The sequence below is a fragment of the Dermacentor silvarum genome, chromosome 9 (genome assembly GCF_013339745.2).
Source record: "Dermacentor silvarum isolate Dsil-2018 chromosome 9, BIME_Dsil_1.4, whole genome shotgun sequence".
NCBI classification, from domain to species: domain Eukaryota; kingdom Metazoa; phylum Arthropoda; class Arachnida; order Ixodida; family Ixodidae; genus Dermacentor; species Dermacentor silvarum.
Genome location: NC_051162.1, coordinates 25,279,179 through 25,344,532, shown reverse-complemented (window position 1 = coordinate 25,344,532; position 65,354 = coordinate 25,279,179). Strand labels below are relative to the sequence as shown.

Below are 65,354 nucleotides of genomic sequence, written 5' to 3'. Positions count from 1 at the left end.
CAAGAAATTCGACCCATATCGGGCTCCGATCACGATCAAAGTGCGCCGTGTGACCCCCGTACTTAGGCACTGGAATGAAGTCGTGTTTGAAAGAATAACAAACGTAGCCTCTGCCACTACATACGAGAAAATATTGCATCGAAGAGCTGACAATTATCGCCACCTATTGGGAAATATGTCGAAAAGAGCTTACCAAAATGCGGTATTTTACTGATGTGTGCATTGGTTCACATTAGACTGAAATGTTAAGTCCTCAGGTGATGCAGGAAACCGGCGAAGCGTGGACATACCACATAGCGGCAGTGGTCTCGCGGTGTGCTGTGTTGTGGACACACTTAGCCCCAAAAATCGTTATTTTTCACTGGTTGTTTGTGCACCCATAAACTGCACAGTGCTGGCCTGTAGCCTTTTGATGAGTATATATGGCATTATTTACGAGCGTAAGTCATTCGTGACAAAAATAAACGGAAACATCGAAGGAAAGCTACCACTCCGCAATGCAAGCGCAAGGCAAGCTCACAGTCCAGACCGAACAGGCAACACTGATACATACTCTCAACGCCAGACCGTCGGAAGCGGCCTCGTGAAAACGTCTATACCTTGATAGGGCCCGCAGCGGCGAGTGAATTGACCTTCATGCTGCCTCTCGCTTCAACGCCAACTAAGCGGCGAGAACACAGCGCGCGTGAAGCTATCCGCCCTCGACGCACTGTGTCCCATCTCAGATCGCTTTCAAGATAGGGGCCTGCGCGGACGCGCCATACGTAGCCGCCGGCGGAGTGCGGTTGGTCACGGTTGATAATGGTTCGACACGGACGGATAAACGCGCTAAAGAGCGATTCGGGCTATCATGATCGGAACCACATCAGCGCATGTAGCGCCACCACTTCAAGTAGTTTACTTTGCCTCATCAATGCATCTTGCGCCCTTCGCAGTAGTTCCTGTCGCGCTACGCCGTCGTTTATACGGGTGGGATGAAGTTTCATAGCACTGATAATCATTTTTAGGAGAAAGATAAGTGCATGATCAAATTGAATTTGGTAGTAATTAGTTTGCATTACATTTTTTGTTACTGAATTAATGTACAACAGATGCTATCTATTTGCCGCCAGTAACTTCCAGGGCAGTTTACAATTGGATAGCTTACAGAAATACATGTATGGTGAAGTTTAGTACACTACTCTGTACATATAAATGGCAGTATTCAAATGCAATACAAAATTGTTCATATGTAACATACTCTGAGTGAAAGGAATTGTAATGTTATCTATAATTAAAGCTGACAGCAACCTTTTATATTGATATCTGGATATATATGAGTCCTTTGTGGCTCAATCAGACCTTTGCAAAGCACAACGCAACAATCAAATCCTATTGCTGTTGCACATGTAAGTGAAAAAGGCAAGTTGAAACTTGTGCATCCAGCTTGAGATGCATTTAATTTGCCCAGGTAGTATTATTCGAACCTTTCCATAGTGGCATAAATCGTTGGCCATTGCGTGCCCCAGGGTACCGAAGTTAGGAATGAGAATCAGCTGCTTGGCATGTTTCTAGAATTCTTGAAGTAGCCATTGCACACATGCGCATTTGGTGTAATTTTTTACACTGCTCTCAATAAAGCAGTTGAAGTTTGGTGCACACTAAGTTTCTTTCCACTACTTTCAGAGTTTATCTGCTTGCGCTAATATGCATTTCTTAGCTTTAAGGGTAACAACGTGATTTGCATGGTGTTCACTTGAATAAAGCCGTACTTTTGTGTTCAAGTTGGCTTTGGTTCCGTCAGGCTAAAGATGCTGATAAGGCAATGCAACACTTTAGAAGTGTCAAAATATGTGTTCAAACACTGCTCTTTTTTACTTCTTATCTGTAAATTCTTGCAGGGGTAAATGTTAGCACGACCAAGTCAAAGGATGGCAACTGCTGGGCGGTGTTGGTTATTACAAAGGATCATGCAGCGGATGCAAGGCTTGGAAGCTGCAAGCGAGATCATCCTTGTGGAGTCAACAGCTTCCTGTGACGAGTCACAGGCTACCGTTACAGTAGTGCTCACAGCTACTCCAGTCGGTGCTATACCGATTTCTGTGCTTATGCACTATTCTCAGACAACGGAAAGCTACAAGACAGCATTTGGCCTCTTGAAACAGAAATATCCATTCTGTTTTTGGTGGCTTACATGTAGGTAAGCTATACTTTTAAAGTACAGCTGGGCTGATGTAAAAGTCTGAATTATTAAAACGATTAGTGTGGGTTGTAAATGAAGAGAAAATACCATATCATATTTCTTCTTAGCACCACATCTCACTTAATGTGAATGCTTTGTGCAATAATCAGGTTGTGTAATATGCTTGCAAAAGAGCACCTGTATTGGCACCTGTCATTCGATGGCCAAAGTTTAATTGAAGTATGTCTTTTGATACAGTTAAGTCAGATAATTTTTGGAGAACTGACAAAACGAAAAAAATGTATGTGTAGCTCACATACATAATAGTAAAGCAAAATAGAGAGGTTTACAATCATATCTGTGAGGTGCTGAGACCAACAGCTTTTGTAACACCACTGGTGCAGTGAAATTTGCTTGGAGGGGGTACATCCTACTCTAAGGTCATTTCATAGTTTTTTATCTGTCATCCAAAAATGAATCATATTGTAAATACCTTGAAGGTATAAAGGAGTTCACTGCTTTCCAATCAGAAGAACGTGCAACATGCTCGATGATATTTTCCAGACCCCACAGTCATTCATGACCGACAATTCAGCGGCAGAAAAAGCAGCTCTGAAAGCAACGTGGCCTGAAGCAAGTCAACTTCTCTGCCATTTCCACGTGGCCCAGGCGGAATGGCGGTGGCTGCATGCATCAAGCAGCAGCATCAGTCGTGACAAGAGGTGGGAACTAATGACTGCATTCCAGAAGGTGTGTAAAAATGATGCGCAGTGCTATGATGTGGATTAGCTCAACTTTGCTTGCAACACTGCTTCAGTGGCTACTGTATTACACAAAAGGTTGTGTGTTTGAACCCAAAATTGCAGCCCCTTGATAGGAGCAAAATGCAAAAATACTCGTGCAAGGGATAACCTTTTAGCACTCACTACAAGGCTCTAGGTGGTCAAATTTTATACAGGATTTTCCACTATGTTGTCCGTCATTGCACCCCTGTACAGCTTTCGCATATCAAAGGGAGTGACAACTACTCAGAACGTGTCACGACATGTGGGTGGAAATGAAAGGATCATTATTTATAGTGATAGAATCAGGCATGATGTTCGCTATTGAAATAGGCATTATGATTTTACAGTGGCACGAAAAGTTGCAAAAACCGCAAGTGGCGCGAACTTGCTTTAATTTGCTTTGTGCCAGGTTACTCTCACTTGCTCTGCTGCTGAGGTGCAGATTCAGGCGCAAATAGGATGAGAAGCATACATCACTCCCACTCGCTGTAGGAAGGTGACTATAGTGGCCAAGTAAACGGACAGAGCTGAAGTCTGTTTGTGTGACATGTGAGCACAGAATTGTGGTATGATCCACCGCGGAGCACTCTTGCTCTCCGCTGGCAGATTTGGGGCGGTGAAATCCGAGCACCCACTTCAGGATTGCAGCGGCTGCTCCAGATCGACCAGTGAAAAACATGAGACTGCTCACACTGTTATGAAGCAAGATCCCACAACTTCCAAAGATAAAAATTTGATTAGCAGGCACATAACGGGACAACCAGCATTAAACCATATTGGTTTTATCTACTTCAATCAAGCAGTTATAAGCAACGTAATTGGAAACGGCCTTGAAACAGAAATGACTTCGAAGAACTACCACTATAACACTCCCTTTGATGAGCGGTAAAGCTGAAAGTGTAAGGGCTTGAGTGCCAAGTCTTGCACATTTTGTATTTTTAAGCATTGCATGCAGAAGAGTAGCCAAATTTAATCGAATAAAACATTTTGTTCAAGCACAACTGCGCTGATGTGCAGCACCATGTATGTTAAAGACAAGTTATCGCAACAGCAGAGCAGTTCATGTGAATGCTAGGTTATCATTTGCTGTGCCATCAGTTTCTGCTTTTCAAGGTGAATGGCCGAGACCAGAAGAATTTCACTTAGCCTACAACACATGCCCAAAATAGAATTTCATTTGGAGACGAAATGCGGAAGCTAGAAAGTATTTGAAAGAGAACTAAGAAGCCGCAGCACACCATTGACACCTACACAGACGCTGCAATCACAAGCGACATAGCAAGCATGGCCTGGGTTAGCACAACTGCACCTCAACACAATGGCTATCACTCATGTCAGCTTAACGGTGGTGCAACCTTGCACGCAGACCTCTTAGTTATATGGGGAGCGGTGAACACCATTCCCATGACATGGCACACATTGTAGAGCAGAGTGTGTAAAATACGTATCGGATCTTCATTCCCACCAAAATCTATGCCTAAAGATATTGGCAGAGGCTCACCTAGCAGAGCACTGATGTATACATTCGCACTAAAATAAAAGCAGACAGTAAACGGAGACTATTAGCAGCTACACCAGTACATCTGTTTTACGACAAGGGCGGCCTTACTCGCACAGAGCAAGTTTTCTTGAATAAAGTTATGGCCAACGCTGCATACACACCACACATACTTGAGAAATGGCACCAAACCAGACAAGCTACAATTGCGAACACTTATACCCGATGCACACATTGTCAGGAGTCATGCAGATCAGACTTGCAACGCCTCATTTGAAGCTGTGCAGCTTTTTCACAAGGGAGATTCAACATTTACTGCATGGAGACATTAGAACACTAGGAATTGGAATACAAACTACTGAAACACAGAAAGCCATTGCGACATATGGCAGACAAAGTGGCTTGTTTCGAGTTGTGTAGAAGGGGTCGACCAGCCAATTCGAGAGCGGCGGAACTGAACATGCACCTGAGTCTTCATAAAGCGGAAGATCAAAGACTGAGATGAAGATGTGCCTCAGGCCAATAATGCGGGAACCTACATTCCTTTCCCACCTAATCCCCAACAGTGGCCTGGAGCCGTCCCCTTCCTTAAAATAAGGCTTTATTCAATTCAATTTGGAGTGCCTATATTGTTCAACACAGGTACTTGTAAAAGCTTGCACAAGAAGCCAGCATGTTACTTACAGCAACTGCTGACATCAGGACAACTGTAATAGCAAACAAAGAGGAAATGGTTTTAGGTGAGCTTCCTAAACTGATTAATTATGTATATATGCAAAGTTGAGAGTGGCGACTCTTCTCATGTTAAAAATGTTGTACAGCTGCTTCATAGATGGAAACGTATATAGCGTTGAGCGGTAAAAGTGCAAACTGGGTTTGTGATAATTCGACGAAGGCATTTCAGAGCGCAAATGTGAAACATTCTGATGACTGCTTTTGTCGCTGTGAAATTATCTAATTTATGTGCATTTTCAGTAACATATCTCCCTGTGCCTTTTGTAAAATTGAATTTATTATCTAACACGCTACAGCCCCAGCAAAACATTTGAGCCTGCTGATGTAAATCAGCCAGTTGTGGTATTCAATGCTTCCGCCCGTTCTACACCATTCAGGCATAAGAAATTCCACGCTCATGTTCTTGATTATCGATGAATGCTCAGAAACATTGTCGCATTGGTGACAGTAGAGCCTGATGCCAAAGTTGATGAAGTTGCTGCTCTGTGTTCGTGTATGACATCTGTTGTCATACGACATTTTTAACACAAGAAGAATCGACACTCTCAGCTTTTCATATATGCATAATTAATTTTGTTGTGATTACTTTTTCACCTGCATTGCTCTTGCAACAACATGAGGTGTCGCATTCTTCACAAAATATGAATTTAATAGCAGAAGTTGTTTGTTTTCAGAATGCACTTGTTTTCCTAATTTATTTATTTTTAAATTAGCATGTCTGGTTACATGCTCACTTATTCTGACTTACGGTCCACGCACAGGCCTGAATTTTGTGTTACATATGGGAAATGCTCTGAAACAAATAATTGGTAATAAGCTGTGAACTTACAAATGCTCGAAGCCTGCTTATTTTAATCATATTGTGTCTGGTCATGTGACATAAACTGAAATGTGGCTTAAGCATACAAGCCATTTATTCTGTCCCCTGCAGGTGATGTATGCGTCATTAGCGGAAGACTTAGCTGCTTCCACCGAAGAATTTTCTCCAGAAGCCTCACCGTGCATATGTGAACGGAAGGAAGAGTGGGTGCTCTTTTTAGGTTGGGCCTTATAACGAGAGGCCACAACACAAACAATTATGCTGAAGCCACTATTCGTGTATTGAAGGATGTCGTTCTTGGCAGGCAAAGGCATATAATGTAGTTGCCCTTGTGGACCTCGTGGCAACAGTCTGGGAGGACTACTTTTCGAGAGGACTGCTTAGCCATGCATACAGCCGTGTGCCAGCTCCCCAAATCTTTTACGACAAGCTTGTGCACAGGATGCCCGAAAGTGTTGCACAGTCGGTTTTGTACTCTTGGTGATAGCATGTACCAGGTGCCCAGTGGACAGGAAGATGGTAAAATTTATCACGGTTTGGCAAGACGTCGGCACTTGCACTTGTAGAAATGGCCAACAAGAGGCATTCTGCAAGCATCAAGCACTGGTTCATCACATGTATGGAGGAGCATTTCCAAATGCCCCAATACTGAAACCCGATGACCGGCACAAGTTAGGTGTCCTTGCCCTGGGTGACAAGTGCCCTGACAAAAGTTCTTTGGAAGCTTCCGTGAGGTGCTGCCAGAGCTCCCGTCCACACCAGCACTGCTTGGGAAGCACACAGCCAGCATGCACCTGAGCCTCAGCACGAGCCAATAGAGCTTGACCAACATCACTTGGAGTGCTCAAATTCCAACGAACAACGTCGCGAGGTGCGTATCGCACTATCTTCATAGAAGCTTTAAGTGTGGGGCAATGTGAATGCTGTCTCCTAAATTCTCGTGTCATTGTTTGTTCAAACAGCTTCTCGAGGTATTTAACTAGGAAACTGCTTGCTTTTAAGGTATGTGTATGAACTTTGCATTCAGAAAGTTGCCAAAGTGTCATCCCCACATTTCGTGAATAACTTAACAAGTACTGCAATCTAGCTAGTTGGTATGATTGCACAGCTTTCGTTAGTGCAGGAAAACTCAAACTTGTGTGCCTGCAATTTATCTTGTCTTGCTGCTTCTGCATGCATACTATAACCGAATCTAGGTTGTTGATATACCAGGCAACATTGAATCTTGTTCAACTTCTGGTTATGAAGCAGTAAGCTAAATTGCTTTAACAGTGATTTACCATGCCATCACTTATTTTATGCCATGCTTACTTTGTCATGCCATAACAATTTCAGCAGTGTTCTTAATAAGCTGAAGTACATATTTTTCTGCAAAGCCAAGTATTTTCGTGTTACTTTCTCTGAACCTTATGTGGTGAACTGCACCAATTTTAGTTAGCTTTATTACATTGCATGCAATACTGCATGTCATTTGTTTCATCCTAGAAAAGCCTGCTAAACTGGTGTCAGCATATACTAGTGTAGCGAGAATTGAAACAGAAGGAAAATATGTTTGAACTGTACCGCATGATTGTCATGAATAGTGGGTTATAAATGTAACAGAGGTGTTAGTAATGAGGATCACTGTAGTCCTGGGAGGTAAAGTATGTGCAGCAACAGGCACGCCAGAGTATGAGTTGCTTGTCTTATGGTGGAGTGCTCGAATTCTTCCTACTAGCAGCTCATGATGGGCTCAGTGCTCACATTGTGCGAGTGTGTGCAGAATCTTTACAGCTTGCACATGAGCTCAGACCTTACTTGAAATATGTGGTCACCATACATCAACTCAGCAGCAAGCATAGGGACTATTTCACATGGGAGAGGCTTATGTAGCATAAATGAGGATGGAAAGGGTATTATAATTTGGTGAACAGTGGGATAGTGTAATTAGTTTTTGTGTTTTGTTTTATATTTTTGCCCAGGATGCTGCCGAGGTGCTGAACAAATCCATGAGGAGTGGCGCTACTACTCCTTGACTGCTGACAACCCTTATTATCTTACTGTACTTCAACAGGTGCTGGCAGAAATGAAGAAAGTGCACAAGGAGCCTCAAGTGATTGCCTCTTATCTTGCCCAGAAGGCTGCTTTTGCAAGTGCCAAGAAGGCGTGGCCGCACCATCAAAGTTCAGCCGACTGGAATAGCTAGACGTCGGCCGGGTGTGGGCAAGAGGCTCAGGCAGAGTGCAAGAAGGTCGTCCCTACAACATCAAGGGTGCAAAAAAACTAAGCGCCCACATGCCCTACACTTAAGCGTGAAGAGTGGTGTGCCTCATGCGAAGTTCCATGGAACGGGGCACTGAGCATCAGAGTAGGCAGCATTCATGAACGTTTGAACAGGCAGCACCCAGGGCCTGCGGAGGGCCAACTCTACTCTTGCTGTGCTGCAGCCATACCAAGAAGAGTTAGTCGTGCTAACAGCATATTGCATTGTCTTTTAACTTGAATTGTCAGTTGGTAAGGATACTGAGCTATGTTTCATGAATAGTAAATCATCATCAGCCTATATTTATGTCCACTGCAGGACGAAGGCCTCTCCCTGCGATCTCCAATCACCCCCTGTCTTGCACTAGCTGATTCCAACTTGCGCCTGCGAATTTCTTAACTTCATCACTCCACTTAGTTTACTGCCGTCCTCGACTGCGTTTTCCTTCTCTTGGTATCCATTCTGTAACTCTAATGGTCCACCGGCTATCCATCCTAAGCATTACATGGCCTGCCCAGCTCCTCTTTATCCACCTAATGTCAACTAGAATATCGGCTATCCCCATTTGTTCTGCGCAGTGTGGAAGAAATATACTGAACCTGTTGCATAGCTGGTGCCAGACGTAAGGTAGTTGACCAACTTATCATTTTTCTTGATAGTGCTTTCTGGCGGACAGGCCTCTTTGCGCCAACTATGAACTCTCACTTTAATTTCACAAAACTGGCTCTGCTTGGATAGCCATAAAATATCCCAAGGTGCTGCCAAAACAATTTGTGCATATGGTTCCTGTTTTGGCTTGTGGAGAAGGTATGCAACATCTTTCAAAATGGGATGTAGCTCAAAGTCAAATGTGCTGAACAAGTCATGATTTATTTTCACTGCTCTGTCTGCCTCCATGGCAACCCTTGCATTGCCTACAATCACAGACCCTCGTCCTGATGTCATTCCTTTGAATTCCACTTGAGTAGGGATTGTGAGGGGAGTTCACCAGAGAACCAACCAGCGTTATAAGTGACGAATACTGTTTACAATGATGTAACGCTGGCTAGTCACTGCGATCCATGGGGCCTCAAAAGGTTACATTTGAGATGAGGCACACACTGGCCTGATGCGCACTTACTCTCAGATGTCTGTTTACTATGTCAAAGTAATTGTTGGTTTTTGATGAACGGGTTATCATCGGTCACTTTCATGTTACTTGAAGCAATAAACCAGGGTGGAAGTGGTGCGAATTCTGTATTTTTAGGGGCTCTCTTGCTTGGTAGGGCAGATGATGCCTCATGCTATTGTTACTGACTTGAGAAGTGTTTATGAGAGCAATAAATAAATGAAAAATTTCGTGGCTGAGTTGCTTCAGTACTTCTAACATTTCCTGTGATGCTCTGAAATCGAGCATTATGAAATGCCCAAGGGAAGAACTTTTCAGCTGACCTACCTTCCGATTTACAGTGGCAGCACTCCCTCGTGCACAGGGTGTCTACTTACAAGGAGAACCTGGTATTTTCTGACAATTTGCACTTGAGGAAATTTTTAGCAAAATAAATAAATAAGAACGATATTCTGAATATTTTTTGGGGCAACTTGAACATTTATGTGCTTTGGTACTTCAAATACATAGCATGAGCAAGATGCTCTGCTCTTTATGTTGTTACCTGGAAAGGAGCAGAAGTTTTCCATGAAATTACTACTGTGAAACACCTCAACCAACACAATAGAAAGTACTATTCACTGTTAGTTTCTTGAGCAACATTTTTCCCCACCATTTTCCACTAGATTAACCAATTTGTCAAAGTGGCATCTACGGTCCAAAATGCAGAAATCTCGTGAATACTGCTGTTTGTGGCTACTGATTGTATAAATTATGTACTATAGCTCTGAATGTCGAGATTTCTGTCAAAATGAAAAGGAAGATTTCCAACAATGAGGGATTGTTAAACTTTCACAAAGAACAGGACAACAGGTTGTTCAGGAAAAAAATAGCGTCGATACACACCTTTCCTTTATTAAGAAGACCAGCCTTATATGAAAACAAATGGCTTGTGTGCGCTATAATTTATGTCACCATTGCCCTCAATGACTTTGTTCCCTAACTGGTGGTAATGCTCCAAATATTCATTTTGAAAAAAAACGTATGTGTTAGTTGCAGTATATACTTCGTGTGTTGAAGTACACATTATAACAGTGGCAAATGCCTGTAGAAAACGCACTATTTCTACAGGTCTACTTTTACTGCATTCACTGCAGCCGGTCCACTGCAGAAGCCAATATTTTTCCTAGGTATCCATGCGGGCAGCCATCTGGTTGTTGCCCGCAGTATGGCCTTGTTGACAGCCAGCCTTCCTGACCAGTGAACTTGAGGTATTACATTGCTGAATGCTGTATCTTCCGCTATCTGTGACTGGTTTACTAGTCAGCATAGCTGCTATGGCAGAGAAGCTCATACTTTGAACTAGATTTGCCTCAAACTCAGTGCTCCAATGTAGTCCGACTGTTTGTACCTTGTCATAAAGAAATAAGTTGCTCTGCTTCTCTGCCATTGCTTGGCAGCTGTCGATGCAAATTGCTACTGACAGCTTGGTAATTAATGGTTTCTGCTATAGGAACCGTACAACAATAAACATAGCAAACTTGTACCTGGCTGAGATTTAGAGATACTGTCCTTGAGAACTATATCTGCTGTATACGACTTCAATAAACATCAGCATGTCAAATAAGTGCTTTATTTGAGCTGTTCTAAATTCACTATGTACAATTGAAGAAACACATGCTTGTACTTCAAATGCATATGTTTCCAGTTCACAAATTTTTTGGGCTTTGAATTGAAATATAATTGATGTTCATGTTTACCTAAGCATATCACAAATTTAGCTTTACGCTGGCTATATCACTACATAAACACGAATGCGATTGTATGCAGGGCAGAGCAATAACAAAGCTTTTGGAGTGTTAGGGGCAATTTTCCGCACAGTGTACTGGATGGCTAAAACTGAAGTCAAATTCGTGCAATCAAATAAAGCAGCTATTTTTGTATAACGGAGCAACACAATACTTCAGATTTCTCTTATAAAGGGACTACACAATATTTGCTACGCCATACGTCACACTGTCTGACATTTAAACATGTAAATTGCTTACTAACACTATCGGATAATTATGAAACGCTACTCCCAATCCAGAGTCCCCTAACTGTCAAAGAATGATTGACAATCAGCGATCGTGAGTTGCTCAGTAGTTATAAAATCCTGAAAACCTTACGGCATTAAATTCACAGCTGACACTCGGAGACGCGTGAAGGGCAGCGTTGAAGCACCTGAAAACCGGCGCATTAAATGCACAGCTAACACTCGGACTGGCGCGAAGGAACACGAATGGAAGCCAGATACGTGAAAGTTGACACAACTCAATTGTGAATCAGCGTGGAGTAACGCATTCGTCAAACTGGAAGCGTCACGTAACGTAAAGGGCGCTTTTGAAGAGTTGCATTCATCACACGCCAGATGTAGCCGAAAAGAGCTTCCGTAAATAAAAAATGTCACAGTTTCGGCCTAAGGGCAAAGCAATGAATGCGATAGCAACACAGCAATGTCATACGAAGCAAGGTGAGCGGCTTTGGTAGCAATATGAATTGTAGTAAACATGAGCTGATTAAGTATATAAGCAGGTGTGCTGCGGCGTAAGTAGACCGACATGAAGAGCGACTCGATGACCACGAGAAGGCGCGTGTGAAACGGTGGTGTTGATGAGAAGCGCTTCCCGTGGGCAGCGCGTGCGAAGGGACACACCTGTAGCGCTGCACTGCCGATCCGGGCAGCATTGCATGTGTAGCGTGCGTTGGAAAATGTGGCCCGACTATTACTAACTGAATGAAAAAGCGTGGTGTGAGCGCGCACAAACAAACATGAATAGATCACACTGAATGACTGCAGACAACGACTGTCAAAACGCTGGCAGCAAGCGCAAACGCCGCAGCGGCGAAGGTACGTGCGGTATATCGCTGCAACGGAAACTGAGCGGCGAATGCATGGCGCGTAAAGGTCAGAGCCCTGGGGAGATAAGAGACGGTGCGGGCGGAGAGACGAGCGCGGTTGTTGGCAGAGTAGAAGTGCGCCCCCCCCCCCTGCCCCCCCCCCCCCCCCCCGCTCCCTCCGGCGCTGGCTTCCCGCTTCCTTCCTTGCGCGTGGGAGATTGAGTGCGTTCGCTCTCCGTGACAGCGCGCGTCCCCGCACGCTTCCGCTCGGGCATACGGCGCGCGGCGAAGATTTTATCTATAGGGAACCTCACGGCGACGGCGACGCCGACGGCAGAAATCCGGTTGAAGTGTCCATATAATTGCTATCGCAACAAAATTTATGTTGCTGCTACCACGACTTCTTGCCTGAACGGCGCCATCAAAAGAAACCCGCGGTGCGTGCGCGTCAGCTGCTTTGTAGGGGGTTGCCGGCAGTAATGGGAAGAGCCGCGCAGGCAACACGTGACCTCATGGCAAGAACCAATAGTGTGCGAGGGCGTCCAGCGTGAGTTGCACCGTCCTCCTCGCCCTCCTTTTTTTCTCTCTCGCGTGTGAAATCATCCGCGGAAAGCAAAATACGCGACCGGTCACGCTGGGGCAGTACAGTTATGCTGCGGACGATATATTATACCAGCGCGACTGCTGGCGCGATCACCCGTCGGAGGCGCGTGGTTTCGGCTTCGAACGCTTGCAGGCGAGCGAGGTGGTGCATGCTTCCAGTCGCCAGGGAACCCATGTATATACTGACGGGTCTTTTACGTCTACATCAGCGAGAGTGCCAGTGGTAGTGCTGACACCGCGCGACAAAATAGTCTCCGTACTGCGATATCGCCTTAGCGTCGCGTCAAGCACGTGTTATGAAGAAGTGCTCGCGTTTAAAGAGGCAATCAATTACACCAGTGTACACGATTGCACGCAACCTTATCATGTGTATACGGACAGCCTGTCGTTACTTACGACCCTTGCTCAGCCTACGACTATCAATACCAGAGTAGACGACATCAAAAAGATCTTAATGGAACTGGAAATGCATGCCCCATTTGGGCTCTACCACGTCCCGGCCCACAAAGGCATCTACGGAAACGAGTTAGTAGACATGGCAGCCAACACGGTGGCTGACAAACAGCTGTCAGGCTGTTTGTCAGCCGCCGTGACAGCTGTTTGTCAGCTGACAAACAGCTGTCAGCTGTCAGGCTGACAAACAAATTGTTCCGCGTTGTCCGTTCTTCATTTCACGCGGCGACGATGGCGCGGTGGAACGTCAGATAGAGAAAAGAAAATAGCGACACCGAACTCCACCAGTGGGTTCTGACGGCGTCTACAATTCCGCGATTTTTCCCGCCGCCGCGTCGGCTGGCCACCCTGCTCACGGCGCATGGCCGTTTCCCTTACTACTTTGCGCATTTTCGGATGCAGAGAGAGCCACTGTGCCCATGCGGTATGGTATGCGAGAGAGCAGCTCACTTGTTCAACGAATGCGCACTGACTCGTGAAGTGGCAGCTCAGCTAAAACCACCTGGAACAAATGAAATAACACCGCACATGTACCTGTCGCTGTTACAAAATGCAAGAACGCGCGCTCTGCTCACGCGCATAGTCGCCATCATCAGCGATGCCATGCCCGATATCACGCGCTAGTGATGAAACACACGCGAAAGCCCAATGAAACGTTTGCCGCCGCCGCGTGGCGGGCTCGGTGGAGTCGTGCTGGACGGCGCACCCTGTGCGACCATACGCGGCGCTTCCACGGGGCTCCTTCCTCGGGCGCCGTGCCCCGAGGTCCGCCCTCGTCGTGCCGCTTGCAGTGTGTAGACGTAACGCCAATACACCACCCCCAGTCGAACACCCGCGCGGAACCCCGTCCGGCTGACCCCAAATCAGCAAGTCGGCATATTCTTTTATACTACTGCCCGCTTCCTCTGCGAGGGTACACGCTCACGGTCTTATTTTCACACGGGAGGTCTCAGAGGAAGATTCCCTCTCCGAGCAACGATACATTCTGGTGTCTATCGGATTGGACACGCGATCACGCGTCAGGCGACTGACGCGTGATCGCGTGACTCAACGCTTCTCTCATGCGAGATCCATAGTTCCGCGTGGTGCGGGGTGCTGACCTTCGATCGTCAACTGCTTTGAATTTTGTGCTCTCAAAATTTTATAACAGTTACGGGCGCGCCTACAAGCGCAACCTACGCCCCGACAAATCATCCGACAGATCCAAGCAGTGGTGGACACTTCAGCCTGTGGCGCAGCGCAAACGCGTCCTCGCAATGTGTCGTCACTTCCAGCGATGCCGCGAACAGCTGCTTCGGCAGCATTTCCGGTGGGACTACACTCTAAGCCAAAAGAGACTAACGGGGGTATAGGGGTTAGTCCTTTGAAGGACTAACTGCTTTGCCACAACCATTACTCCCTTTAGGGACCAACGGCAAAGGGACGAACGGTTAGTCTCCCACCAGTTACTCCCTTTGAGATTAACTTTTGGTCCCTGTTGTTAGTCCCACCAGTTGCTCCCCGAGGACTAAATGTTGGTCCTTGCAGTTACTCTCCGAGGACAAACTGTTCATACTTCCAGTTACTCCTCAGGGGATCAACAGTTTAGTCCTCCATATCTGTAGTTACTCCTTATGGGGTTAATTCTTTGCCTAGAACATGCTTTTCAGAGGCCCAAGACATGAGGAGAGCTGCTTGGGCTGGGATAAGTTTTTTTTTTTAAATCTCGAACATGCTTTTAAGAAACAGAACAAGCGCTGCTTGGGTGCTTGTAACACAAAGTATGGACAATTTAAACAACAGAACACTTTATTTTTCTTTCAATGCAGCAACGTGTGTGCCACACGCACAAGCGGAGTTGGCCGCACACCGCTGTTAATGCCAACCATGCGGCATATTAAGTCGAATGTTTTTTGCGCTTTTGGTGCAAAAACAATGTCAAATGCCCAGTACAGGGCAATCTGCGTTGCCAGGGCAGGTACAAGGCCATATTCATCAATCTTTATTGATTCAAGCTGCACATAGAGGGCTCTTGCTTGCAGCAGGCTAGTGGCCTCGTACGTATTGGTTGGGACATGATGCGACGCACCCGGGTGCTGCAAAAAGAAGCATTATGGGGTTCTAAGAGTCAAAGCCAAGACATGATTATGAGGCATGCCGTAGATGAGTGGTTCATGCAACAGGTCTATTATCAGCATGCAAAACAGGTCTATTATCAGCATGGAAGTTGCAGATAATCTTACGTAGGGGGAAATAAACGCCCCCATCCTCTCCTTCACGAGGCTTGAAAGGACACAAACTGAAGCTGTAATCTTCAGGTCTGAAATGAAAAGTTTTCACAAATTAGGCATGAACACCCTACACCCCGATTGCAAGACCTCATACATGAACACAGGCATTGAAAGACAATTTACATAGCAATTACAGTGGAACCCCGATTATAAGGCTTTCAGGGGACCACACAAAACCGCTCTATAATCGGGGCATCGTATAATAAAGAAAACTTAAGAATATAGGCACTGACGACGTCTTGCCCAAAAACAGGTACAGACTTCCTGAATAATCCCGCGGCACGAATCTGCACTGCTTGCAAGGAAGGTAGACTAAATTATTCAAAAATTACGATATGGATTCGATTGTAACAATTGTACTTTTTCATAATTTTTGTTGCTTGAACTAGACCCTTGCGTTACATTCGAATAACAACAAAATTGACCATTTTAAAACAAAAATACTAAATCCCATGATTTCTTGCATTATGTGGGCAACCTGTAACCTTACGGCTCGATCTAATCCATAGACAAGTTAACCGAAGTCAAAACTTTTTTTTTTTGTTGTTGGAATCGACGCTGTTTTAGCTGTGCTTCTGACTGGTTGCGGTGCAATACCCTACGGCCTTTTGTGGTTCGACTCCGTTCATTCGTGGCGTTGTGGTGACGCAGCATATTCAGTATTACTGTCGCTTCGAGAGACGAGCAATTTTGATGACCGAGGAACTGGGAAAGTCCGCTGCGGCTCAGTGTCTAGACGCACCAAGTCAACAATTTGCGGATGGCGGGACCAGCGGCAGGTCCACCTTAAATGCGAGGCCAGTCGGGAAGGCTCTGTGATACTTGAAGTGGCCTCGTACTGACCCCAAATGAAGTAACTGTGCGGTCTTGTAAGAAGTAATTAAATCTCAAACAAGCTCGACGGCATGGAAGATGACGATTCTCAGGCAATCACTTTTGGAGATAGTTTCGCTTTCGCGAGACTTGCTCGTCCCTGCATCGAAACCCTCGAAGTATACAGCCAACGGCTCTCTTGGCGTTGATATCGAGCTTCGGACAGCTCAAGAAACACTTGTCGGAGATGCTTTCAGAGCCGAGTCACGCGAAATTTCGGAAAAGTTAAACTAAGTACGAAAGGGATCGCCCGACAGACCACCCAAGGAAAGCTGCGTCTCCTCTTCAGACAACCATGATGCGTGAATAGATCGTTTCCAAATTGCGATTTCTTGAATAAAGGTACTATTTTATTTTCTGTTCATCTTGTGTTACATTAGCGGTTTTATTTGTTTTATTTCACGTGACTAGAAAGTCGCGCCTCGCGTTACATTCGGTTTTGCACAAGCATTACAAGCCGTCCTTGTTTCAATCTTGCGCAGTATATTTGTTTTCCTCGAAGTATGAACCGACTTGCCCAGCAACAAGTTTTATTGAATTACCAGGCGGCTGCAGCGTGCTTACGTGGAAGCCTGCGTCTGCTTAGAACAGTTATTTTTTCTTGGACATTACCAGAGAGGCATCGTACCATGCGTGTCGGCGTAAAATTGTGTTGTACAGTCGAGGTTTTAATACATTTTGCCGGGACCAAATCAATTAGTCGTAAACGCTGGGTAGATAATCGCGGTTCCACCCCCGCAGGGGCGTCTGCGCAAGCAGGCGTTTGGTGAGTTGCGTCACCACGTACCCGAGCACACGAGGGTTGGACCTTCCCACGCTTAACCGTGCGTGGCTTAGCCGTCTCCGGGGAAAAGGGGATCCTGGGGGTTGAGCCAATGCTGAGTGCTTGGACCTTTATGGCCGCTCGGCGGAGGCAACACACCCCTTTGGCCTCGGCTTCACGTAGACGGCACCCCCGGGCTGACCCACCCGGGGGAAATCGGTAGTTGCCTCTTCCTGTCCCCCTCTCCAATCTGCGTCTTTCCCTCTTTCTTTCAATCTTTCCTGTCTTCTCCTCCCTTCTATTTACTTCCGACTTTCCAGGCAGCGAGGGTTAACCTTGTGTGGTACAACCAACCTTGGCTGTACATATTTGGTTATAGCGGGAACGTACAGTTGGCGTCTGCATGACTTGCTTCCTATATGTCCTGCGGCGTCCCCTTGTTGGGCTCCATGGTGGGCGGCTGGCGTTTCTGCCGAAATTTAGATATACCTATGGATCGTGCTTTCCCCAAACTCCCTGATCGCCCCCAGAAACGGGGGCGCACCGAAGATGTCTTCAAGTTTTTTGGCCACCAAATAGAGAATTTCCCGCGCTACCATGTAGTACACAGTGAAAGACCAGAGAACAGTGTGAGGATTATCTCACCGTTCCTCGTTTCCAAATCCGGGCGGCCGCATTTCGATGGGGGCGAAATGCGAAAACACCCGTGTACTTAGATTTAGGTGCACGTTAAAGAACCCCAGGTGGTCCAAATTTCCGGAGTCCCCCACTACGGCGTGCCTCATAATCAGAACTGGTTTTGGCCCGTAAAACCCCATAATTTAATTTTTAAATGTATGACAGAAGCTACAGGCCCAGGCTACAAAGCAACTAAGTTGGCCAGCGGTGACCTCCTCTTGGAGCTCCGCGACAAAAAACAGTATGAAAAGCTGCCTAAACTAGTCTCTTTCGGACAAATCCCAGTTACGGTCACCCCTCACCGTACCATGAACACCATCCGTGGTGTAACCTCAGACGATGACATGATGGAGCTCACTGAGGAAGAAGTTATGGAAGGACTCAAAGAACAGAACGTGGTTAACGTAAAGCGAATTAAGATGAGGCGCGAAGGAAAGGAAATTCAAACAAAACATGTTATTCTTACCTTTGGTTCTAGTGTGCTACCCGAGACCATTGAGGCCGGGTATGTCAAGATCCGTGTCAGGCCATACGTGCCTAACCCGCTCCGATGTTTTAAGTGCCAGCGATTCGGGCACAGTTCACAAAACTGCCGAGGCCGTCGGACTTGTGCAAAATGCAGTGCCAATGAACACCTTTCTGAAGCATGTCAAAACACTCTCCACTGCGTAAACTGTGATGGGGAGCACGCTGCATATTCACGGTCCTGCCCATCATGGAAGAAGGAAAAGGAAATCGTCACAATCAAAGTCAAAGAAAATATTTCGTTCAAAGAGGCACGCAGGCGGGTGTCATACCTGCCAAAGAACACCTTTGCCGAAGTGGCGCGTCAGGGGGCAGCGTCACAACGGCTTCCGACGTCTGTCCGGCCCACACACAGTGATCCGGCAGTGACGCCATCCGCCCCCTCGGCGGCTGCAGCTAGCGCTGCTCCACCAACTCACAAGAAGGGGCCATCGACCTCCGGGCTGGTGGCCTCCAGGGCCTCGTCCCTCGAGGCGAGGCCTTCTCGTCAAACCAACCGCTCGCAAGAGCGCGTGTCCAGCGCCTCACAAGAGGCGATGGACACAACAACCGGCCAGACGGCGCCACCAGCGCCTCAGGAGCGGCGAGAATCTCGCGATCGCTCCAAAAAAGAAAAAGCCCGCATCACAGGGCCCGACAAGGGCTCTGTAGCTTAAGTTAGTGTCCTATACACACAGCACAAAAAACACTTTCAACATGAATACACAAATAATACAGTGAAACGTCAGAGGACTCCTGCACAACCTCGATGACGTCAAAGAAATCCTACACAAGTTTAATCCGAAGGTGCTGTGTGTTCAGGAGACACACCTTAAATCTACACAATGCAACTTTCTCCGGCAATACGCCATATTTCGCAAAGACCGCGATGACACCTTCGTGTCATCCGGCGGTGTTGCTATCGTAGTTGACAGAGGTGTTGCCTGTCGAGAACTGAAACTTCGTACGCCCCTAGAGGCAGTTCGTGTCCGAGGGGTATTGTTTGACAGGCTAGTCACTGTTAGCTCTATATACATCCCTCCTAATTATCATCTTAATAAAACTGAATTTCAGAACTACATAGATCAACTTCCGGCACCGTACATAGTTGTCGGAGATTTAAACGCACATAACACATTGTGGGGAGATTCTCGTTGCGATGCGAGAGGACGCCTGATTGAAAACTTTCTCTTTTCTTCAGGAGCATGTTTACTTAATAAGACAGAGCCAACTTACTACAGCATGGCGCACAACACATACTCCTCCATAGATTTAAGTATCGTGTCGAGTACACTGATTCCGTACCTGGAGTGGTCAGTTGTGAAGAACCCTTTTGGGAGCGACCACTTCCCAATCATGTTAAAACTGACAAAACAAGATCTATGTTCCCCACACATTCCCCGATGGAAGGTTGACTCGGCTAACTGGGAACGTTTCCAAGAACAAACGTATTTAAGCAGGGATGATATTGCCTCTTTAAATATAGACGATGCTGTAGCATATATAACGGGCTTTATAATTGAGACTGCCACAACATGCATCCGTCAAACTAACGGACTGGCTAATAAACGTCGTATCCCGTGGTGGAACGAAGAATGCAAGGAAGCACGGAAAAATCAAAACAAAGCTTGGGGACGACTTCGCGACTCTCCAACCGCCGAAAACTTGATTAGTTTCAAACAAATAAAGTCCCAGGCTAGAAGAACACGTCGACGTGCTAAAAGGGAGAGTTGGGAGAAGTACATCTCCAGTATAAATTCTTACACGGATGAGACGAAAGTGTGGAATCGAGTAAATAAATTAAAAGGCCGGGAGGTACACCCACTCCCCTTAGTAAGTACTCAAGGAGAGAGCCTGGAAGATCAGGCTGCTTGTCTGGGCGAAGACTTTCAATATATCTCCAGTGCGTCCCACTACACACAAGCATTTCTGAGAGTTAAAGAACGCGAAGAGCGACAGGCCCTAAAACGTAAAGGTTCATCGAGTGAGGCCTACAACTATCCATTTACTTTAACTGAACTCAAAGCATCCCTCGCTTGCTGCAATAACTCGGCGCCAGGCGGTGATCGTGTCATGTATGAAATGATTAAGTACCTGAATCCTGAAGCGCTGAAAACACTCCTGTATCTTTTCAATGTCATGTGGGCGCATGGATATATCCCGTCCTCGTGGAAGGAAGCTATAGTCATTCCCGTGCTTAAACAAGGCAAAGACCCGTCCCTAGCCAGCAGCTACAGGCCAATAGCGCTAACAAGCTGTCTGTGCAAACTATTTGAAAAAAATGATCAACAGGCGCTTAATCTGTTTCCTTGAAAATAACAAATTACTAGACCCCTTCCAATGTGGTTTCAGGGAAGGTATGTCCACAACAGACCACCTTGTTCGCATTGAGTCTTATATCAGAGACGCTTTTATACATAAGCAGTTCTGTCTTTCAGTGTTCCTCGACCTAGAAAAAGCTTACGACACGACATGGCACGACATGGCGCTACGGCATTCTCCGAGATCTCTCTGCGATGAGTGTCCGTGGCAACATGTTAAACACAATTGAAAGTTACCTATCGAATCGCACATTCCGCGCAAGAGTGGGTAACGCTCTTTCTTAGTCATTCACCCAAGAGACCGGTGTGCCACAAGGGGGCGTGCTTAGTTGCACACTATTTATTGTAAAAATGAGTTCCCTGCACACAGTCATCCCACGCACTATGTTTTATTCTGTTTATGTCGATGATGTGCAGATAGCCTTCAAGTCATGCAATATTGCCATCTGCGAACGACAAGTGCAGCTGGGAATAAACAGATTGTCCCAATGGGCAGATGAGAACGGTTTTAAAGTAAACGCCCAGAAGAGCACTTGCGTACTCTTTACAAACAAGACAGGCATAACGTCTGTCCCCAGTATAGAAATCAAAGGAGATGCGCTCTCTGTGAGCAGCGAGAATAAGTTTCTAGGCATTATTTTACATTCGAAGCTTACATTTATTCCTCATATTAAGTATCTGAGGGCAAAATGCCTGAAGACAATGAACCTTTTAAAGCTTCTGTCGCGTACGACTTGGGGTAGTGATCGAAAGTGTCTGCTTAACCTCTATAAAAGTCTTGTCCGCTCACGCCTCGATTACGGAGCTATAGTGTATAATTCCGCAACGCCAAGTGCATTAAAAATACTAGACCCCGTTCACCATCTGGGTATCCGCCTTGCGACCGGTGCTTTCAGGACAAGTCCAATCCAGAGCCTCTACGTAGAGTCAAATCAGTGGTCACTTCATTTGCAGCGGTCATACAGCAGTTTTACATATTTTCTGAAAGTACAAGCAAACATTGAACATCCCTCTTATTCAACTATAAATGACGTGACCGCTGCCACACTCTTCCATAATCGACCCGCAGCGAGAAAGCCGTTCTCTTTGTGTGTGAGGAATCTTAGTGAGGAAATGGGTGTTCCGCTGCTTGAACAATGTCCTATGGCTCCAGCGAAACTGTTGCCGCCGTGGCACTGGCAACTCATAGAGTGTGACACATCGTTCGTAGAGGTCACTAAACGCGCGCCAGAGGCACACATTAAAATGCATTTTTTAGAACTCCAATCTAAATACTTGTGTACACAGTTTTACACAGATGCTTCCAAGTCACATGCCGGGGTATCTTATGCAGCCGTCGGCCCATCCTTTTCGGAATCCGGTGTACTCCACCCGGAAACGAGTATCTTTACGGCTGAGGCCTATGCACTATTGTCGGCTGTGAATCATATAAGGGCATCAAAACTTCAAAAAGCAATTATATTTACAGACTCCCTAAGCGTGGTGAAAGCTCTGATGTCACTCTGCAAAAACAAAAATCCTGTACTTACTGAGCTCTATTCCAGTTTATGCAGAGCGTATATATTGCCACGCGCCTTCAAAGGGGGGCTAACGACGTTTATTTATGAGTTCAGTTGATGTCGGTCCGGTACCCTTCGTTACTCGCGTCGATCGGAGGTCTTCAGCGCGTCGACTGCCAGCGGCCTCGCCCCCAAAGGTCGCTGGAGTTAGTTTTCCCGGCGGGGACTTGGCGACCGTCTGCTCGAATACCGCTGAGGCGATGGTGAAAATCGCCTTGGCGACGGCGAGCGCGACTGCCGCCCGGTAGGCGGTGGCATGCGTTGCTGAGCGAGATAATCTTCAATGTCCCGAGGTCGTTGGCCCAGTCGGGGTGGTGGCGAGTAGGCGGAAAAGCCCCGCAACCCAAGGCGTCGGTATGGGCACTGGCGGTACAAATGATCTGCCTCACCACAGTGGAAGCACAGAGGACGGCGATCCGGAGTGCGCCAAACATCTGACTTCCGAGGGGACATGCGTCGATCGTCGGCGTAATGTACTGGTTGCTCCTGCGGAAGCACAATCGGAGGAGCGGCATGGTGAAACGGTGGAGGCGTGCGTCGTTCCTCGATGTACGGCACCGGTGGGGCTGGTGGAAGTGCAACCGGATGAGCGGCCTGGACAAAGAGCGGCGGGGACGAAGCAGGCTGTCTCAACACTTCTGCGTAGGTCACACGGTGGTGTACAGAAGGTACAGGCGCGGTGTTAGCAAAAGTAAAGTTGGACCGGAGCGCTTGGTTCACTTCATCTTTTACAACACTCGCAATGGAGCTCACCGTGGCTTGTGGCGTGCCATAAACCTTCATTAGTTCTTCGCGCACAACGGTGCGGATGAGTTCGCGAAGGTTGTCATTATTGTTTCCAATGGCCGTCAAAATGTCAGTACTCGCGTTCACTTGCCGATCATAAAAGTTCGAGCGATGCTGAAGCATCTTTTCCATACTTACAGCCTCGGCTAAAAATTCGGCGACAGTCTTGGGAGGATTGCGCACCAGACCAGCGAAGAGTTGCTCCTTCACCCCTCGCATCAGGTGACGCAGCTTCTTGTCCTCGGTCATTCCAGGGTCTGCTCGTCATATGGCGCGTCATATCTTCGACGAACGCAGTAACGCTTTCGTTGGGAAGCTGGACTCGGGCCTGGATTGCTCGTTCGGCTCTTTCGCGGCGATCGGGACTGGCGTAGGTGTCTAGTAGCTGACGACGGAAGTCGCGCCACGACGTCAGTTGCTCCTCACGGTTTTGAAACCATGTACGCGCGCCATCCTCCAGGCAAAAGTAGACATTGCTACGTTTAGTCGCGTCATCCCATTCGTTGCATTCGGCCACGCGCTCGAAGTCGGCCATCCAGTCTTCGACGTCTTCGAAGACGTCGCCATGGAACGACTTCGGCACCAGTGGATTTTGAAGCGTATACCGATTCGTAACTGAACGTTCCATACCGGTTGGGGTAGTCTGAAGCACTGCGGTGTCTTCAGTATCTTCAGGAGGCAGTCCCCGGATCCTGCGGCTGGTCCGATGGACGGGAGTATCGACTAACACAGGGCTGGTGCTTCCGCTCCCAGGAGGAGTCTGCGGCATGAGTGAGAAGTACCCAGCACCTCCACCACTTTGCCACGCGCCTTCAAAGGGGGGCTAACGACGTTTATTTATGAGCAGCTGGGCTCTGGAGAAAATGGCGGCGAGAGCTAACCATCGAGCGGGGCGGTTAGCACGCGCACTTCGTTCTTCTTGCGCCTCTGCGCTTGCCCTATTCCCACTACTACAGGTGACAATATCTAACCAGCATGTGACTATATGCTGGGTGCCTGGCCATAGAGGCATTGAGGATAATGTGCTTGTAGACCAGTTGGCCACATCAACTACATCGCAAGCTATTAATTCAGCCGCTACTATTCCTCCCGCAGATCTGAAGCCTTTTCTGCGAAGAAAACTGCGCGACAACTGGCAGCGCTTGTGGGACGCTGAAAAAATAATAAGCTTCACTTAATTAAGCCACAGTTAGGTTTCTGGTCACCCGCAACGAAAACACGACGAACTGATGTCCTGTTCTGTCGTCTAAGAATAGGACACACATACGGTACTCACAATTTTCCGTTGAATGGAAATGATCCTCCAACCTGTGGTAGATGTAGTGAGAGGCTGACCGTCCTACATGTCCTCGTGGAGTGCCGGGAAGCCGAAACAGAAAGAATGAAATATTTTCCACAAGCGTACCGATATCATGTCCCGCTTCACCCCATTATGTTTCTTGGCGAAGAAACGATTTTTAATGCCAAAGCAGTCGTCGATTTTTTGAACGATGTGGTCCTGCATGTTATTTGGCCAACTAGTTCGTAGCACATCCTCTCTCCAGAGGATGCCGCTGTGATAGTTTTTTATAGCACATGCCTCCAGGCCCTTGTGGTTCAAGGGCTCTGTTTAGGCAGTTGTGCTTCTTGCCAATTACTGCATCTTAAATATTTTAAATATCGTGTCATTACCTCTCAATACATTCTTTATTTCATAGTACACCTCATGTCATTGCCATGATTTTAGTACATGTATATTTTACGCACTTTACAGCGATTATTTTTAGGCCCTTTTACAGCCACGCTTCATCTACTTCTCAGAATTCATCGCTCCACTGCACACTCACAAACACTGGCATGGCGCTCTTTGGCCATAACTGGCCCTTGCGCCATAAAACACCACACATCATCAATCGCGGTTCCACTGTATAAGGTTATAGAACATTGGCCAGTCATGGCTTCCTTCAAATTGATTAATTTGCTCTCGAGCTGTAAACAGCTAGCCTCCTGATTAGCTCAGTTGGTAGAGCAACTGCAGCGGTAAGTCAGTGGTCCCAGGATAAAATCTCTGACAAGGACAAATTTTTCTCCAACTTTGAAGCATAATTCAAACAGGCAATCAAAACACAAAAAATCTAGGAAAACTTGGCTTCAGAATAGAAAACTCGGAGGTGATCAATACACACACAAGTAGGAAAACCTGGATTTTAGAATAGAAAATTCAGCCTTGTACCTTTCTTTCGCAGCTTTGATTGCGTACTTCATGAAAATCCACAACATCACGAGACTCACTATTGGGAGGGCACAAGCTATGGCACAATGGTACTAATAATTCAACTTTCCCTGACCAACTAGCTATGACATGTTGAGTGCTCAGTGTGCAATTCCATGTAGGGTAATTTTTTAACTAGTTTTCTTCACTGCTAAACCACAAAGCACAAATCCAAAAGAGCCTGGTACAAGCTTGGAAGCACCACATTGGCTGGTGGTGCTTCATTTCCTTTTCACAAGTGTGCAGTGTAATTCTTATTCCATCCTTTTTAACCTAGTCGGATGTGCACTGAAAAGTCAATTTGCAAACGCATGTAATTGCAAGCAGCAATACAAGTTGCCAGTCCACTTTTGGTTCACAGCTCTTGCACTGAGCTGCCTTGATGTCTGCAAGTTTCGTCATGACAAGAATAAGAATGCACTTTCAGGAGCTTCAGCAAAGTTGCTCTCCAGAACTGCAATTAAGTTCCCCGTTTATCATTTCATCCAGCACTGTTTACAGAACTGGAGTTGTCGCTCAGCAATAGCACCCAGTCAGTCATGGGTACAGTTTGCTCGCAACGCATGTGCTGTAAGAATTGTTTTGCGATGTCGAGTTCAGAAGAAATTGATGATGTGACAAAGCCGGCTCGGTATTGGTGGATGGCCCTGTTTGTAAGGTTTTTTGTCGCTCTCCCCCTTTGAGTGTCTTCCAGTATTTATTCTGCTGACAAGAGAATAAATCGATAGTTGCAAGTAGCGCTCTGTCGTGTGTGTTTCTTTTCTGTGTGTCTCGTCAAAATTTTGCGCATTCCAACCTCTATTATGAGATGTTCACAACTACGATAGCACGTGTGCGACCCTACACATTAAACTGGTACTCTAAGAGTGTAAACTGAAGAACAGTGATGCACTAATTTGCCACTAAGAAAAGCTCACAGCCCATGCAACAACAGTACCTTTCTAGCAGGGGCGTAGCCAGAAATTTTTTTCGGGGGGGGGGGGGGTTCATCGGCCCGACCGGGGGGGGGGGGGCAAGCGTCTGCTTTCCACTACGTGACGTGATCGATAATAAGTATCGGTAGTTTAAGCACACTCTATGCATGTATATCAAAGACATGGGACCCCCCCCCCCTCGCGTGTGTGTGTGGCACTGTGTGCTTGTGAAGAAATTAAGTAAAAAGTAATGTAAGCTCAGTAAAATACAGTAAGTACGACAGGTACAGTGGGCGTTTGGAGCAACCGTCTCTCATCGCGCCACTGAATGGACCAGTCTTCGAAAACGCATCATTGAGGCGACCCGCCCGATCGGAGAAGACATCATTAATTGTTAATCTCCGTTAAGCGTAGATGGCGTCGTCCTCGTCGGGGCGAAGTGCGTTTCACAGGTCAAGGACGGCTATACATGTGAAAATGCACGTGTTACCAGGCTATACCTACTCCCATAGCAATAGCTTGTTCGCTGCGTCTTTGCGCTAGAAAACTTAAATACGCGCAAAAACGAGTAATGCTTTTTTTACGAAGCTTTCGTCGCCTTGCATTTCCTGCGGCAAATGCATGGGCTGCTGTGTCTTCCGCTGTGTGCGAGCGTGCAGCCGTCATTTGCCTTTACGTCAACAGATTCAGAATTGTACCGAATATTTCACCGCACTGCATAGTTATGGCATGTGTACGCATTTTAAGTAGTGCGTGCGAGTCATTTCTGCTTCACTTAGGTCGGTGCAAACAGGAAGTGGCCTTGTACCTCACAGAATCTCGACTGATTGGTGTACTAGTGATGCAGGAATGAACTCCGGTCTTGTTCAGTGCATAGTGCACATAATCAATTTCTCAGGACGCGTGACCTCCGACGAGAACTGTCAGCGCCTGCATCAAGAGTTTACTTACGCTGTACTGCGCACAGCAGTAATCCATGCTTGTCGGCTGTCTGTTTCGTGCATTCTGTTGCGAGTCGGTGGAATTTCACTGCTGGCATCAACCCTTTCGTGTGTACATTGCTGGTTTGGGATTCCACAACACAACAGCAACTACCAGCCTTTCGTAATTGCTGGTTTGGGATTCAGCAACACAACAGTAACTACCAGCCTTCCGTAGAGGCGCAATCGCAAACGAGAGACGTTTTGCGCTGCAGACTATGGCTACGTTCACATTTGGGAAGCGGCAAGCGGGTGGAGAGGCCAAAGCGGCCGGAAAATGTTTTCCGCGCATGTCCAAGTTCACGTTTGTTTTGCTACCACCGAGGCCGCGCTGCCGCTTTCGTCCACATCCATCTAGTCTGCGTACGTTTGTCGGCGTGGTGGCGCTCATTATCGCATTATTTCGAGCGGTATGTTCATTCACTGACCCAGCCGTCATCAAAAGTGATCATCTTGCGCAATTTCGCGTGTCATCTGCGACCTTCGGTAAGTTCCTCGTTGGCGTTCTGTAATTCTCCTCACACGGGCGCGGTAGCGCTGTGTCACAGGTTGCTGCCTATAGGCGTGATTATATTTCTTTAATAGCTTTTATTTACAAGTTGTAATAACATTTCATCATTTCGTATTATTTTCGGCGCCTCCAGCACACGAAAGCGGCAACGGGAACACCAAAGCTAAAACCCGGGCTGGCCCTTGTGTTGAGGCTCGCCGAAGCCTGCGCGTCCTACGTGAGACCTACGTTCCCAATCTATCGTCGCGACGAGAAAAGCACCCCGCGACTTCTGCAACATACCGTGCACGTGCGAGGAGAATTATGGAGCGCCAACGAGGAATCTGCCTAACTATTGTCTTCCATGGAAGTGGAAGAAGAAATGGCTTTTATACTTCTACCTACTTGTTTTCTAGAAATGGAAAATTAATAAACGGAAGACAAGAAAACCTCTGAAACGGCAGTGGTGGGTTCGCCTGGCTTTGCAAAAGTGTAATAAGTTGGGTCACGCCAAGGCTTCGTTGCCGCACCTCCTGTCGCGCGACGTTGAATACTATCGCGAGTATTGCTGACAGTACGTTTGAGTGCCACTCTTGTCGTAGAGCAAGGGGTGGTTCTTGATCGCGTCGATCAGCATTACAGCCTACACTTTTGGTGCCATGTTTAATGTTACGACCGGAGGAAGTTTACATGCTAGTGTAGCTTCCGGTCAAGCAGAACGACTTTCCACTGCGTTTCCTCTTCGCTATGGCGAAAAAATCGGTCCGAGACCAATTTGGCTCGCCGCCTGTTTTTCTGCCTGTTTTGCCGCCTAGGCGGGCGGACTTTTGCAAGATTTTGCCGCTTCCGACAGCTTCGAGACCAAGTTCCTACGCGAACGCGGCCTAACCGGCACTTGAAGGGAAGCGGCGGAAATGTATACCGGAAATTTCGACCACCTAGGGACTTTAACGTGCACCTAAATCTAAGTAAGGAAGCCTGCCATAGCGTCAGGGTATATCTCGTATCGCTTTAAGTACCACTCCAGACGTGTAAGCACCATCCTCTCCATCACCTTTCCTAGACAACTGGCCAGAGCAATGGGACGATACGACGCCACGTCTAGAGGTGATTTGCCTGGTTTGAGCAGAGGCACAAGGCGGCTGGACTTCCATACAGCAGGAACCACTCCTTCACGCCACGAATTATTGTACACGTCCAGAAGAGCTTGCCGAGCTGTTTGACCGAGGTTGGCAAGAGCTGCGTACGTCACGCCGTCAGGCTTCCGACGCGGACGTTCTTCTATAGACAACGTCATAGATCTTGTCTCGTCGGTTCAGCACGAAAAAACCCTAAAGAGACTGTCAGTGGCGATGTTCCTGGACGTTAAAGGCGCTTATGACAACATAACTCATCGAGCCATCCTGGACGCTATGGGCGATGTTGGCCTGGGTGGCCTGGTTTTTCGATGGATTATCAGCTATTTGAAGGACAGGTCATTCTTTGTGCAAACAGAGGATGGTATGACATCGCAGCACAACACCTACCGTGGCGTACCGCAAGGTGGAGTCTTGAGCCCCACTCTATTTAATCTAGCGCTCATCGACCTAGTTCATTCCCTTCCGCAATCCGTCCACGTATGCAGACGATATATGCATTTGGTCATCAGGAGTTACGCGTCCCCAGGTGCGCGCCAGACTCCGAAAAGCGGCCACAGTTACATCAGGTTATCTCCGAGCACGAGGTCTGGAGGTGTCATCGGAGAAGTGCTCCATGGTCGCTTTCACGCGCAAAGCAATGAGACCGTATGTTGTCAAAATTAATGGACAGCCAATCATCTACGAGAAGACGCACCGTTTTCTAGGAGTGACAATCGATCGAGACCTCTCCCGGAGTCCTCATATCTCCTACCTAAAAAAGAAGCTGACCATGGTAACCCATGTTCTCAGATTTCTCGCGGGAAAGTCATGGGGTGCATCTGTGAGGGCGATGCTCCAACTCTATAATGCACTCTTCATGGGTCTCCTACGCTATAGCTTACCTGTACTGAGTGGGACCGGTAAGACCAACGTCCGGGTCCTCCAGTCTGTGCAAGCTCAAGCTCTGAGAATATGTCTTGGCCTTCCCAGGTGTGCATCCACGGCAGCAACAATAGCCATCGCGCATGATCACCCCATCACTACGTACATTCAAGTCGATGCTTTAAGGATGCACATCCGGCACTTCGCCCGACTTCCATCGCATCACCTCGCCTTCCTTCCTGCCGCTCGACCTCGTTCAGCGTTTAGCAGGATTATTGCCGCCAGCCATGGAACTTTACCATCGAACTTCACGCCTGCAGCACGACCATCTCTACCACTGTGGTGCCTGCATCCAATCCAAGCCCTTCTTGTAATTCCCGGTATCAGAAAGAAAACGGACATGTCATTCGCCCTCAAACAAACCGTGCTTTCATTCATGCATGAAAAGCACAGAGAACGCACCCACGTTTACACGGACGGTTCTGTCTCCTCCAAAAGTTCAGCTGGAGCAGTGGTAATTCCCGTGAAATCTGTCGCCATCCAATTCAAGACGTCTCACATTACATCATCGACGGCTGCAGAACTCGCCGCTATCCGTGCTGCTCTGGAATTTATTGGTCCCAAATCATCACAGTCATGGTCCATCTTTTGTGACTCGAAGGCAGCTCTCCAGTGCCTGCTGTCCCCTTTCAACAACGGACCTAACACACAATTAGTAGCAGACATCCGACTACTTCACCATCACGCAACCGACAAGGGGCACAACGTCATCTACCAGTGGATACCGGGTCACTGCGGAATTTCGGGAAATCACAGTGCGGATGACGCTGCCCGATCGGCCCACGATGGTGCCCCTATTGTATCCATACCACTGTCGAGAACAGACGCAGCCACAAAACTTCGTTCCCTCGCACGCGAGCTTACGCAGACTCGGTGGAACACCGGTGACTTCAGCAACGCACGCCTCCACAGATTGGATCCATGTCTGCAACTCCGTCTTCCACGAGCGGAAGCAACACTTCTGTGCCGCCTGTGGCTCGGCGTGGCATTCACGAACGCCTATTCCTTCCGCATTGGAATGGCTGACAGCCCTGCTTGCGACAACTGTGGCCGCGAGGAGACAATCAAGCACCTACTCTGTGACTGTCCCCGCTACAATGTGGCAAGAAAAGTGCTCGCGACTGCGCTTGAAAAACTGGACAATCGCCCCCTCACAGAAGAAAAAGTTTTAGGACACTGGTGTAGACGGACTTCGGCACTCAAGGCCTTAAGGGCTCTGCTGAAGTTTTTAAGGGCTTGTGAATTGTGCGACCGGCTTTGAACGTTGTAGCGCGTAGGGTCGCGTTATTGCGCAAATTTTCTTACTTCAATGTTTTTTATTTTTCTTCTATCATCTTTTATTCCCTTTGCCCCTTTCCCCAGTACAGGGTAGCAAGCCGGTATTCACACTGGCTAACCTCCTTGTCTTTCTTTCTTTCTCTCTCTCTCTCTAAATCTAAGTAAACGGGCCTCGAGTATTTTCGCCTTCATCTAAAATGCGGCTGCCGCATTTGTTGCTTCATTTGTTGCGCATTTGTTGCGCATTTGTTGTTTCAGAATGCGGCCGCCACATTCGCGCCCAAAGCCTCACAGAGTGTCAAGGCCTTGACAAACACCGTGACAGTTTTTTTCCATATGCAGACATGATTCGCTGTAAATTACCAACCCAAACGGAAGCGCCCAGGAATGAAAGTGTGAAAGTAGCACCGGTTTCTTGAAATATGTCAGCGCGAAGCGACGAGAGAAAAGGGTGGGTTAGTTGGGGGGGGGGGTGAAAAAATTTCGGGGGGGGGTTTGAACCCCCCCAACCCCCCCCCCCCCCTTGGCTACGCCACTGCTTTCTAGAGAGGCTGTGCGGCGCTCATTGCCTCATCAAGGGAGGCAAATAAATGCTCCAGGTGGCGCTTCTTCTTGACCACCTCAAGAATTTTAATGGAAGTCATGGAGAGCACATCTTGCAGCATTCCCAACAAGGAAATTCCTGTTTGCCAGTGAAACTCGCTTTGAACCTTTCGATAGTTTGGAGTGCAAAAGAAGAGACCAACATTAGCTCCCTTCAAATATACTAACCAGTACTGCTGCAGTAAACACCAAAAGCCAGTAACTTATGGTTTTCCAAATTTCTCGGTTTTTCAATGCAATTATCATTTTCCAACAGTAACCTATACATGGGCATGAAACGATTTCATTTTTCCAATCGCATAATACAAGGGTGAGCAATGGGTGGTTAAAGCAGAATCATTCACAACGATGTAGTCAGCAGAGAAAGACTCCGGGACATTAGGAAGCCAGCCTTGCATTACAGCAAAATCATTCATAAATCTATAGTCAGCACATGGAAAAAATTGCCCCGAGGAAATTAGGAAGCAAATATTCATGCACTACACTACTTACTGATGGAGTTCAAATTTTTCGATGTACAAGGTCTATCTGGAAGACGTGAATTTTGTACATATACGGTGCTTGTACTTCCCAACAAACCAGTTGGCTTTGTCGCATTCATAGTAGTCCCATTCTGAGCCGATGCAATAAATACTGTGGATGGCTGTACAGCTCAGCCAGCGAATATTTCCCGATGGCATCAGTGGATTGGAAACAGCATCCTCCCAGAGTGGATTTGAGTGTTGATAACAGAAAGTCTGTGTGTGGCATAGAGTGCAGCGTCGCTGTAAGCATACTGCATGCTTTTTAAAGTGACAACCTAAACTCGCCGCTCTTCTCCGTCACTTCTTTGTGTGAGACGACTTCAAGTGCATGCCTCTTGCAGAAACAAAAGCAGTTCACCATCGCCACGTTGGCTCGACTAGATACATGTTCGTGCAAGGTCAGCTAGGAGTGACGCTGGCATGGAAAAACCTCCCTGCATACCTGCTGCCAAAGTTTTCTACAATAAATAGATACTCTCAGAAAACGCTGGTGCAGGTCTGCCGGTATGTGATGGCGTGAGCTAGTAGGCGACACGCTGCACACAAATTGCTCCCGATATGTGGCACCACATCGTATCACATTTCTGTAAGATGGCGCCAGTTTTAGCTGGGTACCCTATCCTTGTACAGACACGTGCACATGCATCGTAAAAAGCAGGACGAGTCATCTGCTCTGCCGGCCATGCCTGCAGCTGCTTTCTCTGTCAAAATTACGAAATGCTCCTTGGTATCAACATCGTGGTTTATCGCCTTTGCGTGCTATTGGACAGTCATGCAAAAGAGAATTTCTTTCCGTGCTTTGGAAAAAGACATTGCATATTGTAGTGGAAAAAGACATTGCATATTTTAGGCAATCTGTGCTGTGGCATTGCATTTATCTAGTTGTTGGTAGAGGTGAGCACCTCACAAGAGGCTAATTTGTACTTGGCATAGTACCGTTCAGCATGTAATGCCGTGTTGCCACCACTACCAGGTACATATTACCGAGGTTTCACTGTATTTTGTTCTTCGTAGATCCTAGAACTCGGGAACTATAAGAGCCACATTAAATCTATTTAGTTTTGAAATTAGCATCAGAATTTCTACAAAGAACCAAACTTGCAAAGTCCTAGGTAAAAAAATAAAAAATAATTTTCCAGCCACATCTCCCCTTAAGAGTAAAATTTACCATAGTGGCCAGCATCAATGCTGGGTACTTCTCTGTGACCTGCTCCACGGAAGGTATTTCTTTCGAAATCCATGCACGTCGTGCTGAAAACGTCCTTGACATGCTGTCACTGATGTATGCTTTGTCTGGCCTCGCCTTCCTCAACTCTTTCTGCATGCCAGATATATGCGCCGCAATACTTTCTGCGTCCTCTGCTTCACAGAGATCAGTAGCCTGAAAAAATCTTTAAAAAACATTCTTAGATGCTGTACAAACAAATGCACCTAGCATAATGTCATCTGATGCCTGTACTCATACCACGTAAGGTCTTGCAACGCGTTTCTGAACAGCTTTAGGTATGCTAGGCTTGCATGGCCTCTTGACTGTCACAGGAGTCGTTTCTCCAGCCTCTTGCCTCATCTTTCTCCGCTCATACTTTGCCCTGAACCTAAGGGCCTCTCGCCAGGAATCCTGCAGAGCATGAAACATTTACCAAAGCTCAGCTCATTGTGCTGCTTAAGCTGGCCACAACAGCCCTTAGATAATCAATGCAGCCGGCAAGCACGGCATAGAACTATACCTGGAGGCAGCTGTCCTGCTAGCACAGTGACCTGCATTCTTTCCCTATACATGAAGCAAGAAAAACAAAGAAAGCACAGCCTCATTCGTTTCAAATTCGGTATGCAATGATACCTTTCTCATATTTATAACCATCAGCTGAGGCACTAATGTGCCACTATAATCTAACAATTCCAATGGTTACATGCCGAAACATGCTTCCATGGATAACGGCAGGGTTTTCAAGACTGTGTTTACCTTAATGATATGACAACGAAAAACTCTTATCTAACTGGTTAATTTCACATATGGTTCGCTAAATATATGTGAGAAAATTAGTTATAAAGATCGTTTGTTTGCAATAATAGCAGCTGCTTACATGTCCAGTTCCCGTTGAGTCTTTTAAGTTTTGGTAGGCATTCACCAGGGCACTAGCAGCAACATCATACAGCTTTCCAGGGTACCTTGCAACAAAGCAGTGTTGGGAAAGACAGACATTTCTGTTCTTAAAGACATGCAAACAAATAATACCCTTTCACTTTAATAGACCAAAAGGGGAGGGGGAGGTGCACTAGCTGGTAACAACTGGCAATTACGGGATGATGAAAGGACGCAAGCTCACTGATCAAAGTGAAGCAACCTTCATTCCGAGTGTTTATTTCCTTTTTTATCGCCCCATTACTACAGTCTAAACAATGCAATATGACCATTATCACTCAATAACACGCTGGAAACAAGACGAAAAAAATGTTGCAAGACATTACACCAAGCTAAAAGTAGGTGCATTTTTTATGGCGTTTAACCATAAAAATTGCGGTTTCTTTTTTGTGAAAATTCACTACATACATGGCAAATCAGACAACACGCATATGAAAATTGTTGCATTTTGCAAGGCACAATATGCTGCATTTCAGCCTGTCCAAATAAATTAAGTTCGGTAAAAATAGCCTTAGGCCAAGTTAAAAATCTCCAGGAAAAAAGCCGCAATTGTATCTCATGACCTACGACGGTGTTCTGTGAAACACAATTGAATCCCATGCAACACTGTACCACACAAGAGCATGTTCTCTGCTAAAAAAACTAAATGACTAAGAAAGTAACTGCACTCATCTTCTTAATGTAAACATTGAGCACAAAGCGGTAACTAATAAATGAATTAACTCCCGTTACGTTGTTAAATCACAGCAGTAACATTGCTTTTTGCGCAGCTAAGTGGCCCACAGAACATTTGTACGAGTCAATCTAATCAATACGCTTTGATGCAGCTCAAAAAGGTGAACTGAAATTGAATAGACATCCAATATTTACAACTAAGCATGTCATTGACTAGTTACACTGGCTTGCAGAAATGACATTCCATGCTCTTTCATGAACTGGGTGCAGCATTATGAAAGCCACAGCCTTCGGCAACAAATAAGCGCAAGCTTGAAAACTAATCGGGAGACACCCTCTCAATGGTATCCTGACCAAATGACTGGTTATTGATGACATGCCTGTTCACCGCCTTTGACTGCGAAAGGGTCCAGCTTTTGCAATGCTGCAAACAGTTAGCGAAACACTGATTGGGCCTTAGCCGAGAAAAGCAGAAATTAAGGAAACTGATTTACACACCAAGCATCATGTAAAAAAATCAAGGAGGAAGTTCTCAACTGTGTCAGCACACTGCAAAAGCCAAAACACTGAGAATGTTACTTATAACCATGCCACAATATCACATGTGCAGGCACTGCACAAAAACTATTTTTAGTATGCTGCACGAGAAATGTTAGCATGTAGCGCCAGCAATCGACGCAATTGCCCTAGGAAAGAAGACGAGGTCAGGCGATGCCACGTATGGTGCGGGAGCTTAGTTGGCTGGGAATGGAAGAAATAAAAGATCTGTTGGAGTTCGAGTTGCGGTGCTGGTACAAAGTCTCGTCTCTCTCTCATGTGCTCTACAAACATAACTGACGAGACGAAGTTTGGAAGGCAGCACAATACAAATATGCTGGCAGGTGTACAGGGAGTCACTAGTTTCCTTTGCAGCAAGTCTGTATACACATAAAGGCACAACCTTTTCCTGCAATTGTGAGCTCCAGGACAGCTGCATATGCAACTGATAGTCGCAAAGCATGCACTGAGGCCTTAAGTATTCACTACACATCAATAGTGTGAACATTAAGGAACATTATTAAACAACAAGCAGTAAGTGGCATCAAAGCGATGCGCATGAAATGTAATAAACATGCTAATGTCATGCTTAGGAGGCTTACAGTGTGTATGAGCAGAGGTCATGGAAAAGGCATTGCACTACTTGATTTCGGTTCCTGAAATGCTTCCCAGGCTCATGATTTTCCATGCTCATCTTCAAGGTTAATGGTGGATTCGGTAGTGTGTAGATAGTGCGTGCAGGTATTTGTTGCTGTGTCTCTGGCATTACCTCGACATCAATGACGTCAACAATCCTAAAATAGCGGAAAAATAAACAAGAGTTCAAAGTTTTGCAGATGTCCAACAATGCCTTGTAATTCAGATGTTCTTAGGAGAGCCAGGAAGGCGTTCACTTTGGTCGCTAGCCCGTGGTTCATGTCATGCAACCAGCATTTGCGTTGCCTTTTCACCCTGTTGCACCTTCTCCTGTGCTGGTTTCTTTGTGCATGCTTCCCCTGCCTTTGTCTGCCTCCCAGCAGCCATGAACATTACGACATGCTTCTCATTATTACAGTAGACTCGCAATAATTCAAACTTGGGATATTTTGTACTCTCAGTTCAAAATAATTTGGAATTTTTGGTTGGCCCGCTATGCTTTCAATGTATTTAAATGCCACTTCATTAGAACTGCACCATTACGTTAATTCATATTTTTGCTTGATTGTACTGGCAAAATTAGATGCCTTTGCCACACCCAGTTGAACATTTACGATCATACAACTTTAAAACAGCAAAAATAAAGCCAATGGCCTGCCTGAACTTAACTGATATGAGTTTCACCACATCGCCGAGACACGCAAGTTCGTCATCGCCTTGGAAGACTAAGAACTTGCAGCCCTTGCTGGAATAGAAAACTTTGCTTTGAAGTCATACGCTGCAAGAAAGCAGTCAACTATTCCCGATCAAAATGATTTTTCTTGCCATGTAAGCTAATATGCTGTCCTGATTCATATTTATGCTTGCATCTGATAATTCATACTTCTGTTAATGCAAAGTCTGAGGTCCCCTTGAGATTGAATTATCTAGAATCTACAGTAATATGAAATGTGACAATGAATGGTGGATGAGCACAAAAGTTCTGCAGCAAGGAGCATCAATACTCATGTGATGGGTGCTCTTCACAAGACGTCTGTTGCCAATAAAGTAGGATTGTGGCACCAAGTCTGTCATTTCAACTAGGCAGTATCCATGCAAAAATTACTTATATTTGTGGCACTTGATGCTGCTGCTAGTTTAATTCCACCTTTTTTATATTTATGCACTGAATAATTTTGCAATGAGCCTTTTTTACCATTCGGAATTGCTAAACACTATCCCGTGTGCGACCAACATTGCGTGGCATTTGCTGGTGCTAAAGCAAATCTTTGGCTCACATGCATAGTAGCTGTGGATCCTATTGTCCTATAATACATTGCTGCTGTGCCCTCTAACCCAAACATACCCCATGTTAACCTCGGGCATGCTTGAAATGTAGATTACAGCATTGTAACGCCATCCCATTAAACATCACTTTTTTGCACAGCTGCAACTACATGAAAGCTTGAGACATTCAAGCACAATCGTGAGTTTTACACATGATTTCACCAGCCATTAATATGCAACTGCACGCTTAAATGCTGCCAGAGCACATAATTTGCATTTCTATACAATACATGGAAGCTCATCGAAGCAGTGGTTTTAGTCAAATAATACAATCATGTCACAGTGTGCCAGGACATGCAGCTTTTTTTTCATTACTGGGTCATTTAATGACAATACAACCTCGCCACTTGACAGAGTTTTGCACAGAGGCAGCCTAGCTGTGAGCCTTCAAAACACGAATAATTGGACTTTGTCGCAAGAAAACAGGAAAATGGACACAAGGATTGGTGGCAAAATGAGCATGTTTCTCTTGTCCCTTCTCAGTGTCACCCAATTATAAACATACATTTTTTGGCTGTACACTACGGTAACGTACTTGTAAACAAAGTTAGAACATCATATTTAGCATAAGCATTCAGCACACAGCTCAGATACCGAAGACGACCAACATCGTGCAACCACCAAGTTGAACACAACTGACAAGAGCAATAGTGAGGCAGAAACGCAACATAAGGAAGTGGAAGACAGCCCATGCATGTGCAGTTCAGATTGCTAGACTCTTAAGTGCTGCTACAGACGTGCCAAGAAGCTCCTTATTATTGTGGGTTTAAGGAACCCACCTTGTCAGAGTCCGGGCCCCTTTATTATTTGGTTGTCATGTTTTAGTATGCTCTTTCACATGGAACACTGCATTTTTGAGTCGTGCTAAATTATAGAAGACCTCATTTTCACAGCCCTTTGTTAAACCCTGCAAAGGGCACGACATACGTTTTCGTAGATTAAAGCGGCCGAGTTTGGACCAGATTATGAGCTTTTGCATACATCAAGTGGCTAATAGAGCCAGTAAAGAAAGCATTTCTGCAGACAATCACATCTGCTATTTCTATTATAGGTTTGCTAGTTGCTTGAGGGCAGTGTTACCCATCTTGCACTTTAAGAAAATAAGAGGGGCCAAAACAGGTAGGCAGCACATTCAGGAATATAGGCAGCTTCCTCTCCGTGCAAGGGCCACAGATCAAGCATAGCGGGCAGCATGCAGCCAAGCTTTGCTGCTGCAAAGTGAGAACATGTATTGTGCTCCAAACACCTTGCATCTTTGATATTACTGGAACAAAGACTGCCAGAAATGGTTCTTACTTCACAGAAATACCTGCGATTAGAATAAAATATGGCCTGAAACCTTCTCACGAAGTGCATTTTTATGTGTTGGTTTGATACTGCTGAATACAAGTCATGCTTAATGAATACCTGCAAGCAGAAGCAATGCATTCGCAAGAGCTGCTGCAAAGCATACATATTCTTTTACAGAGACAACACAACGAGATTACAAACATTTCTGATACTCCAAATCTTTGTAATAACATAGCACTTCAATGTTTTGAAACAGTAAAGAGGTGCACAAGGAACCCGAGAGCCGATTCACAAAGCTTTTGTACGCAAGAATTTGTAAAAGTGATGATGGGTCAGCATCCCAGGGGTCCGGTCCACCCATGAAACAGGATGCAAAAACCAGGGAGCTGGCCAGTCATGAAGCGCTGTTATGAAGGCTTGCACATGGAGAGTTTTGTGCATCTTTGTCCACTCATTTGTGCTAGCCAAAACATGTCAGAGTACGAGATGCTGTTAGTAGAACCAACATAAACAGAGCTTCCAAGTTGCCTTTTCAGAACCCACAGCACATGCTCCAATGAAAGCGGGGAGAATTTATTACAGCAATGACAACAGCAAAGGCACAAACACAGGACATGCCACTTGGTCAGTGCCACCATAGCTATCATTCAAGATACATTTACTGGTTGGTGCTTACAGCTGCACTTCGTCCCAAAAATCCGATATACAGCGTGTTTCAGCAAACACTTTCAAAATTTATTTAAGGTTGCCTGTGGCAGATAGCCCAATTCTAGTTAATGAGCTGGTCTACTCGAAGAGGCGGACATTACTTGCACAAAAATTGAAATGCATAATCGACTAATTAACAAACATTTACTAATTAAGTTTAACTAATTGCACTGACCATATACGTTCTTTGATGCAGCATAATAAGGACCGCAATCACATCATCATATTGTCACGGAGCCAAGTACGATGCAGGGTCTTTCGGTAAATGTTTATTGGAGCGAACTTGTGCTCTGCAGAAACTCAAAGAAGATACAAGCGGCGAAGGAGCAGCCAAACGACGTGCTCGGGCGGTCGGCGGGTTTCTTCTGCTGGCCGCCGTCACAAGCGTACGCGTCCCTCTTCCACTCTCCGCTGCGTTCCAGTGACCGAGACCCCGCCAGCATTCGCTGAGAAACGAGTCAGCGTCTCGCCCCGCAGCGTACCAGACGCTGGCAACAAAACACACAATAAAACACTCCAGAAGGCATGGTTCGCGGCATTACCCCCCCGTAAAAGGGCATCGTGCCGATGCTAAAACAGTAGTCCAAACAATGAAGAGTCCGTCATCTGGCGTAGTAAGGCTTGAGGCGAACCACGAGGGCGACTTCGGGCCGCGTGCGTCGTCGTGATGTACCGGAGTCACCGTCGGGGACGACCTCGTGGACGAGTTGGCCAACACGTCGTTGAATTCTGTACGGCCCGAAATATCGTCGCAGGAGCTTCTCACTGAGACCGCGTCGTCGAATTGGCGTCCAAACCCACACAAGATCACCTGGGTTATAATCGGCGTCTCGACGTCGGAGGTTGTAGCGTCCGGCATCCACGAGGTGCTGGTCCGTTCTATGCACTCGAGCAAGCTAGGGCCTCCTCCTCACGTTGAAGGTACCCTTGGACGTCGGCGTTGAGGTAGTCGTTTTCTACGTGTGGCAGCATGGCGTCGAGCACCGTCGTCGGCTGTCGTCCGTAGACAAGCTCGAACGGAGTCATTTGCGTAGTTTCCTGGATAGCTGTATTGTACGCGAACGTGACGTAAGGGAGGATTTCGTCCCATGTCTTATGTTCAACGTCGACGTACATAGACAGCATATCCGCGATCGTCTTATTGAGGCGTTCGGTTAGTCCGTTTGTCTGGGGGTGGTACGCCGTGGTCTTCCGGTGATCCGTGTTGCTGTAGCGCAAGACCCCTTGCATAAGCTCTGCAGTGAATGCCGTTCCGCGGTCCGTGATTAGGACTTCAGGGGCTCCATGTCGTAGCACCACTTGGTGGATGAAAAATTTGGCAACTTCTTCAGAATTCCCTCTTCGGAGTTCGGCGGTCTGAAGCGCACGATACTTCTTGCAACGGAGACACTACGCTCCAGAAGCAAGCTCTGGTCGTTCTCCACGATAGCGTCGGTGTCAGGAGCAGCGTCTGGAGAGTAGACGGCGATCATCAGGCTTGCACGGGGAGGCAGGGTGACGTGGTCATCGGCAATCCTTAAAGAAGTAGGTTGTTTGGCACTTGGTTTTGGTGGCACGGCGCGATCGGCGGAGAAACTGATCGACTTCACTTGCAAATCAATAATAGCATGGTTTTCGGTCAAAAAGTACATGCCTAGGATTAGGTCGGGGGAGCAGTTGGGCAGTATGACGAACACAGCAGGGTACGTGGTGCCGTTTATGGTGATGCGCGACGTACAGGTTCCAATAGGCGTGACGAGATGGCCTCCTGCTGTGCGTATGTGTGGACCATCCCAAGTTGTAACCTTTTTCAGTTTCGACGCGAATGGTCCGCTCATCACTGAATAGTCGGCTCCCGTGTCGATTAGTGCGGCTACGTCAAGACCGTCGATGGATAGCTGTATGTCAGAAGTAGTCGTTTTCGAGTTTCATGTGCGTCGGGGCGTCGTATCGCGGCTGGTTCGTGTTGATGGTTGGCGGCTACGCGTCGCCGTTGTCGTCGTCTTGTTATTGCGGAATTGGTTTCGTCGGGTATGTGCCACGCCGTGTGTAACCCCATGTCAGGGTTAGATTGGAGCGTCGGGCTCTGGGCGCGTCGTGAATCTTGGTCTTTGGTGCGCCGGTGCGTCGTGGGAGGGTTTTCGCTTTTTCGCCATGGTGCAACTTCACCTCCCGAAGCTGCTGCTTTTAGTGTCCCCTTCGTGGGCTGGGGGCCTTCCACGTGCGAAGTCAGCATTGGTGTGGCGGCTCGTTGATTCGTATGGATGGGGTGACGGCGAACGGTTGAAGCGCGCTGGTCCACGGCTGGTGTGAGACAGGTACTCGTCGATCTCGGTCGGTCGTTCGCCGGGCACGGGGCGCAGTGCGTGGACGGAGAAACCTCGCAGGCCGAGTTGTTTATAGGTGCAGCGACGGTATATGTAGCCAGCTTCGCCGCAGTGGTAACACGGCGGACGGCGGTCGGGGGTTCGCCACACGTCGGTCTTCCTAGGCGTTGGGCGTTGCACCGTAGGTGGGAGGGCGGGTGACGAAGAACAGTAGTACGACGGCTCCTGACGGCGAGGGTACGGGCGGGCGAGGGGGGGGGGGGGGGAGCGAACAGCAGTAGGCCGTAGCTTGCGGCTCACGGGGTGGTTCCGGCAGCGTAGGAGTCCCCAGTGCCTGTTGCGCAGCTTCGCGGATCACGTCGTGCAGCGAAGCGACTTGGGGTTGCGGCCCCGTTGGGAACAGTTTCCGCAGCTCCTCCTTTACTATTGCGCGGATGGTCTCGTGTAGCGTATCCGTCGGAATCCGCGTCCCGTCAACGTAGTTCGCATTGGCCGTACCAACAGGAGGGCGGTATACTGGTTAGCACGCACTTCGAGGGCCTTCTCAATTGTGCTAGCCTCGGACACGAATTCGACGACAGTTTTGGGCGGATTACGGACGAGCCCTGAGAACAGTTCTTCCTTCAGGCTACGCATTAAGAAGCGTAACTTCTTCCGCCATTGCAGGGTCAGCTCACCGGAAGAGTCTTTTCATCTCTTCGACGAACACAACAACACCTTCGCTAGGGTGTTGCATGCGCGTCTGCAGCAGGACCTCGGCCCGCTCCTTCCACACAACCGTGGTGAAGGTCGTTAAATGTTGTGTCCTAAATTCCTGCCAGGACTCTAGAGAGCTTAGATGGTTTTCGAACCAGGTCCGAGCGGAGTCTTCAAGGTAGAAGAACATTCAAGGTCGATTCACATAGGTCGCGAAGCTTCGGGCGAAAAGCGGTTCAGAACGAATTGTCACCGACATCAGCAAGGGTGGTTATGGGAGCAGCGATTGAAGTGCGACTATCTTTGGAGGGAACAAACATTGGGAAAGAAAAAAAGCGTTTTATAAATAAAGAGAGACACAGTTAGATTCATTCAACGAAAATAAAGTTCCTAATCAATTTTATATACGGATGGCGAGAGAAGAAGAGGCAATTCGGTTTTACTTGATCATTAACAATAAATGCCTTTTCTCAGCGCCCACCGTAAGAGCGCCAACCGATAGCGACGGGCGTTGACGCCGCTATCAATTGCAATGCTATGCAACTCTTGGAGTGTGTGGAAAGGGGCACTCGTAAAGTTCACCTGTTACAATACGCCCCCGTCACATGTGTTGCATGTCGACGTTTGTCTGAATTAGGTGACGCGGGTAGTTTCATTGTTTCTTAACCTGTGCAGTCAAAAGTAGTGAGTTGCGACCGTCAGATACTTGTTTACTTTAGTTGTTTTCGTGCAACAGCGCTGGCCGACGGGCTTGACGTCCGACGAAAGGACGAGCACTCTACGCAATCTACGCCCAAAGTGTTCGTCGGCCTCCAAAGAAAGTATGTTCTGTGCAGCGATGCGATTTCGACACCCGTACGGCTGATCTTTTCCGGCATCGCTTTTCGCGCTGAAAACTCGGAACGCTCATGAAGTCGAATGGCGGGGCATTTGAATATACAGCTCTAATGGCAGGCCTCCGAAAACAAATTTCGCGCCTATGAGAACAAAATGACGTCACTTCTGTTTTTGACGGATATGACGTCAAATTATTTTTTCTTCCGCCGGAAGTGTTCCCTCCTCACACAGATGGCGCTAAGCCCCATGAACCGTCGGTAAGCAACCATGTTTTGAACGTATGGGCTTCTATGGAAGCTTCGCTACCAGGTATATCTACCTTGGAACATTTGCCTCAGTGTCTCCTCGTCGTTCCAGCGATTAAGCAGCCTGGCCCGTTCGACTTGCTCCAACCAGTCTTCGGGATCCTCCGAGGGCGACCCATGAAATGTTGGCGGCTCCCTGGGTTGCTGAAGAATTACGGGAGGATTGGTAGCGCTGGTCATGGTGGCGGCCACGACGTCTTCTTGCTTCTCCGGAAGCAGTCCAAATTCCGGCTGAAGACCTTGCTGTCAGCGGTTGGCACGAGTTGGGCTCGCCTGGCGACTTGCCGGGGGTTTAGGGTTCATGTACCCCGCACCTCCACCAGATGTCACGAAGCCAAGGACGATGCACGGTCTTTCGGTAAACAAGGTTTATTGGAGCGAACTCGTGCTCCGCAGAAACTCAAAGAAGATACAAGCGGCGAAGGAGCAGCCAACAGAACGACGTGCACGGGCGGTCGGCGGGTTTCTTGTATGTTGTAAGTGGTTCATGTGGAAAGGGGAAATGTTGACGCTATCTTCTGCAGCCCTTGAGGGAGCACGGCTCAGCGCCGGGTTTCTTCTGCTGGCCGCCGTCACAAGCGGACGCGTCCCTCTCCCACTATGCGCTGCGTTCCAGTGACCAAGACGCCGCCCGCGTTCGCTGAGAAACGAGTCAGCGTTCGCCGAGAACGCTGAGAACGCTGGTTTGGTAAACAATATGAATGAGCAAATGCAAAGTGGCCTCTCTGCCTGTAGCGCACGATACACTGCAGAGAATAAACAGTTCTTAGAGCTATATTATTATTGTCATAATGTAGTGTCTTAGAGCGAAAGCCCTGCTACGCCATGTCTCGCAAGGTCATTCATCGTATAGCAATGATCTTAAGCCGCCGGAGCGCAAGTGTGGCAGGTGTGACGTCACGCCAGGTGATCTGCTGCGGAGAGGCGTCACAGCGGCACTCGCTCGGAGCCTCGCCACTGCAGTACCACGTAATTAGGCAAGGGTTTAACGGCTTCTTTGCCTGTGCTTGGTCGCTCAGTCTTACAATGGATAGCGCGCCGGCTGGGCCGTCTGTGCTTGCGCAAGCACATGCTGAATCCAATCATCCAGTAGATATACCTAGACCGCATGCTGCGAAATCTCAAGCAAAGTCAAAGTCGGCTACTGAAACACCGGAGAAAAGGCTCTACTAGCACGTTAGTAGAGAAGCTTACCAAGTGTGGAAGGGGGCATTAATGCAACTGTGTGCATATAGTCTTTGCAAAACCAAGCCAAATAGACCTTTCGCTTCCGATAACTAGGTTTACAACAGTTAAACATCAGCCAATTTTCTGTGATCACCTTTGACTCAGATGCTCTTTTTTTCCATCGTTGGAACATTGCTGTTCTTCATATTCAACCCATGCACAAAGGTGTTTGTATACCTGTTGTATACTGTGGAAGATAATGTGAACATCCTATCTTTATTGACAGCTTTCTGGTGTATGAATCTGGTATAACACGTATTCTGCCCATCAATACTGGAGTATTTGTATGTAGCCAGTGATTCTTTCCTGTGATAAAGTGTCGTGAAAACAATCCCTGCATGCTGTGGCTCTAATTATTGGAGGCAACTTTGTAGTGAAATCGCATTACATTTCTAAGTTGCTATGGTGTGCCAAAGCATACTAAGAAGTGTAGAAATTAATATATATTATGGGGTTTTACGTGCCAAAACCAGTTCTGATTATGAGGCACGCTGTAGTGGGGGACTCCGGAAATTTGGACCGCCTGGGGTTCTTTAACGTGCACCTAAAGCTAAGTACACGAGTGTTTTCGTATTTCGTCCCCCATCGAAATGCGGCCGCCGTGGCCGGGATTAATGAGTTGTGGAGACACCTCCTGTATGGATGGATGGATGAGGCTGATCGCTTTAAATCGGGCGGTGGCACACGCCACCTAGCCGTGACTAGTAACATATTTTGTACTTCGTGGAGGGTGAATTTTCACCCTTGCCTTGATTTTAGCTACCAATCAGATAACGCCCATTTCGTTATTTCTACCCGCTTAAAGTCTATTTTGCCTTCACTGTCCCTGAACCCAATGCTTTGAAAAAATCAGCCCCGTTGCGTTGCAATATAGGGTTAAGCCCTTTACAGAAAGGTATCAGGTGTTAGCCATTTTCTCTTCTCCACACGCACCACACAATGTGTCTAGTACCTTGGTACTTGACTCGATACATCTTAGTCCGCAATACTCCCGTCCTGGCTTCAAACAACAAAGAGCTTCCCCTACTCAGCCCCATTGTTTATCCACACTCCAAGATATTTGTACTTATCCACTACATCCCATGTAACCTCCTGTATCCCATGCTCGCTGCCCTGATTATCATTAAAATTCATGACTGCAGATTTTTCTTCACTAAACTTCAAACCTAAGCTATCTCCCTCTTTACCACAGATGTCCATTAATCCCTGCAAGTCTTCCTTGTTGTCAGCCATAAGTACAATGTCATCCGCGTACATCAGTCCTAGTAATGACTATTTAAACCTTTCTCCTTGCTTGAAAAACGAAAGGTTGAAGCCAAGTCAGCTCCTCTCTCATTTTGTCTCTAATCCTTGTAAATACAGCATGAACAACAAAAGTGACAGAGGGCAGCCCTGCCTAAGCCCCTGCTGTATCTCTACAGGGTCAGGTGCCTTTTCTTCCATTTTATACGTACCTTGTTACTTTTATAGATATCTTTTAAAAGATTTCTTACTCTATCTTCCACATCTAGAGTGCCCAGTATGCCCCACAAATCCTTTGGGATTTCACTGTCATAAGCTCCCTTGATATCCAGAAATGCCAGCCATAGGGGCCTGTGTTCATTTTCTTTTATTTCAATGCACTGCGTCAATGAGAACAGATTATCTTCTAACCTTCTTTGTTTCCGGAACCCATATTGTAGTTACCCCAGCACCTCCTCGCCCTTCACCCATGTCTGCAGTCTGTCCTTTATAATCTGCATCACCACCCTGTAAACCGCTGACGTCACTGTGATGGAACGGCAGTTGTTTATGTCGGCTTTGTCCCCCTTTCCCTTATATATCATGCTCATCTTGTTTAGTCTCCACCCGTTTCCCTTATATATCATGCTCATCTTGTTTAGTCTCCACCCGTTGGGGACCTTACCGTCCATTATAATTTTGCTCACTACCTCTCAATGCTTTCTCAGATTTTGGGCCCAATGTCTTTATTAACATAATTGAGATGCCATCAGGACATGTTGACGTGCTTCTAGGAACCTTCTTCTCTTCCTTTTTCCGGTCGCTTTGCTCAAGTGGAGCCACTGCACTAACCGGTTTATCCTCACCTGATTGAGCACACGCTACGTTCCGTTCTTGAAATGTTTCTGTCATCATTGTTCTTATATGTTCCATTGCATCATCACCCTCTAGCCGAACACCTTGAGCTGTAACTATAAACCTCTGCTCTAGGCTAGTCTTATTACTCAGGGAGTTGAGATGTCTCCAAAATTTCTTTGCTGCTTTTCTATCCTTGTTGTTTACTTCTGACAACCATTGGCTCCCCTTTCTTCTAATCTTGTCATTGATCAAATGGGAGGCTTCCCTTCTACAGTTTAAGAAGTTATTCCATTTTCTGCCTACATCAGCTTCTGGTTCACCCCTCCGCTTTGAATATCTGTGTTCCTTGGATGCTTCCTGACGTTTCTCTATGGCCTTCTTAACCTCCTCATCCCACCAGGTCTTGGGCTTAAGTCTTCTGTTCCCTTTTGACCTGACTCGTACCTTAGCAAGCTCTAGCTCAAATAGCCCTGTTAAATTTGCATATGTCCATTCTGTTTTTGTATCCTCTGAAATTACTTCCTCAATTTGTTGGGTTGCTATTTCAAGCTGCTTTTCAGAGTAAAATATCCCACCTGGTTGTTCATCTTGCCTCCTACCTACTTTCATTTCTCTTCTAAAACTAAGATTGATACGTTTGTGATCACTACCTAGACTACTGGAGCCGAATTCATCTATGTTCATTAGCTTTAGCCTATCGTGCATCCTATGTGACATTTGTGCATAATATATCGTCGACTACAGGCCCCTACCTCCCTCCCATGTTATGTAACCTTCACACTTTTTAGTACTGTTACGTACAACTAAGTCATGCCTTTCACACATATCCAGCATCATGTTGCCTGTTGAGTCTGTGTACCCGACCTTGTCTTCTATGTGTGCGTTCATGCCTCTTAGTATAATTATCTCGCACCCTCCTCCTAGCTCATTATTGTCACTTGCTATGCATTCTAGCATTTTTTGTTTTCCTCTGGCATTTGCTCATGTCCACATGTATACAAAGCCAAGGACTGTCTGCTCTCCTGCCACGTTCCCTTTTAGCCATAGATGTTCCTTGCATTCCTGTTTGACCTTCAATCTAGAAAACCCTCAGTCTAGAATGAAATGTGCCGCATTGTGCATAGTAGTATGAGGCTGCTATGGGCCTAGCTGCCATAGCTCTGCTTTGGTTCTTGCGGATATGGCCATGCGTTTCTGTATTTAAAGGTACAAAACACACTTGAAAATATATGGTGCAGGAAAACAAGCATGAAATGACCAAATCTTCCCTCTGAGAACTTATCTCAGATGAATAAGCATGTGGTCATTTGAGCACCAGCTGATTGGAGGTCCTGCAATTGCACGAGAATAAATCTGTTAACATCCATTGCCTACTTTGCCGCGGTGACTATAATAAATCAGGAATTGAAAATAAAATCTTTATTTAAAATTAAAAGGGTGCTAGCAGTTCTAGCCTATTTAGCAACTTCACTTGATATGCTAGTTGCATCAGGTAATGACGCCCTGCTTGATATAATATGATTTTAAGTAGGGTTAAAACCCTTAATTGACAATATATCTGGTCGTACAGATGCACCACTGAAAGTGGAGGTTGTTCGAAATTTTTGAACTCTCAACAACTATTACTTTGCATAGCCTCGGTGTAATACTGAATGAAAAAGGTAGATAAATGTGCCTGACACAATGAAAATTTAGAGCACTCCCAAAAGTGATGCAATTGTCTGTGTAACATAGTGAGCAATAGTTGACTATGGCTACAAAGCAACTGGAGACTGTATTTGAACTTCTGGTGGTGCGTTGGCACATGTAGGCAGCAGAACCATATTACGTTAAAGCGTTTGATTGCTAATTCAGGGTGCCAATTATTTTATGTTGTAAACCATAGAAGTATGCGTCCCTTGAAATTTAAGATATCGTTCATCCACTGCATTTCACACGAGCCGACCAAGTATGCTGCAAATGCTAGTTATATGCAATGCTTCACAAATATTACGTAGCTGTGGAGCCCTAACTGTATGCTCACGTGAGGTTATGTCGGAAAAATTAGGCTGACCATGCGCAGAATCATACCCCTAAACGACACGGCACGTCGCTACAATAGTGGTATCTGCATAGATACCACGGCACGATCATGGTATCTATTTATGCACACGGGGACGAAAGGCCCCCAATTTCACATTTTTCTTTACTTCCTTGATACGTGTTTCTTCGCGGAAGAATCGACTCTCCCTTGAACAGAAAACTCCGCCTTAGCTGATTCGTTTATTTGCACTTGACAGCACTGTCCTGAAGGCATACGAGGTTGAGCAGATAGGCAAACACCGGAGGCGAGTGCACTATGCGGCCCTGGCCAAAATCCGCCAGTGACCGATAACACTGCGGCGTGAGCTCGCAGTCACGCTCGATGTCGCGGTATATACGTATAGGTCAGCGAGATCCCAGCAGTAATCTTAGTCGCGGCTTTCGCTGAGATACTATTGACACGTATACATGTTTATCTTTCACCGGTGGCCGCTTTCCACCGGCTAACAAATGTTAAACGTTATCGCTCGGCGCAGGACGCGCCTGTATCGAAAGTTTCTAGAACGTTATCGATTGCTTCTTTCCGTTGCCTGTTTTCACCGACGCTTATCTTATCAGATTGTATGACAGACGCGAATTGCCTAGAACTTTCTGGAAGACACGTGGACATCAGGGATTAATCTGGAACCTTCGATGACTCAGGTATAAAAGCCGACGCGTTTCGCCGCTGAGCAGATTTTCGACGATCGCCGACTGTGTTCGCCGCTATCGTTGTGCTTTGAGTGTAGCTTGCTTTTGTGGGCACAGTTTCGCCCAATAAACAACCAGTTTCGTCATACACAGTTTTACAACTGTTTTCTTTACCGTCACTACTACGTGACATCTGGTGGAGGTGCTAGTTCGTTCTTGCACCGAACGCCCCCGCAAAGCCGCGACCCAAGCCCGAAACCGGAGGACGAGACCAAGGTCGCCAAGGAACAGCGAGCTAACCGTAGGCAGCAAGGACTTCTGCCGGAGTACGGACTTCTTCCCGAAAAGACCACTGCAATCAAGGCCAAGTCAACAACCAGAATGGCAGCACCAGCGTCCCCCATCCTGCTGCAACAACCTCGGGAGCCACCGACCTTTCGTGGATCATCGGCTCAAGACCCTGAAACCTGGCTGGAGACATATGATAGGACCGCGACGTTCAACAAATGGAGCGACGACGACAAGCTGCGCCATGTTTACTTCTCGCTTGAAGACGGCGCCAGAACCTGGTTCGAGAATAGGGAGCGTGCACTAACAACCTGGGACCTCTTCCGAGCCGCATTCCTGGACATCTTCACGAGCGTCGTCCGTAAAGAAAGAGCTGCAGCCTTGTTGGAAAACCGTGTAGAGCTCCCGAATGAGAGCATCGGTATGTACACTGAAGAAATGACTCGATTATTCCGGCACGCCGACCCCGCTATGCCAGAAGACAAGAAAGTTCGCTTGCTCATGCGGGGAGTTAAGCAGGAGCTATTCGCCGGACTGGTGCGGAATGCACCAACGACAGTCCAAGACCTTCTCTCGGAGGCTACGACGATCGAGAAAGCACTGGACATGCGCAACCGGCAATACAATCGCCGTTCGACGCCACAGTACACCGAAGTCCAAGGACTCTCCCACGACCTACGAGACACCATCAGGGCGATATTACGCGAAGAGCTGCAGAAGTTGCTACCGTCGTCGCAGCCTCAAGTTGCTTCCATCGCCGATATCGAGCGGGAGGAAATCCAGCAATCGCTAGGACTTCCCGAATCGCCGCAACCCGAGCCGGAAGCGCTGACCTACGCCGCCGTCGCCCGTCGTCAAGGCCCCCCTCCGCGCTCGCGCCAGGGCCCCGTAACGCCGCAGTTCCGACGTCCACCACCGCCGCTGCCAGCACTCCCGTTCGTCGTCCAGCGCAGCTACCCGAGAAAGACGGACATTTGGCGCGCCCCCGACCACCGCCCGCTCTGCTATCACTGCGGGGAAGCTGGTCATATCTACCGCCGATGCCCATACTGCGAGATGGGCCTACGAGGGTTCGCCGTCAACGCGCCGCGTCCAGTGCGGGGTGAAGGACCGCGCGACATTGCCGACTACCTCGCCGGAGCCCAGTGGCAACCCCGACGACCCTCACGCTCGCCGTCACCAGGCCGCTACATCTCGCCGCATCGCCGTCAGTACACCGGTCCCACCCGGGGCCGATCTCCCAGCCCTTACCCGGGAAACTAAAGGCAGCAACCGATGGAGGTGCGGTTGCTGTACGCCGCAATGCCGAAGATCCTCCGCCGCCGCCGACGACGACGACGGACGAATCGCGAATCATCACGACGAGATATCAGCACGCCGCCTAGCAACAGCCTTGACAGCACTTCGCTACCGCAAGAAGACCGGCCGACGCGACGTAGCAGCAGCGGAGCAAGCCGACGCAGCCGTGATCCGACGCCACGACTTAACCGTAATGCTAGACGACGGTCTACCGATTTAGACGTGCTCAACGATGGTCATAACGTCACCGCTCTCGTCGACACTGGCGCCGACTATTCCGTCTTCAGTGGCGCGTTCGCCACCGAGTTAAAGAAGGTGAAGACGGCCTGGCAAGGACCCGATATCCGGACAGCGGGAGGCCACCTAATAACGCCCGCTGGAATCTGCACAGCCCGAGTCACGGTAAACAACCGCACTTACCCGGCGAGCTTCGTAATCCTGCAGCACTGCTCCAGGGATGTCATCCTAGGCATGGACTTTCTAAACCAATACGGTGCAGTCATCGACTTAAGATCCAAGTCGATAACGCTTTCAACGCACAACGCGATACTACCGAATACAAGAATAAGTTACCATGCCTTGAATGTGCTTGAAGAACAAATCACCGTTCCGCCTCGCTCCAGCGTAATGATTTCCGTCGGTACCGAAGTGCCTGCAGACATGCAGGGCATCATCGAGGGCGATCATCACCTACTGCTCGACCGTGAAGATTGCGTCGCTAGAGGCATAGCTGAGCCACGTGCAGGGAAAGCAAGGGTGATGCTCACGAACTTCAGCCCTGAATACAAGCACATTAACAAAGGCACCACGGTCGCCTACATCGACGAAATAGTACCAGCCAGCAGTGCTTTCGCCTTCACGGATTCCAGTGCACCTGCAACGACGACTATAATACCTGAACCAACTTTCGACGTCAATCAGAACCTTCCCAGGCATAAGAAAGAACAACTAAAAGCTCTGCTCCTGCAATACAAGGACTGCTTCTCGTCGTCGTCAAAAGTTCGACAAACCCCTCTCGCCAAGCACCGCATCATCACCGACGAAAATGTCCGCCCACTCCGTCAGAGCCCGTACCGAGTTTCGGCGCGCGCACGTGAAGCCATAAGGCAACAAGTCGACGAAATGCTACGCGACGACATCATCCAGCCGTCCAAGAGTCCGTGGGCGTCCCCCGTGGTGTTAGTGAAGAAGAAGGATGGAACCCTACGTTTCTGCGTCGATTACCGTCGCCTCAACAAGATCACGAAGAAGGACGTATACCCCCTCCCACAGATTGACGACGCCTTGGATCGACTCTACAACGCAAAGTATTTTTCGTCGATGGACCTCAAAACCGGCTACTGGCAAATCGAAGTCGACGAGAGGGACCGGGAGAAGACTGCGTTTATAACACCAGACGGACTGTTCGAGTTCGAGGTCATGCCGTTTGGTCTTTGCTCGGCACCTGCGACTTTCCAACGCGTCATGGATACAGTACTGGCAGGCTTGAAGTGGCAGACTTGCCTCGTCTATTTGGACGACGTCGTTGTGTTTGCCTCAAGCTTCGAAGAACACCTGCGGTGCCTTGAAACAGTTCTTCAAGCAATCAAAACCTCCGGACTCACGTTAAAGCCAGAAAAGTGCCGCTTCGCATATGAGGAGCTCTTGTTCTTGGGCCACGTCATCAACAAGTCTGGAGTGCGCCCCGACCCTCAGAAAACTACAGCCATCTCCAACTTTCCTCCGCCCGCCGACAAGAAGGCAGTGCGTAGATTTCTTGGACTGTGCGCCTATTACAGGCGCTTCGTCAAGGACTTTTCGCGGATCGCTGAGCCACTGACGTATCTCACGAAGGCCGACGTCGAGTTCAAGTGGGACACGCCGCAAGTCGAAGCATTTGAAGAACTGAAGCGACGCCTGCAATCGCCGCCAATACTTGCGCATTTCGTACGAAAACGCCGATACCGAAGTCCACACCGACGCAAGCAGCGTAGGACTCGGCGCCGTTCTTGTGCAGAGGACTGACGGACTAGAAAGGGTTGTAAGTTACGCTAGCCGGTCGCTATCGAAGGCGGAAGCAAATTATTCCACAACAGAAAAGGAGTGCCTCGCCATCATCTGGGCTACATCAAAGTTTCGTCCCTACCTCTATGGCAGGCCCTTTAAAGTTGTGAGCGACCACCACGCCTTGTGTTAGCTAGCTAACTTGAAGGATCCTTCAGGTCGCCTCGCACGATGGAGTCTAAGACTTCAAGCATTCGACATCACCGTCGTTTACAAGTCCGGGCGAAAGCACTCTGCCGCCGACTGCTTGTCTCGCGCCCCTGTCGAACCGCCGCCACAAGACGACCAGGATGACGACACTTTCTTGGGGCCCATCAGTGCCGACGAATTCGCCGAACAACAGCGAGCCGACCCGGAACTAAGGAGCCTTGTAGACTACCTGGAAGGCAAGACCGTCATTGTGCCGAAGGTGTTCAGGCTAGGATTGGCGTCGTTTTTCTTGCAAAACGACATTCTCCTAAAGAAGAACTTCTCGCCTCTCCGAGCCAACTACCTCCTCGTGGTACCCGCAGCATTGCGTCCAGAGGTTCTGCAAGCTCTCCATGACGACCAAACCGCTGGACACCTCGGTTTTTCCCGCACGCTCGCGAGGATACAAGAAAAATACTACTGGCCTCGCCTCTCTGCCGACGTCGCCCATTACGTAAGGACATGCTGAGACTGTCAGCGACGCAAAACACCGCCGACAAGGCCAGCCGGATTTCTACAGCCGATCGAGCCACCTCGCCGACCCTTCCAGCATATCGGGATGGACTTACTGGGGCCTTTTCCGACGTCGACGTCCGGCAATAAATAGATCGTCGTAGCTACGGATTACCTCACCCGCTACGCCGAAACAAAAGCCTTGCCCAAAGGCAGTGCCGCCGAGGTAGCACGATTCTTCGCTGAGAACATCCTCCTGCGTCACGGTGCCCCAGAAGTCCTCATCACCGACAGAGGTACGGCCTTCACGGCTGATCTAACTCAAGCCATCCTGCGCTACAGCCAGACAAGCCATCGCCGGACCACCGCCTACCACCCGCAGACGAATGGCCTCACCGAGCGCCTAAATAAGACCATCGCCCGACATGCTGGCAATGTACGTCGACGTCGAACACAAGACGTGGGATGCCATCCTTCCGTACGTGACCTTCGCATACAACACGGCCATGCAAGAAACGACGCACATGGCGCCGTTCAACCTGGTCTACGGAAGGAAACCGGCAACGACGCTTGACGCCATGCTACCGGATGTCTCCGACGAAGAAAATCTCCACGTTGCCACCTATTTGCAGCGTGCCGAAGTAGGTCGACAGCTCGCCCGCCTGCGCATCAAGAACCAGCAGAGAACCGACAGCAGACACTACAACCTTCGACGACGCTACGTGGAGTACCAGCCCGGAGACCGTGTTTGGGTCTGGACTCCGATACGCCGACGAGGACTTAGCGAGAAACTCTTACGTCGCCATTTCGGACCATATAAGATCATCCGACGTATTGGCGCACTGGACTATGAGGTCGTGCCGGACGGTATTTCGCAATCAAAGCGGCGCCGCGCACGACCTGAAGTCATCCACCTGGTGCGCCTTTCTACGCCCGCTCAGGAACTTATAGGTCCTTTGTTGCTTTGTTATTTTTGTCCCTTTCTGCACGCGTGGTTTTGTTTTCGCTTTCGTGTTTGTAGCATCAGGACGATGCTTTTTAAGGGGAGGGTATTGACACGTATACATGTTTATCTTTCACCGGTGGCCCATAGAGAAAGACATTCAACAAGAGGGGACACTCGGCAAAAACTGGCAACAGGAAACACGTCACCCTACGTCACGCTATATTTTTGACACCGAACGTTAGCTGCCGCGAGCATCGAAAAAAAAAAGAAAGTGAACTTAAGTTAACAGGCATTGATTTATTTTTGTAATTCTTTGCCGCGAGAACTTAAACGTTTTGCGTATAAATGAACTTAAGCTTTGCGACTTATTTTCCTTGCCTTACCTAGTCACAGGTCAGTGACGCGCCAGATACATGCGTCATCCGCCAGACACTCCCCCGAAGCCAGCGAGGATGGCTGCGCGCGCGTTTGAGCGCTCGCGCGCGGCGACCCGTCTGTCTCCTTTTTTTTTCTTTTTTAAATGTAACCTGGTTTATTGGGCTCTCGGCGTATTCTTGCGTTCCTTCTGCACTGGGACAAGACACCACTGCACTATTGGACTACGGCAAGGTGAGAAATCTTGTTGCACAGTCTACGACGCAATTAGGCTTACGGCACGGGACCGAGACTTAAAACGCAGTTCGCGAAAAACAGCTCGGCCATCCTGGCGCAGTTAATTTGAGTTCATGAATCGTGCTGAGACATGTTTCCGACGCTTCCTATGGGACTATTGTAACTTATTTCGGTTTTTGAGCCACACTGGCCGCATAGGGCGCCGTGTCGCAGTTAGCGAGAACTCAGCCGTGGTGTGTAGTCTAGTTCATCTTGCTAGGAGAAGTTTGGGCCGCTTTCTCTGACGCCAGACATTACTGAAAAGTAATTTCGTTACTTTCTGGGGTACTTTTGAGGCACGCTGGCCGCACAGCGCGCTGTGACGCAGTTAGCGATAAGCAGCTCGGCCGTGGTGATAAAGTTTGGCGTGTAATGAATCTTAGAGGGACAAGTCTGTGACGTTTTTGTGGCTCCGCAACAGCATATACCTTCTTTCGGTACTCACGCCTGTTGAAAACGCGATGGCCGATTGCCAAGAGTGATAACATGGGGTGTGCTGCTGGCGCCGGCAGAACGCGCGAACGACGAACATATCAGAAACTTGTCATTCGAAAATTACGTCTTCTAAAGGACTGAAGAAAGGCATTGCACCCACGCATTTGTCTTGAGAGCCTGTTGCGTCCGTCTCTATGTATGTAGCGTACCGTCGCGTCGCCCGAGGCCAAGTTTTGGAAACGCGAAGTCGCTCGTGTATTTGTGCTGCCAAAGTGCAGGAAATAATGCCCGGAAATGGGGGAACGCTTGGAAATCAGATGTTTTCATATATGTTTGGATGAGTCCGGGTATTTTCTACGCCATGTATGTAAAAGCGAATTGCTTTTTTGTAAGGCCGCCCATTCACCGCTTTCGCACGTTTCGCCTACACGCAGTATTCCTATGTCTAAATACGAAAATGACTCATGCTTGTAACATGCTGTTACGTGCTTGCAAATGTAACATGGTTGTAATTTACTTTTTTTTTTCAGCTGGTACCGTCCGGTGGAGCTTCATACAGGAACTACTGCCTTACCTGCTGGTGTCACAACGTTGGATGAACGCACAAAAAGCGCGGAACGAGCTTTTATATAGAGCAAAATAAATATTTCATCATTGCACAAAAGGTCTTGCGTCTACTTTGTGAAATTGCACTTGGCACAGATTCGATGGGACTTTCCGAGATCGTTCGCAATCATTTTTACAAAATAATAAACCGATTCTGCACGAAGAGCAAAAAAAAAAGGAAAGGAAATGGGGGGGGGGGGGGGGGGGCGCAGCCGGCGTGCTAGCTTGCGTTCAAAATACGCGCGCCCAAAACCGAAACCGGAAGTGATGCAAGTGATCGACACCGACCGCTTGGCACGCTGCAGTCAATTCGGCCGCTGGGCCCTATGGCAGTGTCCCCTCTTGTTGAATTCCTTTCTCTATGCTGGAACCTTCGATGACTCAGGTATAAAAGCCGACGCGTTTCGCCGCTGAGCAGATTTTCGACGATCGCCGACTGTGTTCGCCGCTATCGTTGTGCTTTGAGTGTGGCTTGCTTTTGTGGGCACAGGTTCGCCCAATAAACAACCAGTTTCGTCATACACAGTTTTACGACTGTTTTCTTTACCGTCACTACTACATGACGCTATATATAAACAGTCGGTTCAACACAGAGCCGTAAATGAACCGTCATTCAACCGTGCTTCTCGCTATCGGCTGTTTGTCGCGACGTTGTACGGGGTCCCGCGTAGCTTCGGATTTTATTGTGATGTTCACAGTCTATTTTTGTCGCAGGTTGTTTGTATAAATGCGCTGACTCGCTACGACTGCAGCTTCAGCCGCTTACGTTTTGGTGCAACCATGTCTTTCATTTGTGTGCATGCGTATTTGTTTGCAAGACGTGTAGTCCCTCTACGCCAGCCCACAGGAAAATCTGGCTCTTGAATAGACATGTGGGCGCGTGCAAATGCAGGACACAGCATGCGGCTTACTGCAGGGGAGCAACGGTTGCGTGACGAGAGCAAGCGTTGCCGTTCGGCCTTCCGTTGCTGCCTTTCAAACCGGGACTAAACACTTAGGCCCGGATTCTGAAACGCTCCTTTCCTTACTAAGGACGTCTTACACGCTGTAAGGCGACCTGGCGTCAATTTTGGAACGTCCCTTACTAAGGGGCACTAAGTTAGGGCCTCCTTGGTGCTTCCTCACGCTTAGGAAGCCGGCATGCTACCTTCATGCTTCCTAACCGCGCTCCTCTACCTGAACGTATGCTTCTCCGCAGGACTTTGCACGCGGTACGCTCGGCTTGGATAGGTGCCGTGCGCAGCCAACGCCGCGGCAGCCAGCCGCCGTGTATTGACGTCCAGTTTGGCTCCGCAGACTGCGCTTTGTGCCATTTCTTTTGTGATTCCGTTTTTCTGTGAAAAGCGAGCGGCGAGAATGACGGCCTTGCGATATTTATCCGAAGACGATAGCTTCGAAAGCTATGCAAGGTTTCTTCGGCGTGCAAGTGAACTTCTTTACGGGACTGTGTACAAGCCTCCGCCGTTGACTCCAGTCTGGCATGTGATTGACAGGCATTATCCACTGGAACACTACAACGAAGTGGAGTTTCTAGCCCAGTATCGTTTTTCCAAGCGAGCTGTTGCAACCATACTGACAGAGCTGCAACTGCTTTGTAACACTGACAACAGACGAGCGCCGCTACCTACTCTGTTGAAGGTCCTCATCGCACTGCGTTTTTACGGAACGGGTGCCATGCAAACTGTTGTAGGGGACCTTGTGTGTGTATCCCAACCCTCTATATGCCGATGCATTTGAGATAAGACACAGCTGATATGCCTACGTCTGTATCCCAAGTACGTTCGGCTGCCAAACGCCAGTGAAGCGAGGTCAGTCATGACTAGGTATCTATGCCATTGGAGGATTCCCCGGGGTTACTGGGTGCATAGATTGTACTTATATACCCATTAAAAGCCACGGTGTAGACGACGCAGAAGAGACGGAGGAAGAACGAGCCGCACGCCTCGAGAAGCGTCGTAAGTACGAAGTGGCCAGGCGAGTGGATTCACACCAGGATAGCACCCGAAACGTGTTCAAGTCACTGTACGACAACCCCTTATCCTCCCGCCTCACCGACCATCGGGCCGTCTTTGTGGCAATTGAGAAACCACAAGATGAAGACTTTCACAATAAATAGGTTACCATTTAGTAATGTCTAGTCTTTAATATAACCATAACTTAACGAGAGGTAACAACCAAACCTAAACATTCAGACGTACGAAGCTAAATGAAAAAGACGTAACCGTAGAGAGAACCAAGCTAAACAATAAGATTAACCGTACCTCTAGCTACGCACACCCAGGCATAACTGAGTTAAGCCACAGCCAATTTTTCTTCCTCCGTGAAATAAGTTTTGCCCGGCATGGCAAATACACACACACACACACACACACACACACACACACACACACGCACGAAACAAAACGCAGGCCAAAAAGCAATAGAAAGCGACGCCTGACCAACCGAACTGTCGGATGCTGCCAAAGTTGCTAGGATGAGCTTGCTTTCCTGCCATGTGCATCATTTTTGAGCTATTTTTACGTCATTGACGAAAGAAATGGTATTTATGCCCTTATATAGAAGTAGAAATGCAATTCTAACAGCGCCGGAAGTTTACTTTGGCAATTCATTAGAAATATTTTGCATATTTTCGTAAGTAATCTCAAAACCAGAAGCCTGTAACGTTCCACTTCCTTTGGTGAGGCGTAAAGTCCCTAGATTTTAAGCAAAAAAAATATCTAGGGACTTTAGTGAGGCGCTCCTTCCGCAGGGAAGGTAAAAGGAAGCTTTTAGAATTCTCGAAGGCCTTCTGAGGGCGCCTAACGTTTAGGTAGCATGAAGGACTCCTTGCGTAAGGTAGGGAAACGGTCTAAGGTTAGGAGCATTTCTGAATCCGGGCCTTAGTCCTTCGATTTTGAACATGCCAGCCATCTTGTTCCACTTGGTCCTCCTGGGAACTAAATGTTAGTTGCGAGGACTAAAAGCTGCAGTTACTCTCATTTTCTCCATTTTTTGCTTAGAGTGTATTGCGCGGCCCTTGCGCTTTTCCGCGCACGTGTGAGATCGGCAAAGGAGGCTTGCGTGCTTGAGCACGAGCGCGCTTGAACGCGCCTTTCTCTCTTCTCGCAGCGTTTTCGATCATCCTTGCAAACATCCCGACCACCCTGCCACCTACACTCTAAGAAGAAAAGGAGGAAAAGGGGTATTGAGGTTACTCCTTTAGGGGAGGAACTGGTCTGCCACAACCATTCCTCCCTTTAGGGGGTAACTGCGACGGGATGAACTGTTACTCCCCTGGCGTTACTCCTTCAGGGGCCGAACGGTTGCTCTTTCCCAGTACTCCTCAAGGGAGGAACAGTTGCCATTTCCCGATGCTCCTCAAGGGAGGAACGGTTGCCTTTTCCCAATGCTCCTCAAGGGATGAACGGTTGCCTTTACCCAATGCTCCTCAAGGGAGGAGCAGTCGCTCTCTCCCAATGCTCCTCAAGGGAGGAACGGTTGTCCTTTCCCAATGCTCATCAAAAGGAGGAACGGTCGCTCTTTCCCAATGCTCCTCAGGGAGGTACGGTTGCCCCTTCACAATGCTCCTCAAGGGAGGGACGGTTCCCCCTTCGCCATTCTCCTCAAGGGAGGAACGGTTGCCCTTTTCCGATACTCTTCTAGAGAGCAACGGTAACTCTTTGCCAATACTCTTCAAGGGAGCAACGGTTGCTCGTACAGAGGGCTCCTCAAGGGACCATTAGTTCATCTCTCCCAAGTGGCAACCGGAAGAAAAATTTTAAGGAACATGATGACACCAATTCCAACTGCTTGATTAATGTTTTATTGGGTTGTGCAAATTTTGATTGACACAAATGCCCAAGTAGAGAGCAGTAACTGGAGCATCATATCCAGTTCTGCAAAAAAACAATCCAAAAAAGTGCAGTAAATACTTTATTATAATCTTAATCTTTGGTACAAAGCAGGTACATGCCGGGTTTTTACGACTAGCTTACTGGCTCAAAAGAGTTTGAGCCACTCGGACGAGTGGTGTTGTCCGCAGACCACTGTGTATCTTTAGGAGATGACACAACAGGTCAAATGTTTTTTGAGCCTTCTTATTAAAGACAATGGTGCATGTCCAGTAGAGGGCCATTTGTGTGGCAATAGCTGCCAAAAGGCTGCCTTCCTTGATGGCAATGCCCTCCAGGCACACCGTAAACTCCTGCGTGGTCAATATGCCTCCAGTGAAGGTCACTGTTGGTACATAATGTACCTTGGCAGGATCCTGCAACAAAGAACACATTTATATTCATTGATTGTAATGGTAGCCTTGATGTTACGTTATTACAGCTGCTGCTACCAGTTGCAACAGACCACCCTGAAGGAAGATGCGTGCAGTGTTAAAGGAGTACTGACACAAAAATTGAAAGTCTAGATCGATTTATCAGCAGCGAATATAGCTTAGAATATATTTAAAATCACTTTTAAAGTATGTGTGCGCAGCCAACCGCAAAGTGCAGCACCTCACGACATTGACGTCAAGCAGGGATTGTAAACAACCGAGAAAATGCTACGTCACGAGTTCGCGCTGCCGTCGGGGCGGGGTCGGCCAGCAAGTTTCTCACCACTCCGATCGTCCCGGTGATTTTTTTTTTCTCCCTGGAGCACACGCTGGCCTCTATCACCGCTGACGGCGGCACAAAAATCGACTGAATTTGTTTCTGACACGAGATAACTCTTGAAGTGACCTCGAAAGTGTGCATGTTATAAAATGCTGTGCGATATAGTAAATTGTTGCCGTGACTTAGGCTCGCAAGCGGTCAGCGCAGCCGTCGCAGCAATCGTCTCTACGAAGCGGCTCGCCTTGCCAACGTGTTTTCTCATCGCTACCAATGGCGTCAGCAAACCTAATTGTACTGTCATTTATGAGCGACATAAATGTGCAGACGTTGATTGTGTTGGCTAATATAGGTGCTTTATTACGAGCTGCGGACGGATCGCAAGGGCCGTAGGCCCCGGATCAGACTGCCAGCGAGCTAGGTCTATACCGTTTCCCAGCGATCGCCAGCTTGCCTGGTATGCTCGTTCGCTACCGTCGAAGTCGATAAGTGACAGAAGTGGTCCCACTTTGTGCGCACTACTGGATGCTTAGAATGGACCCCGTTGAAGAGCAGCCAGATTTGCTCGCTTCCTTTCGAGCGCGCCGAGCTTAGAGCAGTCCGACGATCTTCCACCAAGATATACGTATATACGTAGGCAGCCCCAATCCCGATGATGTTCCAACTTTTACCCCGTCTTGTGTCCTGCTCCGGAATATGCTTCATTCCCAAAACGCCCTATATGAATGGTTCGTACTACTTGTAGCGGTGTGTATATGTATATTCATATAGCTGTTGCTGGCCGCACTTTCCGAGTTGCTGCTTTATAGTGGATCGATTGAAAAGTGGTTGACCATGTCTAATACGGTGGCGACTCCCGCCTGGAGGAAATAGTCGCCGCTGGATGACAATGACATCGCAAAGCACGTGCAGGCATAGCAGACGAACTAGTAACACAAAGCTCGCGCGCCGGCGAGCGCACGTTCCAGTTTCGTGGTATCACGTGCCCACCGTGTTCACAATCCCTCTTTTCCCATCTCGCTGCTCTCTAAAACCGAAACTTGGACTGGTCACTACAAACATTTATCTGTTGCGCTCTGAAGCAAATGAGGTTTCACGCCATGATTACTGGGTCATTAGCTACTTATCACAACAAAAAAAACAAGATCGAAAGTTTTTATCAGCACTCCTTCAAAACCAGTCACAAACCCAACGCTTTGCAGCACACTGACAATTAAACACAGTTGCAATGTAATCTGCATAACGTATATTAACGAGAGCACAACAGCTTAATTTTTCTTACACTAGAAAGAATTTTCTCAAAAGGTAGAAACCGCTAGCAGTAAGGCCACAAGCTTATCCACATGTTAGTGACTAGTCTTGTTTACATTCAAGCCAATTAGTTTGGCCCTACAACAAGCTACATATTTGCTGTTTTCAGGCAATATTTCACGCTGGCATTCTGTAAACTAGGCAATTTGTGCTCTGCACGTTCCTTAAACTCATCCTGAACATGGATGCATTGTTGAATGATTTTTGATAATTCACCCGCGCTCGTCTTTCCTTTCCTCTCGTCTTTCACCATTGTCTTTTATTTTGAGTTTTGCGCTACTAAGTATCATGTTCCGCAAAAGAGATTGTAAAAATTTAATACAGCAGGTATCCTCAAAACTAGTTCATATGGCCAGTAAATTACAAGCTATCAATTCTATAGTGATGGACTTACAGAATGGCAGATGAACGCTTCCATTCTCTCTTTCACCACTGTCGGGAGCAAACAAGTTGCAGCAGTGAGCGTCACCTCTGAAAGAGACATGAATTACACTGTCTTAAAAAGCATAAAGAGTTCAACTACAAGCAAAATCTATGCTTCAGTTTGAAAGACCTGTTTTAGTCACTATTCACTGCAGTCAGCATATAGGGTCCTTTAATAATTAAGCACACATCAGTGATTACATATTGTGGGGTAGTCACGGTAAGTACACTCAGTCATTGTAAGTATGCCAGGTCACCCAGCCAAGTAAGATTCACGGGCATAGCACACCATAGACCTGCTTCTGACAGCACTTCAAGTGAGAAAGTTTACATGCACCTACTCATTACTATAATTTCTGCTTATCACTATGCAGTGAACGCAGCAGGACTAAATTCACACTGCAATCTGCAATGCCGACACCGCATCCCAGCAAACCCGCTCCGTGAATGCGTCTCTCTCTCATTTTCTCGATCTCCCGAGCACAGCGCGCAAAACCTCTTCATCAATTCGCAGAGCATTGGCATGAGCGCGTGTGAACGTACCAGCTGTGGATGAAGAAGCTCGAATGCACTCATATGATTCGCATAAATGCATGTTGTGCAAGCATGGCTGTATAGCCTAGTGGTTACGCGGGTTCGAATCCTGCCTCGGCAAGAAAGTTTATTTTCTTCTATTTCTTGATAGTTTCAGCTGGCTTATACCTGTATAACACGGGCACATTTTTGGAAGGCCCTCCAGTCGACGGTCTTCGAAATACCTCAACTCTATCGACGCAAAGGAGTTGTCGCGCTGCTACACGGCACTTTTGAAAGGCCGTTGAGTGGTTCAGGCGTTTCTCGCAATATTGTGTGGCGCTGCGGATCTTTATTTTCGTTTTCATGTCAACAAACGTTAAACAACATTAAAACCACTTAAAAGCACTATAATTACTTTTATATTTGTTTATACGACGAAATGGCGGCGATATGACGGCAGCCGGCAGCACATGGAGTAGATGGAGAGTGTACGAACACAAGCACGTCGCTGTTGTCGAGAGCATGTGCAGTTCGCACATATTAATTGGCGAAAATACTTTATTGAATAATTAATAACACTCACATATAGTATTTTTAGAACATTTTGGTTTGATTTGTTCCTTCTAACAATGAGTACGAGCACACTGTGAACGAGATGGCATGTTCGCGCTGTTTCCGCTTCCGTTGCTCAAAGGCCATCGAGATTCTGATAGAGTTGTAGGGTGCTCCATTGACTCGATAGACTATTTACTCGGCGGCCTTCGAAACCGCCCGTGTTGCAGCTGGAACTTGACCTTTGAGTCAACTGACTATAGGTTGGAAGGTCTTCCAAACGCCCGTGTGACACTGGTATAAAACAGCTTCGCTCATAAAACGATGCTTTTCAGCTACAGTGCTGCTGTGGGCAGAATAATCTAAACTGAAAATGATAGCAAACTGGCATGGTCTACTTTCAGTTCTAATACATGTACAGCAGTACACTTGTATCATTGTTTGCATAGCAACAAACACTCAATGAGCCAACATTCATACAAGAGGAATGAAATTTATGAATAAACAACTATCACACTTTACCTAACCAGGCCCGGAGGCGAAAACCCATTTTAAAGCACAAAAGTTATCTCAAACACGCGCCTGGATCTTTTGTGTGGGAAGCAACCATTCTACTTCTACACCAAGGCGGCAAAACCATACAGGACTTTAGCCGACTACATAGCGAGTGCAATTAATCACAATGCCACGAACAGCGTTACCCTATTTTAACTTCACCTTTGGAAGCTTGTTCGGCCACTCTTATTACAGGTCAATCTAGCCGAATAGTACATTTATCAGCCCTCACTTGGACGACTTCCATTCAAATTCAAATGTGCTCTTCTTTCTCCCTCTTTGTGAACCTTAATTTATTGTTTTAAATATAGAATAAGTTATGGTTTTCAGCCCGGCTTTTTAACTGAAGTGTTCAAGCGATGATGAATGTGTTGCACAAGCAGACAACGCCTCAGGCCTTCAGTAGTTAAGACAGTTCAGCGGTGTTTATGGCGTCCTCATGTGAGCTCTTCTGACAAGCTTTGCACAGGACATCCCTGTAGCTGCTTATCATGTGGAAGCCGACCATAAATATGACATGGCATTTGGCATTTTCACTACGAAAATGCCAAAAGAAACGCATGTTATTACACCACCATAAAAGAACTGCGCAAACAAAGCTTTCCCGATAAGTTCAATGCTACAGCACCCGATTTACCATATGTAAAATCAAGGGAATGGCACCACTGGAAGCTAAACACAAATCGAGACCCTAATGTTGGCTTAGTGATAATTGAAATTACCGTCTATGGCATCCTCTGAGGCAGCACTGAGAGCAGTATCAAAATCTTCGAATAACTTTTGCATTTGTCGTTTTTTCCTCGCTCCGCTTATTATTTTTTTGCAGCAGTTCTCAGCACTTCCTCCAACTTTTCCATTATGGAAATCTTTGTCAAGAGTTTGAATTCCAGCTGCACCTATAAAGAAATTCAT

The 65,354-nt window shown here is 47.5% G+C and overlaps 2 protein-coding genes and 1 long non-coding RNA gene across 3 annotated transcripts; 2 read left to right on the top strand and 1 right to left on the bottom strand.

Annotated features, from left to right (window-relative positions):
• The first annotated feature begins 6,293 nt into the window (after positions 1–6,293).
• LOC125939799 (uncharacterized) lies at positions 6,294–13,448 on the top strand. Its single transcript, XM_049655239.1, has 3 exons — positions 6,294–6,781; positions 8,116–8,214; positions 13,241–13,448. Exons 1-3 carry the CDS (start codon positions 6,516–6,518, stop codon positions 13,446–13,448), a joined length of 573 nt encoding a protein of 190 aa, XP_049511196.1. The 5' UTR covers positions 6,294–6,515.
• Positions 13,449–15,053: 1,605 nt separating this feature from the next.
• Positions 15,054–33,808, bottom strand: LOC125939798 (uncharacterized). Its single transcript, XM_049655238.1, has 4 exons — positions 33,584–33,808; positions 33,542–33,549; positions 33,251–33,509; positions 15,054–15,339 (listed from the first exon to the last, which is right to left on the bottom strand). Exons 1-4 carry the CDS (start codon positions 33,752–33,754, stop codon positions 15,064–15,066), a joined length of 714 nt encoding a protein of 237 aa, XP_049511195.1. The 5' UTR covers positions 33,755–33,808; the 3' UTR covers positions 15,054–15,063.
• Positions 33,809–55,234: 21,426 nt separating this feature from the next.
• Positions 55,235–56,563, top strand: LOC125940161 (uncharacterized). The gene is made up of 2 exons (XR_007463400.1): positions 55,235–55,422; positions 56,430–56,563. It is a non-coding gene; the product is annotated as an uncharacterized LOC125940161 (long non-coding RNA).
• Positions 56,564–65,354: the final 8,791 nt, after the last annotated feature.

Excerpts from the sequence above, each read along its gene's own strand:
- LOC125939798 (XM_049655238.1), bottom strand. The coding sequence starts at position 33,754 with ATGTTTCATGCTCTGCAGGATTCCTGGCGAGAGGCCCTTAGGTTCAGG. Across the intron at positions 15,340-33,250 it reads AGGGGAGATGTGGCTGGAAA|CACCCGGGTGCGTCGCATCA; the intron begins ATTATTTTTTAT and ends TTCTTTTTGCAG.
- LOC125939799 (XM_049655239.1), top strand. The coding sequence starts at position 6,516 with ATGGTAAAATTTATCACGGTTTGGCAAGACGTCGGCACTTGCACTTGT. Across the intron at positions 6,782-8,115 it reads CACTGCTTGGGAAGCACACA|AAGGCTGCTTTTGCAAGTGC; the intron begins GCCAGCATGCAC and ends TATCTTGCCCAG. Across the intron at positions 8,215-13,240 it reads GGTGTGGGCAAGAGGCTCAG|AGTAGACGACATCAAAAAGA; the intron begins GCAGAGTGCAAG and ends TATCAATACCAG.